The following is a 72,089-nucleotide window of genomic DNA, read 5'->3' as shown; positions in this document are numbered from 1 at the left end:
CATACGATATACGGCATATCAATTGGGTCCATATCCAAGAATATATCCCCGGGATATAATTCAATGCGCCCAAAACTATAACTCCTGAGACATTCCTAGAGTGCTTCTCAACGAATCATAACTCTATGGCCCCAGGCCAACTGAAACTCCCTACAGAGGCCTCTCTAGTGGAAGTCCCCTACGGCATACGACAACTATCTACTTGCCAGAAATACGATATAAACTCACATATACCAATCAACATAGACATGCATGATCATGTTATAACATACACTATTGCATCCAACCACTACCCATTGGGCATGGTGGAGCATACACGAGGATTAACCCCAGTACTAAGGGATTATCTCTTTGAAGCTCCCAAGTTAGGTAGCTTCAACCGCAAGTTATTTCAAACTTCAACTTGCACAAGAAATGCCTACAACAAAAGGTCATTTCAACAATCATTATGTGCATAACGATAACCCAATTGGTTATCCAAACAATCACACAACCAAGTGATTCAATACTTACCACAATCCTTTTGGTCAAGGACCAAAGGCAATCCACAAGCTCCAAGCTTTAATCTTCTATGATTTCGTCCAAGTGATCATGCTTAGACCATTTTAGCCAAAATACCCTATCCATGTTGTTAATTTTATTCAATCACTCCAATGGTTTCCTTATCCATACGCAATACCATATCAATCCTACAATTTTAACAATTCATAACTTAGCACATTCCCCCCCCCCCCATTCACCCTATATGGCTGAATATGTATCATCAATGGGGCTAGGGATTTTTCTTGCCTTTTCAAGGTTCAAGGTTCATTCTTAGGTCCACATTAGTTAATTCTCACTCACTAACTCAACTCCTCAAGCCAAACACCAACATGCACAATTTCCCTCCAAATCTCTCTATATGGCTGAATTCATGTCATCAACAAAACCAAGTGATATTTCTCTCAATTCACATGCATTACACACTCATACAATCCATTTATACATGATTCAACTCATCAACAAGTCTAATTACACAATTTTGCATAACTTGCTCACTTTTCCTTCAAATGGCCGAAGCTATACCTCTCCATGGCCAAGGGATTTTCAATTGATTTTTAATCATCCAATACACCATACATCATGTAATTAACTATTCTAATCAATCTACAAACTCAATTTCACACTTTTTCAACAACCCATTTTCTCAAGAATCATGTTCATCCATCAAAAATTTCACTAAGTTATGAACTTTTTCACAATAAATTTTATGAGCTCAATCATCATTAATCATCATTATGAGCATTTAATTATAAAGGGACACTACCATTAAAGGTCCTCAACCACCTCCAATCAACCACACATAGGCTTAGGTCACAAATTTTATGATCTCAATCAAAACTCAATAGAAATGAAATTATTTATTACCAATGGCTTCCTAATGTTCAATGGAGTGATATACTAGCCCTCAAGCAAGCCCAACCTCTGTTGTTGGCCACACCAAGCTCAAATTTGTTTCCAAAGAATGCCAAGGATCTCCTCACACAATGGTTTTCAAAGGAATTACACAGCATGAAAGTCGTTCATTGGGTGATTTGGATGAAGTTTCATGTAGATTGTTAAGGGTTTTGATCAAAGGAAGTAGAAGCAAGAAATCACCCCCTTTGAAGAGGATGAACTCAGCTTTTGGAGAGTGAATGGTGAGGAAGACGAGTGAATAGTGGTTGATGCATATGTGTTTTAAGTCACTCAAGTGGGGTGGATCCCACACGCCACCTCACAAAATTCCAATTATTTCAAATCATCCACTTAACCCACTAATCTCCAATTAATTCATAAACTATCTATTAAATTCAAAATTTAACATTCACCAAAGTCCTTTAATTACCCTTGGACAGATGAATCTGGGATTTTCCGGTAATTCGGTGAAATCACTATTTTAGCCTGATTTGTGCACCGTTGGCACGTTTCCCCAAAAACCCTAAAATCCATCAATTTATACCAATAATCATATTTCTTGGTTCTAAGTATCTTTTTCAACATATATTTAATCCTAAAGAACTAATCTCACTTGACACATTTTTTGGTGCAACTATACCGCAGTATTTCATCCGATAAAAATACTATTCATCAGATTTTCAGAAACTTGTCTAACCACTCAATTTTTCGTTCTAAATCCATTTTCAGTATTATTTTTTATCATTTAAGGCCTAATTTTATCATTTTATATTTAGGATTACGTATTTGTTGATTTACCGTTTTACCTTTCTTACGTATTTTGACCCTGAACTTAGGATTTTCACTAATCATACCCTTTAATCCTCATTTTAATTATAAATATGTATTTCAAAATATAAGAGGTGTTATATATCTCGTGTGCGGAATGTTTATTTATGGGTTATGTCTTTTAGGCGTAGCTGGAATCACATGTTTGTCCTTTTGCCATTGGTTATTGAAGAGCTATAGAGGTTCTACTGTTGTCGTAGCTGTAGATATGCAGGATGATGTGTATGCAACGTGGACATATTCATTTTTCTTTAAGTCTTGGTTATTAGGCCTCTTGGGCCATACATAGGTGTGACCTAATATCTTGAGTAGAATGGATCCGTTGTTGACATTGTCACCTCATATAAGAAAATTAAGATCATTCATATTTGGAGGAAGGTTATATTTATAAATTTTTTGTTTACATTACAAATTACACTATGTCTTACCAGTAAGACTTCACTCAAGTGAAGTCTTACTGGTAAGACATAATGTAATTTGTAAAATAAAAATAAAAATTATCAATATGGAGATCACATACTATGACCAAAGAAAGAAGATTAGGGTTTGAAAAGATAAAATGAAAATTTGAAATATTATTTTTATTAATATAAAAACATAATAATTACTTACAACATCAACATCAACAATACTTTTATTCCAAAGTAATTAGGGTTGGTGACTACTCAAATGAAGAGTACAGAAAAATGGAGGAAAAAGAATTGAAATAATATATATATATATATATATATATATTTTCTTCCTTAGACTAAGCAGTTTGACACATATTTGAGAATGATAAAATAAATGGCATTTTCTTTTATTTGTTTGGTGCTTCTTGCAAACATACCCAAACGTATTGGAATCTACTAAACCTGGTAAGCATATTTTCTTTTACTTTTATTGCTCTACTTAACTATTGAAGTACACATTTTAAGAAGAGTAATACTACATCCATAACTAATTGCACTCTTAGATTGTATCTAGATCTATAAAGAGGTCACATCAACAATAGATCCATAAACAATCCAATAATCCTATTCTTTGTTGCAAGGGGGTGAGTGTTTAGTATTTTACTTATAAGAAAATGTACTCTTTGCCTAGTGACTTGATGATGAATTAGATGTCCATAACACAGTCATAAATAAGGTCATTAGATGCAATAATAAATTCTGATATGCAGGATAATGAAAGAAGCAATACATTAAAACTAAAAGTAGAGAATATGTTCATCTTCAAGAGAGTTCAAAAGGGTATAATATGTATTTTACATAAAATCTGAAAGAGCAGGAAGAGAAGTAATGACAAGAATGGCTGGTGACTCAAATTCTAGAAGGGATCAGAGGAACACTGTTCTGTAAGTATGCACTGGCAGCTGCAACTCCACTTCCAAGCTTCACAGGGTAACCCACATCTTTGAGTATCATCTCCACACCAGCAAGACAACCCAAGAGTTGCAACTGGAAAATATTCAAACAATTAACAATATTAAAGTTGGCAACTGGCAAGTTTGACATTTATGATTTGATATTACATGATAGATTAAACATTATCTAGCATACTAGAAATAACTGAACCTGGCAGCTAGTCTTATCATACTATTAAAACTTGCAAGATTGAAGTGGAACATAGACTAAAATAAACCAAGATGGGTAGAATTTTAAAGGTTAATATACAACAACCAAAAACAATAAAGAACAAACTTAGGATTTTTTTAACATGTTCCATTAAGATACAAAAAAATCACTCCCCATTGAATCCCGACTAATAAGGGTAGAGATGAAAGGGATGAAGACAATCCTTGTATACAACACTTAATATACGAATTAAGAATAATTAATTTTTTTCCTATCTAATATAATCATTTTCTTTAGCATAGGTTTAGTAAGTCAGATTATCCAATAAAACTTTAAATTTCATTTGATTATATATAATGCAACTTGTGCTCTAAGTGAACAGATGTAAGCCAAAACAATGTGTGTCTCAGGAATTTCCATTAATATGCTGATGGGAATTTGGGAAATTTAACATTACCTCATTCAAGTTGCCAAGATGTCCAATTCTGAAAACCTTCCCAGCAATTTTGTTTAGTCCCAGGCCTAAGCTCAAATTGTATCTCTTCCATCCCCTTCTAACTATTTCAGAACTATCAATGTAAGGTGGAACAAGAACAGCAGTCACTGTGTCACTGTGCCACTCTTCCTTTTGGGTGCAATTCTTCAAACCCCAAGCCTCTACAGCAAGTCTGCATTTACCATATTCAGGACCCATCAGATTCATTATCTCAAAGATATAACCAAAAGTTAAAACTGTTTTCAACTTTCAGAAACCTTTGATCACTTGTCAAAAATGATCATTTTTTATTTTACTTGTTGAAGTCCTTAACAAATGGGCGACCCTGGAGCAGTGGTAAAACTGTTCGTTTGTAAATGAAAGATCACGAGTTCAAATCCAGAAAAATAGTCATTTTGCAAGTATGCAAAGGTAAAATTGCATATAAGAATCGTCCTCACCCCATCCTCGCTAGTCGGGGTTTAATTGGGAGTGGTGGTTGAAGTCCTTAACAATGATTTTAAACAAGCAAATTAAGCCTTACCTAGTTGCTTTGCCTAATCGACTGTGCCTTGCAATCACATTGTCAAGTCCTTCCTCAAAAATCAGATCAAGAGCTGCTCTGAGACCATACAGCAACTGAATGGAAGGAGTGTATGGCCAATAGGTTCCCAACTTGTAGAATTTGAGGTAGTCATTCCAGTCAAAGAAAACTCTAAGTGATCTTGCAGTTTTTGAAGCCTCAAGAGCTTTAGGGCTAGCACAAACAAGACCTATCCCAGTGGGAAGGGAAAGAGCTTTCTGAGAGCCAGTTATGGCCACATCTATTCCCCATTCATCCATACGGAAATCAAGAGCACAAATTGAAGACACTCCATCAACAAGAAGGAGAGCTGGATGCTGGTATGAATCTGAGTGTCCAAAATACAATGTGAGAATCCATTTCATGTAGACATTCAAAGACAAAACAATAATAATAAATAAAAGAATGGACAAGAACATTAAAAATCCAAAGGCTGATGACTGCAAATGATTCGATACATTTGCAGACTATGAAAAGGCACACATTTTCATCAAAACTTATGTCAATCTACGAATATAGATAATTATTGTCAAGTGAAAATATGTTCTGGGACCTAAGATATAGCACTTGAGTCCAATAATAATGTTGCATGTGAATAGCATGTGAAAATTCTGCCCAAGTTTCAGATGCATACTTAGGTCATGAGAGTCAAGTTAAATGCTAATGATCCATGCAATAGCATATCTGTAACTCTTACTACACAGCGAATTGGGAAGTTCACATGCATTAACTTCAATGATTCTATTCTAACCATGCTTCAGATATCCCACTTAATATTACTACCTCTAAAAGGAGCCTTAGCAGATAAATCAGCATTATTCAATGGAAATGGTGCTGAAGAGTTTGTCAATATATATATATATATATATATATATATATATATATATATATATATATATAGGTTTATCATTTCTCCTGTTATAGGAGATAAAGTTATCCTGTAACCTCAAAACTATGTTGAGCATGAAGGGTGTTTTGATAAAATTCATATAAAGAAAAAAAACAAAGTTATCAAAAATCCCTTCATTAATTCCCTTAACCCTCAAAACGACGTAATTTTGGGGTTACAGGAGATAATTTTATCTCCCGTGACAAGAGAAATATTTTTTCCTATACATATAGGGTCAGGTTATTCTTACACTAGTATAAAAGTAAAATGTCTTACACACAATCTTGAGCATTGATTTACTTGCATTTAATTACTCATATATCTATTAAATGAGAGCCTTAAGATATAAATAAGATCAACGACTAGGATTGAGAGTATAACTTATAAATTCACTTTCCATTAAACCCCGACTAGAAAGGGTGAGGGTGAGGGTGAGAGCAATCCTTTATATGCAGTTTTATCCTTGCATATTTGCAAAAAGACAGTTTTCTGGATTTGAACATGTGCCCTTCACTTACAAAGGAGCAGCTTTTACCACTGCCCGTCAAAAGTGTAACTTATAAAGGTGTAAAATGATCCTAATATATATTAAGATGACTGATTGATCATTTTGCCCTTATTTTAAATTTATTTTATCACTTTCCCCCTCTTCCCAAATTATATATTAATCTGTCACTATTAGATTAAAATTTGACCGACATTTACTCGAGTGAGTGACTTACCAAGGACTTGAGTTTGGTTTTACGTTGTTCGTATAAGAGGGCAATTGATATAAAGTCTACCAAGAGGAGTAAAGTGGCAAAATAATTTAAAGTAGGGACAAGATGGTCAATCAACCATATTAAGACACTATCTTCAAATAGCATATGAACAAATATCAAGACATTAACATGCAAAGGTAAGATGTTGTAACAAGAAAGATATGCAAACAGGCATGGTATCAACGTCTGTAAAACATATTTACCACCTAAGTAATACTTCTAAAACTAAAGGATATTAAAGGAAGAAACAGCTAAGGCTGCAACTGATCATAAAATGTGTTCAAAAAGATTTCTTTATAAGAAATCTTCATTGAGTAATGAAACTATGAGCACTTGTGAACAATGATAACTTGGAACACAGAAGCAAATTACATATTGTGGCTCTGGCAGTTTATAGAGAATAAAGGATTCAAATGTGTAGGCTCCATCAGTAAAAGCTATCATTTTAAGACCATTAGATGACAATGCTCACCAAGAATTTGTCTCACTTTGGCCAAGTTATTGGTGACCCCAGTTGCTGTCTCATTGTGAACAATACAAATTGCCTTTATAGTGCGTGCAGTATCTGAAGCAAGTTTTGATTCCAAAATCTCAAGATTGGCACCCTGACCCCATTCACTTTCTACAACATCAACATTAAAGTTAAGGCGTTGCTGCTGATCAATCCAAAGCAAGCTGAATTGGCCAATCAGAAATGATACAATCCGATCCCCAGGAGACAATGTGTTTGTCAGAGCACTCTCCCAAGCACCAGTACCTGAATCAAATGCAAAAGCATTATTTGATAACATGATATCTATAAATAACTAAAGGAAAATCAAATTTTTTGTTCTTATAGTACCAACCGTAGTCTCTATGCTTGTAACCTCCAAAACACACACACACACACACACAAAAGAACTTCGATATAAAAAGCATTGAATACAACCACTGTTCTAGAATGTCACATAACAATTCTGCAGTCTAGTTTCATTAGTCAAAAACTTTCAATCTTCAAACATGGTCCCAAAAATGTATATCATCTGTTACACTACCAACTTTCCCAAAACCTTTAAACCGTTGGGTGAAGATATACGAATGGTTTAATTATCTCTTAACATATCCTTCGTACAAGAATTCTTTGGGCTTTGAAGTATAGATAATGCAAAATGTCAATTTTTTTTTTTAATAAAATAATGGGACAGCAAGAATCGAAATCTAGACCACTTGATTTAAAGACTCCCAAAAGCTCTGTGAAACCATATGAATAGTTTTATTATATCTTTTGACATAATCTAAGGAGTAAAATGAACGATTAAAAGAACATAAAAATATTTCTACAGTTAATGTAGATAAGTTATCTGCATTTACTTCCAAAACGACGTTGTTTTGGGATTGAAAGATTAGAAAATTATAATTATAAAGACTATAACAATCCTGAAATAAATTAAAATTATAAAAATATCATGATTTTCGTCCCAAAACTATGTTGTATTGGACTTACTGCAGATAACTTATCTGCATTAACTGCAGAAAAAGCGAACTCTTAAAAGAATTTGTAAAGTATTAATTCAATCCAAAAGTTTAACTTGTTAGGTGAGATTACATTAAAAAAAAATTATATTTCTCTAACATGTCTCCTCACACGAGAACCCGTTAATCTTGAAGAATGGATAATACATCAGGTCCAATTTACTTGTACAAAGAAACTCCATGACATTTAATTATTTTTATTAATCAAATAAATGAGGTTACAATAAATTTTTTTATTTTTTTTAGTTCTCTAACAGAATTGATTAAGCATTTAGTTGATGCATCTAAGTCATCAATGTAAAAAAGGTAACACAGTCTAATTGTTTTTATGAAACTAGAACTATACACATAACACAATTAACACTCTGGCTTATCCACGTATACAATACCAGTTGTAGGGAAAAGAAATGGGGTTCCAGTAGTAGTCTTGAAAATTTTCTTGACATCCTCAAGCAGAGTTTTTGTCAAAGCTGGAATTGCTGGAGAACGGTAATCCTCATTGTTCCGGTTCATTGCCCGAATGACCGGTTCAGGGATGTTCACCGGCCCTGGAACAAAGAGATGGTTTCTTCCTGGTCCATAAACATAATCCATCTTCTCCTGCTTTGAATTTTCAACCTCTTTGAATTCAAGCAGTTCTTGGATTTTTCCACCAAAAGAATTACCTATATAAAATCAATTATAAAGTCAGTCATAACAACTTTCTGAATGTATCATTAAATAATAACCAGTATTTTTGGTACAATATTAAATAATAACAGTGTTGATGGCCTTAACAATAACATAAAAGGAAAAAGTAATTAAAACTAATGAACCTTTTGCCTTCAAGAGCTTTGTTCTGCTTTTAAAGTTATTATTCAAGATATGCTTAGTGTGTGTCTAGCCTTTGCAAATCCTTTCATGCTAGCAATAAGAAAAATTGAACTTAAACGAGAAACACTATAATTAGAACTGATTGCAGAACATTAAATAAAAACATATTGTAACAAGGTATATTAGAACATTAATATTGTGATATTACAAGGATAGAATTTTGATTCACTAGCATGGTCAAAAGGGGAGATTACAGAGAATGATTTTGTGACATTGGTAGCTGAAGACTCAACTTGATTTTCCTACTTCCAAAGCCAATTTTATAGCAAAGGGAATAACACAAAGCATTAGTATTCTTAACAAAATTCAATTAAAAGAACCAAACTTAGAACACTCAAATATAATACACATGCAAGAGAGAGCAAATATGATATGATATGATATACATGAAGCATAAAAGGAGAATAAGTGGGTTTACTTGGAAAGAAGAATCTTTAGAAACTTTGGTGTAATACAGCAGAAGGAAGGAAGAGCTATTTCAGTGCCTTATGCTCTTTACAGAACCTTATTATATGAAATTATAAAATGTAAAAAAAAAATGCATTTTTTTTTTTTTTTTTATAATCAAGAGCGCTGGATAACCAATCAAATACTACGATGGGGCCAAGACATGTCACAAGTTGCAGATAAGAAGGAGAAATTGGCCACCTTGCGGCTAAGAATGGATGAAGAGGGAACATTCAGTTCTGGCTTGGATTTGCTCTGCCATCATATCAACACATGTTTTAAGCTTCATCTCTAAAAATTTATCCATTGTACAAATTTTTTTGCTCCTTCATTTCCATCTAATTATTTTTTAAATAGAGTATAATTTTTATCATTGTCATTTTGGGTATAATATATTATTGGTAAATACTATGTCAATATAATATTTTAACTTGAGGTTGAGGAGCATATTTTCACTACTATGGAAATATATATCCTTTACTAAAAGTAAGAAAAAATGGGACACTAGTGGTATTAACTATAAAGGAATGGATATAATAAGTATACTCAAATTGATTATTTTATTTCAACTTTACCTAGTGATGTATTAAGTCTTCAAAAGCATTGAATGTATTTTCTAATTTTAGAGAATGAGATTCTGAATTCAATTTTCAATAAATAAAACTACCTCAATCTCTATCTACAATATTAACACGGATAAAAATACACTTCTAACTCAAATCAACTTTACGAGTTATTATTTACCTCACAAGTTTTTAAAAGACTTAAAATAAAATAAAAAGTGAAAATTAATTACTAAATGTGAATATTTAATGTCTTAATCCAGACTCATGTCGAATATTTAAATCAAATGATGGTAGTTCAATGGGAGCTGAGCAAGTAAAGCTGAGAACATATGTTCAATCCTTCCCAGCATTATCTTTGAAAGGATTTAAAGTCTTAATTTTGAACCTACATCAAACAGGATTGTCCCATAAAAAATACATGTGATTTATTAAAAAAAAATGTGAACATTTAAATTTGATTTGATTAAGCCTGGAAATAAGTATAAGAGAATATTTTACTGCCATACAATATTTGAAAGTTTGAGGCTGAGAAAGCAATATGAAAGATAAAGAGATAATAGAATGTGAACCACACTTCACTTGTGGGAAATGAAGCCACACTGCAATCTTTTTTGTGCTTATGTGAATTCCTTTTCAAAGTTTGGCTTTATTCCCTAAGTTTTGTGGCTGCTTGCAGTGAAGATTGTTTCTCGTGTATTCTTCATCTTTTGTTTCTTTCGTTTCATTGTTATGTTCATTTTCTACCTTTCCTCGCCAACCCCCTCACTTTTTCTCTTTCTCAAAGCGCTAGTTCAACAATTTAATATATATTGTAGGTGACTAGCATGGAATATATATATATATATATATATATATATATATATATATATATATATATATATATATATATATATATATATATATATATATATATATATATAAATATTTCTGCAGCCACTTTAAATAAGCTTCTTTACAACTACACTTTTTTCACTAAGTACGACCGGTCGTACATTAAAATTGCATAATCTCTCTCCGCCACGTCAGTCAACAATATCTGAGGAAAGAGAAAAAAAGAACAGCTTTATTGTTATTACTGAGTACGACCGGTCGTACTTAGTAAAAAAGGGTAGCTGTAGACAACCTTATCTAAAGTGGCTGAAGAAATACTTTTCGCATATATATATATATATATATATATATATATATATATATATATATATAGGGATAGAATCTGTTTACAAACTTTTTTTGAAAATTACACTAAGTATGACCGGTCGTACACTGCATGATTAAAGTATGACTGGTCGTACTTACTGTAGTTTGTAAACAAAAAAATTTGTAATATATATATATATATATATATATATATATATATATATATATAAGGAGGGATATTCTCACTACCAAAATTTTCCACTACCAACTCACTACCTATCTAATTACCATTAGATTAACATTTTCTCTCTCTTCAAATTTTTTTTAACATTCTCTCTGATTGATCCAATGGTGGTGTGATGGGTAGTAAGTTAGTAATAAGAATTTTTGGTAGTTAGAATATCCTTACTCTATATATATATATATATATATATGGGTCACAATCATTTTACACCAGTTTAAGTTACACTCTTAATCTTGATCGTTGATCTTATTTCTATCTAATGGTTCTAATTTATTAGATATTTGAACCATTAGATTCAAGTAAATCAATGATTCAGATTTGGTGTAAGACTTCTAATTCTTACACTGGTATAAGAATATCATGTCTATATATATATATATATATATACACTCTTAGAAACCATCTAGTATATAAATATCTTTATTTTTAAGCCACTTGAATATTTAATTTGACACAAGATGATTTACATATGATCATCTAGAAGTGTTTAAATTTTCTCGCACTTAGCGTGACAATTTTTCATCTTCTAACACTAACCGGGAAGGTATGATACCGTTAGTTACAATCATCAATTCTTGAATTTCAATTGAAACTAACAGAAAATATGGCAAAAATATGTAAATTACCGATCATCCAGATCCAATTTATATATTCATTTCCTGATTACGTAGCAAGTCAAACGAGTAAAAGAACTCATTGATTTTATTGCATTGCAATGGAGCACAGAGGATAGGAAAGTGATAGACTATTTCAAGGGAAATTGCATATTTCATTGATATTGATTGAATAATGATTAAACACATTATTTATGTAGGGCCCAAAAAATTGAGTTTCTACATAGAAACGGAAGAAGGGGTACTAGAAATGTAAATAGTAGAAACAACATGAAACGTAAAATTTCTACTACTTAGGCAAAGATACAAAATTATATATCTACTACTTAGGCAAAGATACAAAATTATATATATATATATATACACACACACACACACACGCATGTGTGTGTGTGTAACGCCTGGCAACTTGCAAGGATCAACGATTATCCCCACAGACTAACATGAGACTTTTCAACGTGTTTTGTCCTCTCTAGGACACTTCCCGGGAAAACTTCCCAGGAGGTCACCTATCCCAGAATTGCCCCAAGTCAAGCACGTTTAACTATGGAGTTCTTCCATTCCGGGCTACTGAAAAGTAGATGCATCTTGTTAGTATAAGTAGTACCAATTAATTCTTGTAAGCTATTCCCAACTGTACCATCCCATACCAGCACAGTCTCTGGAATCCCTCTCTTTCGGGTGTTGATTTGATTCATTCATGTACCCCCGTTGCTGGAAGCCTGCCAGGAGCCGCTCCTTATTCATGCTCTTTCGCACCGGCGATCACTCCCCGCCCTCGTCAGCCCCCGGGATGTTACAGTGTGTGTGTGAAAAACAAAATTCACATAAATCATTACTCAAAATTCAATGAACAATTTCGTATTTTTTAAAATACTTATAAAACATATGACTATATAAAACATAAGTCCAAAAACAAAAAACAAAAAATTTAACAACTACAACCGAATTCCAAAACAAAAAAATGAGCAAAATATCAGAGACACACTTACCATTATTGTTGTTGCAGATTAGAGGGATTTGGTGGCCCATCACTAACGTCGTAGGGGGAAGGAGACAGGTGGCACCAAGAGCTACGATATGGATGCGAGATTACTTCAGAGTTTGATTTGAGTTAGATAGTTAAAAGAAGATAATCGAAGTTGTTGCATATTTTGATATGGGGAAAATGATAAATAGGGTTTTCTTTTAAAATAAAAAATAGAAAAATATTGAGTTTAAGTAAAAAAGTAAAAACTTGCGTTTCAACCATTTTTACACTATTGTTTTTATCCGTTTTCACTAAAAGCTGTGTTTACTTGCATTTTTACACTAGTTTTTGACAACAATAATAGGGTCTAATTATTTTGTTTTGTCTTTTTTTCTTTTATAACATGACCTTTTCATGCCTGTATTTTGTGACTGAAAAATCACATGTTTGAATTCGGAAAAAACCCCTTTGCAAATAAGTAAGAGTAAAATTACGTACAACAATTGCCATCATTACTGTCATCCCTAATTAGGATTTAATTGGAAGTGGTTTATAACATGACCCTCTCATCTCATTGAATAAACCAAGAGAATCATGACACGTTATTTTCTTACACATTCAAACACATTATTATTATTATTATTATTATTATTATTATTTAGAGGTATCATCATTCAACCTCCTCCAATCACCTTGTCCTCGGAATACAACCCCAGAGACTATCCCATTAAAACAACGGATGCATTAAGTTTCACCACTAAAAGAAAGATGAGACTAATCTCCTATTTGAGGAAAGAAGCACGTCATTTAACCCCCAAAGATTTTTCAAGAATCTATTTGAAGCAGAGTTTAAATCCCTAACCCAAACAAATTCTTGAGAGCTCAGTTGACAATTGAGCTGCCTTAGGGTTTCAAACACATTATTTATGTAGGTCTAATTATTTTGATTTTATGGTTTTTGTGTTCTATAACATTACCCTCTCATCTTATTGACCAACATAAGGGAATCATGACCAACATCTTGGAACGGAAATTTCTAGCAAATGATATTTAATTATACCAAATCTGACTTTCTAATTAAATCACAACCGACTCCCTCAACTACTATTTATGCCCAAGCCACATTAGTAAATGATAATGAATTCAGAAAAAAAAAAAAAAAAATTCCAACTGATCAGATAAAACCAACACTTCCATTTTCAGCCTAAGTGAAATGGAAATGGGAGGATAATTATATATGAGAGGGCAGAATAAATTAATAAATGCCCCCATAGTTCCAATACCTCTTCGCATATAGAAGCTGAACCATTTTTGCTGCAATTCTGTAGGAATGGGACGATATCCTCAAGATTGGATTCAGATGCAAGCATCCGAGTTCAGGTTAGGAAAACAACCTCGTGAAATGTAAAGTTATACAACACTTGCATGTATTCAATCCACTAATGTTAAGTGCATAACTTTCTCAACAGAAACCCAAAATTCCCTAGTTAGTTACTACGTCATAAACCACCCCAAACACAAGACAAAAGCTGAAATATCAGAATCACTTTTAATTTCATTATTAATGGTTGTATCAATAGTATAAAACAAAATCCGAGGAACGAAACGAATCTGATTTACAGTGACAGAATAATATATATATATATATATATATATATATATATATATATATATATATATATATAGGGTCATGATCATTTTACACCAGTGTAAGTTACACTCTCAATCTTGTCCTTTGATCTCACTTATATCTAAGGGTTCAAAATTTTTAATAATGTGAACCATTGGATACAAGTGGATCAATGGTCATGATTGAGTGTAAAACTTCTAACTCTTACACCGGTATAAAAATATCCTACCCCATATATATATATATATATATATAAGAGAGCAATTATTTAGATATCCAAAAATATTAAAGATGTTGGACCAATGTTGCAATTATTCATCCGGGATACACACATCCAGTGCATTACCGTAAATGAGTAAATCATGCTGGAAACAAACTTTGAGCAAGAAGCCAATAATTGATTTTCCTTCACTAATAGAATTTGCTTGAACAAGCTACGCAAAATTTTGAGGGATTATAGCCAAATTTACAAAACAAATACATTCCTGTGTGCATCAGCTAACATAATTTGCATGGGGCGAAAATTAAGTCCAATGAAATGACAAAACTGATAATGTACAGTTTCCTAAGTATCTCTATAGCAAGTAAAATGTGTTTCTTTGCAAGATTTTCACTATATATGTAACGCTTTGCTTGGCTCATCTTCAAGTTAGGGTAAAAATCAAAAAGGAAAAAGGAACAAATGGGCAAGACTACATTCATCTTGCACATTCCGGATCATCATCGGCTTCAGCCACCTTGTTCAAGGATGCAAATACCATTTCTAGGGATATTTCTCAGATCGCCACAATAGACCAAAATGGGAACAGCAATATCTTATTCCCATGGGTGGAAAAAAAATTCCAGAGAATATACAATAGCTGAAGCTGAGTAATTGCAGAGTGAAAGCCAACAGCCAACACTCCAGGAATCAGCCATTCTGAACCCACATAACTGACTACTCAATTCCTGAAGAGAATCCTTGTCTTGAAGGAAACCCACCAGCTCGAGTCTTGAAAGGTTTCTCACTAACAAAACGTCTATCAGATGGTCCAGCCCCAAGGATCCCCAGCGAGTTAGGATCCATACTCTGAATTCCATTACCCATGGTTCTTTGAGGTGGTGGCTGACCCTGGAAATAATCATCATTTTCAGCTCTTCTTCTTCGTTTCCATGCCTCAGACATGCCTGTATTATTACTTGATTCCGGCATTTGGTGGGTAGTCAAATTCTTGTATCCTCTTTGCCTCTCCATATGTCGAGGGAATGGATAAGAATGGTTAGGATTTCCATTCCTGCTAAATGGACCAGATACTGACCCATTGGCAAGAGGGGGGCCAACCCCTGCTGCATTTTGCTCCAGTTTAAGTTTTGAATAAATTTGATGAAGCCTCTCCCCTGAAAGATGGGAAAAGGTGGAAACATACTTCCACAATCGCATAGTCATTCCTGAAAATTAACAAGAAAAAAAAATCAACTATTCAAATCCTAAATACACAGACAAAACCAGTCCTCTAGTAAATAGAAAACCAAGAGTGACAAAAAAATAAAAGGACCCAGACATGCACAAAGCAGACTATTTTCCAAGAAAATGAGTTTACTCAAACAGAAAATATGCAGAATGGGATTAAGCACATACTATTCTGCTTATAGGGTTCCTCTTCATGTTCTAACACAATTTGATCTATCCTTCGCCCAAGAAGCTGCAAGTAGTTGCGGATTTTTGAAAGCACCTAAAGTATAGGAGGAAAAACAAGTAAATAGTGTTTAGCAAAGGAAAAAGACATAATAAATGGATAGGAGCCTCGACTACAGGTGTACCTTTTCCTTCGGAAGATTGGCGCTGGTTGTCTGCAACCTGTGAAGACGTTTCAAGGTTTTCATTTCTTCAACCATCACATCTTGACACCATTCCATCCATTTTACTTCCTTGAACTGCTCATAAACTTCCTCATCGTCAGACATTTCACCCTCCTCTTTTGGAATAGGTTCAACTTTTAGAGGTTTCTGAAGCCTGTCCTTTCTCATTTGGACATTAACTTTAGAAGAACCCAATTTTATCTTTTTCTCCTGCCCACGTGACAATGAGACGTTCACAAGATGTTCTCTCTCTTTCTTGGAAGGCTTCCTTCCAACTTTGCTATAGGCATTTTTCACACCATGAGCAGCAAGTTCCTAAATGATTTACTCAAGGCATTAGCTCTAGCTATCCATGGCCAATAAGAAAAATGAAGACACCAACCTAAGTGACAAGTAATAACAATTGATTGAAACAAAGTATAATTACCAATCAACAATATATATATATATATATATATATATATATATATATATAGAAAGAGAGAGAGAGTAGGCCTCCATTTGGAGATGCAATAAACCAGGGAAATGGGGAAGAAGATCTTTGAAAGCTCATGCAAGAAAGAGACACCGGTATGATGGTTGTTAGGAGTTACTTCAAATCTTTAACCCAAATTACACATTCTAGTATCTTTGATTTCAGGAATCGCATAAAATTAGAGTCTAAAAACAACAGCTTTCATGGTAGAAATATAAAACCAAAAAAAAATGATAAAACCTCGAGTCACTGTCAATACTCTGATTAGCTGGTCAAGCAAAACCATGTTGCAGAAAAATGACAATGCAAGAGATATTCTTATGTAATAGAAGCCTTTCCCCCAAAGAAGATAACATCACGATCAAAGATAAAAAAATGGAGCTGCTTTGAATCATCAATCGTGTACACAAAATGTGACAAAATCCTTTTAAGAGTGAAACTTAACAATGTTCACAAATCAAGAAAGTGACAAATGTATATAACCGTATAGACGCGGGAATTGTCAAGTACCAAAATAAATCATAAAAAGTAAATACGAAGTCTAATAGGAAAGAAAGTGTTGTAAATATTAGAATTATTTATTTAGTATTTGTATTAGCTAGAATACTCTAGAAGTGTATTTGGACTTAGCTCATTAGGTCTTTTAAGTCTCTTTAAATAAACAACTTTTATACAGCTATTATACAATTCAAATATATACAAATATTTCTTTCAATTTGGTATTAAAGCTCTTGATTCTGAGGGCTCTGCTTTCACAATTGCCGTCGTTAGAGTGGAAACCTTTTTTCTGTTTGCTTCTCACTGCCACCAGCCGCCGCTGGAAAATTTTTCGGAGACCTTTTGGACCGAAAAGAACCTTGATGGATTTTTATTTCTCTGATCTATCCTTCTACGCATTTTTTCCGATTAATCAACGACCCAAACAGTCCCAAATACAGTGAAGTGCACCTATTCAGCACCGTTCAGCACTGTTCCTGTAACTTTTTGGACTCCGGCCAGCCACAGACATGAGTGCTACTGGATCTGTGATTATTTTTTCATTTCGACTTGGTCACGGTCTTCACTTAGTGTTTTGGTACTGTTCCAGCGGAGTTTTTTCACTGTTTTGATCTTTTTGTTTTTTAGCCAGATATATGTCGGATGTTGAAAACACTCCAACCAGTCAACCATTTGATACAAGCCCGATGGCTATTCTTTCTCCAAATGATCTTCCTGCTCTTCATCAGAATTATCGTCTTACTGGAAAAATTTATTTACAATGGTCCTAGCTTGTTCGTACCATCCTCAAAGGACGTCGTAAAATTACTCATCTTGAAGGACCTGTTCATGCCAAAACAGATCCAAAATTTGCTGATTGGAAATGTTGAAGATTCTCTTATTATGACATGGCTATGGAACTCTATGAATCCTGAAGTTAGTCAACATTGCATATTCTTACCTACTGCTCTTGAGATCTGGGATGTTCTTAGGAAGCCCTATTCAATGAAACAAGATGCTCCACCTGTAATGATCTGCGGAATAGGATTTTTTCTACCAAGCAGGGCTCTTTCTCTGTAACAGAGTATTATGGCATTATGAATGCATTGTGGACTGAGCTTGATCAGTACAAGAGTTTGAAGATAGAGTGTAGCAAGGATGCAACCACTCTGGCCACCTCGATTGAAAGAAATCGGATTTTTGACTTTCTTTGTGACCTCAACTCAGAATATGACCCCTATTCGGGTTCAAATTTTTGGTAAGGAAAAATTACCTTCTCTTTCTGAAGTATTTCACACAGGGCTGTCATAATGTATACCAAGTTGTCCGAAGGATATATCATGCTCGCATCTAAAGCCACTACTCCAGCTCCTGTAACCTTTTCCCCTACTCATTGTGTTTTTCAAGATCTCACCACGGGGAAGACGAATGGAGTTGCTAAGAAGTAGGGTGGGTTGTATTATCTGGTTCCAGACTTTGCTACAGAAGGTATCAGGGATCAGACTTTGATAACTCGTCAGTCTACTTCAGATTCTCTTATTTGGCTTCATCACAAGCGCTTGGGTCATCCTCCTTTTAGTTTACTTAAGTCTATGTTTCCGTCTTTATTTGGGTCGCAGTCTGTTGAGTCTTTTAATTATGATGATTGTCAGTTTGCAAAACATCATCGTGTATCCTTTCCTTCTACTGAAATAAAAAGTGTTGCACTTTTTACCATTATTCATTCTAATGTTTGGGGGGCCTTCAAAGGTCCCTAATGTTTCTGGTGCTATGTGGTTTCTCTCTTTTGTTGATGATTATATTCGAATAACATGGATCTTCTTGATAAAAGATAAGGCAGAAGTAACACAGTTGTTTATCCAATTTTATTATATGATTGAAGCCCAGTTTGGTAGAAGTATCAAACGTTTGAGGTCAAATAATGGTACAGAATATGTTAATCATCCCAATTTATTAAAGACAAAGGAATGGTTCATGAACTCACAAGTGTGGATACCCCTCAACAAAATGGGGTTGCTGAAAGAAAAATATCACCATTTGCTTGAAGTTACCAGAGCATTGTTGTTTCAGACATCTGTACCTAACTCTAACTGGGGAGAAGTGTATTAACTGCAGCCTATTTGATCAACCGCTTACCTTCTAGAGTTCTTGGCCATGTAAGTCTTGTTGATCTCATGACCTCTTTTTTCCCTTATGTTCCAATTATGCAGAGTCTCCAGTCTCGTGTCTTTGGCTATGTTGCCTTCGTCCATGTCCATAAACAAAATTGGAGTAAATTAGAGCCTAGAGCTCTTAAGTGTGTCTTCCTTAGTTATGCTCCCAACAAGAAAGGATACAAATGTTACCACCTTTCAAGTCGTAAATTCTTTATCTCTATGGATGTTAGCTTTCATGAGTCTGAGTCCTACTTTCAAAACCCTCAGCTACAGGGGGAGAATGGTATAGAAGCTTCATCAATTTTCTTTGAGTCCGAGTCTCCCTTTCTGTTACCAACATCTCTTACCCAAGTTGAGAAGGAAGACTTTGTTGCTGAGACTGAAAATCCATCTGATTCCTCATCTAACATGCCTCCTATTGATCGACAGAGAGTACTCAAAGCTGGGACACCCGAACTAATATGTCAAAGGAAAAAACAACCCACACTGCTCCACCAAGAACTGTAATCGCCTGAACCGCTAGTAAGTACTGAACGCACTACTTCTTTTATTCCTGAGCCTGATATTAATTCTGATGACTTACTCATTGCTATAAGGAATGGAAAAAATCCTTGTACCCAACAACACCCTATTTCTCATTTTGTCTCCTCTAAGAATCTCTTTATGCAGCATATAAGTTTTATTGAAGGACTTGACTCCATTTCAATCCCGAAATCAATACATGAAGCATTAAAAGATGATCATTGGGTTCAAGCCATGCATGACGAGATGAATGCGTTGGAGAAGAATAATTGTAATATCCCAGGAAAATAATATTAATAAATTAATAATAGTAATAAATTATAAATTAGTAGTAATAATAATAATATGTGATAAATTGTGATTGTTTGAATTATTAATTGATTGATCATTTGTCCATTAATGTTTGATTGATTGATTAGTAATGTAATTGAATTAGGATGACTTAGCAATATTTATTTGATTAGATATGATGAGTCAGCAATATTCTGAGTCATAAGAAATTAAGAATAAAAAGGAAAAAGTGTATGAAGCCAATATCTGAGCCAGATACATCAATGAAGAATAAGAATAATTGCACGAAATCCATATCCGAGCCCAAAACTTCAATTATAAATAGAGGCCTAGCCTAACCAAACCAATTCACTTTCAATCCTCAGTATTTCTCCTCTTCTCCTTTGCTACTCTCTTCTTACCTCAAAATTTTATTTATTTATTTTAATTTGGTCACAACCGCTTCTCTTCCCCAAATTCTAGAAGGTAGCAAACACGGAGACCAGGTAATCCTAATCCCTAGGTGGTTGTAGATTTGTTGTGTATGCAATTTTATTGGGTTTTAACTCCTAAAAGATAATAGAATTAATTATTTTGAGAATAATCTTAATGCTTTGATAACAGATTTTGCCTTTGATAAAATGATGGAAAATTGATTATGTGCAATATGTGTGCGATATAAATCTTATTTAATGATTGTGGAAATTATGATTTTTATACCCTAAAATAATTGAATAATTGTTATGATGATTGGAGATTTTGATATTTTGGACAATTGAAATGATATTCTTGATTAAATTGATGTCATGATATTTTCCAATTATGATATTTATGATTGAATTGGAATTATGTGTGATAGTGAATAATTAATAGTGGGATGATAGCTTTGGGATGATACATCCCAAAGTGATGAACATAACTTTTTGGGCTTTATGCCTTTGATATTTATTTGATGTGGCAATGATGTTTCCGTTCTTCCCAAAGTGGTATCTGATACTAGTAGCAACTTTGGGAAGAGGTGTGCACACTAGGATTTGATATTTTGATTATACGTGGCTGGCAACAGGGTTTCCCGGGTCTGCCATGATTCTCTTCCCACTAAATGGACTAAATAAAGATTAATATAATTAATAACGAGTTGATACTTGATTTGAATTTTTGAGTTATATTACTTGATTTGATTATTATGAGTTTTATTTATTTATTTATTTATTTTTATATATCGGATTTGGATTACCAGCTTTGCTGACTTTTGTGTTTGTTTGACTGCAATGATCCTTCTGGGGGAGCAGACTTTAAGTGAAACAGGTTCTAAAGGATGGGGCCAGCAGTGAGCAGTGAGGATAACTACTCACAGATTTTTGCTAATCCTAAATTTTATGTATAAGACATATCTCTGATTTTATTGTAATATTTATGAATGTAATAAAGAGCCTTGCACTTGTCCTTGTACAGGTACGGCGGTAACATTTCCCCAAATTAGTTTTAGATTAGCTTCCGCAATAGATATAAGATCTTAATAAATAATTAAATATTCTTATTTTATTGAAAATTTCTCTATTATAGGAATATTTTATTGTTAAAATTGTTAGAAATTTGGGGTGTTACAATAAAACATGGGAATTTGTTGACAGGCCAAATGGAAAAAAGGTAGTAGGGTGCAGATAGGTGTATACTCCGAAGTATAATTCTGATGGAACTCTTGAGAGGTATTAAGCTCGATTGGTAGCCAAGGTGTACACACAGACTTATGTTATTGATTACGAAGAGATATTTGCTCCAGTGGCCAAAAAATGAACACTGTAAGAGTTTTATTGTCTATTGCTACTCATTTTAATTGGGATTTGAAACAATTTGATGTGAAAAATGTCTTCCTCAATGGAAAATTAGAAAAAGAGACTTACATGGAGATCCTACTAGGATTTAACTCTACAAATGGATAAAATAAAATTTGCAGATTGAAGAAGACGTTGTATGGCTAGAAACAATTCCCGCGTGCTTGGTTTGGAAGATTTACCAAAGTTATGCTTTCATTGGGATACAAGCAAAGTCAAGTAGATCATATTTAAACATTCTCAGGAAGGTAAGACCATTATCCTTCTAGTTTATGTTGATGATATGATTATAACAGGGGATGATATATGTGAGAAATGTGCTCTAGGAAAAAGACTGACTAATGAATTTGAAGTTAAAGATCTTGAAAATCTGAGATATTTTCTTGGAATAGAAGTTGCTCATTCAAAATAAGGCATTTTTATTTGTCAACGAAAATATGTTCTTGACCTCCTTAAAGGAGGAGGAAAACTCGGGTGTAAACCTTCCAGTACTCCGATTGAGCAGAATCACAGACTAGGAAGTGAAAATGAGAGCCCTCCAATTGACAAAGGACAGTATCAACGAATAGTGGGAAGATTGATATATCTAGCTCATACTAGACCTGATCTAGCTTATGCAGTTAGTATTGTTAGTCAATTCATGCATGAACCGAGGGAGAAACACCTGCGAGTGTGGACAAGATTCTCCAATACCTGAAAGGCACACCAGGCAAAGGACTATTGTTATAGAGAGGAAGAAACCTAAGAAGTTTATACAGACGCTGATTATGCTAGATTTGTGACTAACCGACGGTATACTTCGGGCCATTGTATGTTTCTCTGTGGAAATCTAATAACATGAAGAAGTAAAAAGCAAAATATGGTTGCTAGATCTAGTGCAGAAGCAGAATTTTGGGCCATGGCTCAAGGTATCTATGAGTTATTGTGGCTGAAAATTATTCTCGATGATCTCAAGGTGAGATATGAAGGATCTATGAAGTTACTATGTGATAACAAGTCAGCTATATGTATAGCCCACAATCCAGTCCAACACGAACGAACCAAACATATTGAGATTGATCGCCACTTCAACAAAGAGAAACTAGATAGTGGACTGATCACTACTCCATATATTCCTTTTGGTCATCAATTGGCTGATGTCTTGACTAAGAGTCTTCCTAATGATAGGTTTCAAGAGCTTACTAGCAAGCTGGGAATGATAAATATCCATTCCTCAACTTGAGGGGGAGTGTTGTAAATATTTCTATAAGTGTATTTGGGCTTAGCCCATTAAGCCTTTAAGTCTCTTTAAATAGAGAACTCTTGTACAGCTATTATACAATTCAAATATATCCAAATATTTCTTTCAATTGAAAGCAACTAAGAGAGGCGGGCTCGAATTAAAGATGCCTGTTGCTGATATGTAAGTAGCACATGCAGAAGAAAAAAAAGAATATGATTGAAGTGATAGCATACTTGCTCCAACAGGACATTAGCACGGTCTCTCAAATTTGGAGCTCGTGGCAAAAAAGTTTCATGGTGTTGAAGTTCTGCTGGTGCAATTTTCTTCGTAAGGCCAAGCCTTTCATCCAATCTTATCTTTTCCCAATTACCAAATCCATGATAATATACTCCAAGAAGCAATCTTGAGTCATCAACTATTAACAAGTAAATAGAATCAGCAAAAGCAACAATTAACCAACTCCACTGACTAAATATACAAACTACATAGAGTAGCACATACTTTGATTCCACCCACAACCTTTTGACCAGTTTGAAGGTTTGAGATATGTTAAGACACGGAATTGTGCAATGGGATCTTCATACCGACTAATGCGCTTTGCTAGGAGTTGAAGTTCTTGAACACGGGTAAGCAAGTCATTTGCCTTAACTGGGACACCAAAGAAATCCAACAAAGGCCCCTGGATGCAATATAACATGTAATGAGCATCTAAGCAAATAATGAATATACAAATAACCAATTCCAGGCTTGCTTTGAGAGAAAGAATTTAATTTCATACAAACCTTGGGATCCAAACTTCCAAGATCCACTGCTTCTGTACAGCCATCAATTAGAGCATTGAAGAGTTCAATTTGTGCATCAGGTGGAGCCGCTCCTACTGCACCACCAACCTCAGCAGCAATTAAGTTGATTTGGCTCTCATTCCCAAATTTCATTACCTGGTGATTTAGGTTGGGGATGAGCATACAACATACATACAGCTACAGAAAATAACAAATATGAAGCATGTAACATAAACACCCACACATGCACATAGCAAGCACAAATTCAGAAGATAAGACATCATTAGCAAGAAAAAAAAGGATGTACATTAACTTAAGGAAGTAGCTAATGAAACCCATCTAAAAACCATTTTCTTTGACCCACAGGCAGGCACAAAAATCAACTCACCAAAAAGGAGGGGCATGGGTGGAGACATGCATAAAAAACATTTGAACGAATTTGATTCATAGTAAACCTTGTGAGCATGTGTACACATACATTATTATATGCAACTTAACGAGTTTGTTATAACAATCCTTGATCCCGAGCAACTTTTCGAAGCGATCCCTATTTCAGGACTGATATCCGATTTTTTTTACCAGGTTTCAGACTCTATTACTGTGATGGCTGCAAATTTGATAAGGGGGAGACTCGAATTCTGGGTTAGCTGGGTGATGCTGTTTATTTATCTTAAGGTTGCTACAACTTTGAGTTCTACATTGAAGGAATGTCCGTGTTATGGTTTGTTTCTCCTAGGGAGAGTTGCTTGGGGTGAAGTCTGTTCCAGTTTAGTAATCTCTGTTCTTCTGTTAATGGGGTTGTAATTTGAAGATTTTGGACACCAGAATAAGGTTTTTTTCCGCATTACTGAGCAGTATAAAACTGATCTAGTGTTTGAAGACCAACTTGGAGGTCAAGGGTGCCACCGAGGAGAAAGGCCAAGTACTTCAAAAACTTTGTATTTATTTCAGATTTGTCCTGAGGAGAAGCTAAAAGAAGGTTGAAGACTCCTAGGAACTGTCCACCAAGGACAATGCCAAGGTCTTGTTATTTGGGGTTGGGGGAGGGTACTAGTTGCTTAAGTTCTTGGGCTGAAATGAGTTTGCATTATTTGTCTTATGTTTGCGAGTTTGCTAATTGTAAAAAGCTAAAGCTTACCTTTAATTTTAGGGTAAGTGTTAAGATATTAGGGTTATTAGGCTATAATCTTATTGTTAGTGGGCTTGGGCTTGTACTAGCAACAGTAGTACTTCACCTAATTCCTAATATAAACAGGAGTACTAATTTAGGGTATTGCTTCACATCATATTCTCAACAATATAATAAAAATAATATTGTCAGCCATTTTTCTCTTTTTCCTTCCGTAACCCTAATGTTATAATTCTATCAGTATAAATACGTGTAGAAGCTTTATATTTTATATTACACTAAAACATCAATCTTAAATCATATTATTTGAGTCTATCATCTTTTCCTCTTTCCTTATCTAACCCTATAATTTCAAAGTAACCAAACATACTCTGAAACAGATTTGAAGTTCAGTGCCACCTCAATCTGTGGTAAGCACACTAGCTTCGCTGATCTGAGCTTAAGCTTGAAATTGAGCCTTGACCCTAACAGCTTTGGTAGAACTTGGCTCTACAATATTTCAGTTCTCATTGGCTCAACTATGCCCCACCACCAATTTCATCCTTACAACACAAACTTGTAAAGTTTAAGCTAATCCTGCAGCACCTAGTTAGCTACTTTTCTGGTCTGGCAAGACAAAAATATATGTAACTGATTGGGAATGATGCTTATCAGCAACATACATCACAACATATAAAGGAATACTTATAAGGTCTCCAAAAATTAGTGCGTGCCAAAAGTAATAGATATTCATATAGGCAGATAACACTGAAAAATCCCAACAGTAATAGAATCTTACTGAACGAGAAAAACGGAGTGCATCTCTTTTAGACAAATTCCCGTATGACCAACTTCTCACTTGGGCAGATGCTCCATCAATCATTGGTGTTACAGGAGCTGAATAATCTGCTTTCCGGCGTTTCTGAACTCGCTCAGGTGGTTCACTTTCCTTCTTTTTTCTTTTACTACTTCTTTCAGATTGATTATCCTCTGCATAGCTTTTAATATTCTTTGCAGCACGTGGAGCAAGAGCTTCCTAAAACACAGGAAAATAGAAGATAAGGCAAGATTAAAAGATAAATGTTTTAAACAGATAGCTTGTACAAAAACAAACATTTCATACACTTCTCACATATAATTCTTACAAACTCAACAAGCAACATTTAAAAAACAACTAAAAATATATCATAATAAACAGAACAAGATCAAACCTCTGCTTGAGCAACAGCGTCAGGCTTGATCCAACGACTCCAGAAACTTCCATCATCTTCATCATTACAGAAATTAGCAACCTACAGAAAAGAAAATTGAAAGAGAGAAAAAACTTAGCAATTTCCCACTCCTATCCCAATCTATCCTATCCCCAGCCTTAAAATAAAGCAATCATAACAATAATTACACTAAAAGAAATATATATAAGAGAAAAAACAATTCCTTTCCAAGTAACTTGCCTTAAAGGCACTTAATAACTCATGCCCTTGTTCTCCCTCATTTTCCTTCTCTTCAACCTTCTCCGCTCTTTCAAGAATTTCATCTATGTCCATGCCTAAGAGTCTTTTCTTGCTTTCTTCGTCATTTCTTTCTTCCTTAAAAAGCTCCTCGGCTCCAAATCTCAAGATTGCTGACAGCTCATTCTGTCATGTGAGAAGCAAATGTTTGATACAGTAATTGAACAATAAATCAAAAGAAAACACAAAGACTGAGTACCCTAAAATGATTCAATGCAATCCATTAAATGCAAATATAAGACAATACCAGCTCAGTAGATTAATTTCTTGTATTTTCTATAAGATTTCATATAGTACAATGATAGCACGTTAACCAGTGAGCATCAAAAGCAGTTTTCATATAGGTCCTTACTTTGTCAAAATAACTTCCTTTTTTGGCTTCTTTCTTCTCCAATCTACCCTCTGCATTTAACTTTTGAATCACCAAGTGGTCGAGAACCTATATAGCTCATGAAAAATGAAGTACATTTATTAACCTCAAGTTATGTCAACAAGCAATTTCATGTATCTAGCAGGCAAATATATATTATAAAATATAGACATAAATCCATGAATAAGTGCATGATTGGGAATAGCTTGATTTTAGGGGAAAATTTGCTTTTTCTTTCAAAAGTTCTCTCAAGAAGCTTTTGATTAAAACATTTTTAGCCCCAAGATAAGCTAACCCAAACACACAGTAAAAGAAAAGTACATAATACAAAATTTAAAGTCAAAGAAAAAAAATTAATGCAACCATTTGATATCCAATGGTTCTAATCATACCATCTTCTTCTTAGCCCGTTCCAAAATATCTTCCTCAACACTTTTGCTAGTCACAAATCTATATATGTTAACAACTTCTTGTTGCCCAATTCGATGAGCTCTACTCATTGCCTAAGAGATAAACAGCAGTATTAGTAAGTACCCAATAAAAATGAATAAAATAAAATAATTTAATTTAATACCTGTAGGTCATTTTGAGGATTCCAATCCGAATCAAATATTATAACAGTGTCTGCTGTGGCAAGGTTGATACCCAAACCTCCTGCTCTTGTTGACAGAAGGAAGCAAAAATCATCACTACCTGGTGCATTGAAATGATCCATTGCCTGCTGTCGCAACTCAGCTTTTGTACTGCCATCAAGCCTTTGAAATTGAAATCCTCGAAGTGACATATACTCTGCCAGTATATCTAACATCCTAACCATCTACAATACACCTCTGATAACTTAGTATTATCATAAACTATATCTTAAAGGTAATTACCAGTAGAGTAAAATCTGCCCACCCCAAACCCGAAGAAACAAGTGTATTATTACTCATGTTTGCAAATTAAATATGCCTAAGATACTTAAAAGAGAATCACTAGTAAAAAGTTACTTATGAACTTCATAGCCACCTCTTCATGAATCTTCTATAATAAATTCATAAAATCAGTAATGATACTGCACACTTCAGAGACCAGCAATCCTCTTTTCTCATACTGCAAAACAGCTTGCCAGCTTTGGAATAGACTGTTTGGTATTTTCTATTATCTTCTAGTCCATAATTTGAATTTTTGTACACCAATTTTTTAGATTTGGGGAAAATAAGCAAGTGAAATCTATTATTTTTGCATGGCTGCAGACCTCATGGCCCCTGAAGTGTAAGGCTTGAGATTTTATTTTTCTCCCAAATTTTTTGGTTCAGCTCCAAAATTCTTCTCAGGGTTCTCTTCAAAAAAATTTCAGAGGTATTGGAGAGATACATTGATCTAATGATTGCCCCCCCTTTTTTTACCTTTGCTAGTTTAAAAGTACTTAACTGTTTTAGCAGGGTTTGCCTGTCAGCATACACTTCAACTCACTAAAAAATTCCTATTTTATTTATTAAAAAGGGGGTTAAAAATTCATATGCGCAAGCCCAGCCTGCCATATGTGATGTGTCTGCTTACAAGAACAACAATTTTTTTCTTAGAAGTTAAATAGTTTGAAGTACAATATGATACACCCAAGCTGGCCGACTTAGATTGAGACAAAATTTGGATAGGCAACTCAAAATAGGCTTTTGAGCAAGACTCGTCCGTCGCTTTGCCATGGGCATCAATAGTTTTGGGCTTTCCATACTTTAGGGCTTTACAATAATTGTTAGTTATTTACCTTTTTGTTATTTCTTTGATTATTTTAGGGTGTGCGTTGATTGTGCGTTATCTCCTTTGATTGAGCATGATTCCTTTTGATTTTATTTTCATTTTGTTTTGTTTTGCCTATTTAAGGCTTGGAGAACCCTATTGTTATTTGGTTATTTTTGGTTAAATAAAATTCAGAAAAGAGAAATAGTTTTTTCTCGCAATCCTTGTGTCCAGTCTTTCTTTCTGTTAAGCCAATGACATACTGCTTCGGCATTATTTGGTAATTAGAGCTCGTGTTGTAACATAAATGGCTGAACAGAACAATGGCAATCAAGGTCGAGGTTGTGGACAACGAGGTCGAGGCAGCGGTGGTAGAGGACGTTGTAACACCTTTAGTGGTGACGATGAACAAACACACATCGACACGCGAGACGCTACAATTGTAGCTACAATGACAAAACAAGATAGACGAATTCAGGAGCTCGAACAACTGTTTGCCCTAACACAGTTGGACAAGTTAGATGAAGATCATCTCATGTGGAGAAAAGGAGCGAAACTCATTCTGGAACCATGAGCGACAAGGACGAAGTCAACCTGGCGATTAATCCTTTTTTGCTAATTTTGGGGTGAAGATTGAGATCCCGGAATTCGAGGGCACCACTCATCCAGATGAGTTTATCGATTAGTTACGCACCATCGAAAAGGTCTTTGACATCAAAGACTTGACAGAAGACAAAAAGGTCAAACTGAAGAAGCATGCCTCAATTTGGTGGGAACATATTAAGAAGCAACGAATCAAAGAAGGGAAGTCGAAAATCAAGAGTTGGAATTAGATGAAGAGACTGTTACATCATAAATTCTTACTTATTCGCTACCGGCAGGAGGCATTTATTGAGTACAACAATTTCAAGCAGCGAGACCTGCCAGTTGACCATTATACTGTTGAATTTGACCATCTGCTGATGCACTATGATATCGCAGAGGGACGAGCAATTGATATCTCAATTGATTGCGAATTTAGATTTCAGATGTTGTATACCTGCAGAAATATTGGTCATATGAGGATGTATGTCGACTAGCTTTGAAGGTAGAGGGACAATGTAAGAGAAAATGAGGTACTTCAAAATTCCAACCTATATTTTCTGATAGCGAGGAGTTATTGGGCTCAGCAACTAACATTGGTGTGGGTAAAACTCTTTCTAACCCTAAACCAGCAAGCAAAGAAGGATCAACCAACAATGGAGCAGAAAAGATAGGTGTTGCAGCAAAAAGATGTTTTGAGTGTCCAGGGATTGGAAATCTCGCTACAGATTGTCTAAATCAGTAGGTTATGATGCTTATTGAAGCTCCAATGATGAGGTCCCTGTCTATTATGAATCCAAAGAAGAACAAATATATAAGTATCCAACTTATGATGAGGTCCCTATCTATGATGAATCCGATGAAGAGCAAGATGATGATAATCAAATTATAGATGCTTCGGTTCATGACGAGTTCCCTATCTATGATAAGTATGATAAGGAGCAAGACGATGAGAATCCAAAGGCGGAAGAAATCCTTTATAGTGATTCAATGTAAAGTCAATTACTAGAAATTCTAATATCTCTAACAAAGCTGAAGTTCTATCCAAAGACGCCATGGGGAATGATCCTTCATTCAAGAAGTCTTTAATTTGCAAGAAAATTTATGAACTTGGGCACAACGAACATAGCAACCCCGTGCTCCATGGAGATAACAATTTAGCTTTTGGTAGAAGTTTAATGGGAGATCATCAGGGAAAATCAGACTTGATGTTACCTCAGGCAGAATTTTCCTATAACGGATCACAAATGCGATCACTAAACCAAAATACAAGAAATAGTCATCTTGGGATAGTCCATGGGTTTTGTTCACTTACTCCCTTAGAACTCGCATCATTTCTTCCCAAGCAGTTTAGTTCAAATGTATATGAACATACCAAGCATATCAAAGAATTGCATTCACAAGTTCTCCTTTAAATTAGGGAATTTGGTGATATTGTACCAGAAGAGTTGTCACGTCACCTAGACTACCACCTGAAGAAGTTGATATCAATGAATATGAAGCAAAATCGAAGACAAATCTTTTCCTAGCGATGGACGATGATGCACCCAAGCTGACCGACTTGGATTGAGATCAAATTTGGATAGACAACTCAAAATGAGCTTCTGAGCAAGACTCGTCGCTTTGCCATGGGCATCAACAGTTTTGGGCTATCCATAATTTAGGGTTTTACAATAATTGTTGGTTATTTACCTTTTTGTTATTTGTTTGATTATGTATGAGTGTGTGTTATCTCCTTTAATTGCGCATGATTCCTTTTGATTCTATTTGATTATATTTTTATTTTGTTTTGTTTTGAGTTTTGACTATTTAAGGCTTGGAGAACCTTATTGTTATTTGGTTATTTTTGGTTAAATAAAATTCATAAAAGAGAAATAGTTTTTTCTCGCAATCCTTGTGTTCAGTCTTTCTTTTTATTTAGCCAATGAGATACTTATTATAATACCTAAACCTTAAACTCCTAAGTAAAGGATCATAGTCTCTCTTTACATAAAGAAAGATGACTTTTATAAACAATCTCTAACCCATCTTGTCATACAAAAGACTATCAGGAAGCACAGAATTATGAAAATAAGTTTCATCACAGCCATGTGCTGAACTGAAGCTAAAACTTAATTGTGAAAAAAAAGGACAAAATTTGATCTTCGGACCACTTGGTCAAAGAAGCTACATTACCAAGTCAGACATCACTTGACCTAAAAGCTAAAGCCATGTAAGGGTCGAAAAATCACTCGACCAGCATAACAATAAATCAAATCATTCAGTCAAAATATGCTGTAACATTGTTGGCCACATGAGCTAATATCTAATAAGCACATCCAGCACACCAGTTTCAACAACAAACCTGAGAGAAAATCAGAACACGATGCTTTGTTTCATGCAATCTGACAAGTAGCTTATCAAGTATGAGAAGCTTGCCACTGCTAAAGACAATTCTTTCCAGTTTACTGCTGTCACTATTTCCAGAGTCCCCACCAAAACCATGATCGGCACTTTCAAACAGGAAGGGATGGTTACAGCACTTCTTCAATTCTACCACAATATTTAGAAGGGAAACCTGAAACATAGCAGATAAAGTGTACTTTCAATTCAGTGATGATCTTTTAAGAGGGGAAAAATTAGAAATATACATCATTAAAGCTATCACAAATTTGTCAGATTAGCTAAGAATAAACAGATATAACATTTTATGATACTTCCTTCCCTCCCATTACACAGTACCACATTTACAGTAAAACTATAATAGCATCTTGATATGCACCAAGGTGGTTGTCGATGCACTTTATTTCATTATTATTCTTTTTTGAAGAGAAATAAATAGAATATTTACCCCCCACTAACTCTCTGCCAATCAGCCCAATCTTTCAGAATAAAGTTTACCTGGTGCAAGGAGACTTACACACTAAAAGCCAAGTATTGGCATTACAAAATAAGAAACCCAAACAATTTAGAGTTTCCTTCTCTCACAATCAATATCATAGTCATGACCAAACTTTCATGAAAGCAAATTAATGATTTTATATCACATTTCTAACAAGCCCCCTCACACAACATCCGTTTGGACTTCAAGAGCTGACAATGCATTGGTTCAATTACCTACTATTGAAATTCAACTCTTTATTAGAAGAAAAAAGGCAGCAAGGATTGATTGAACTCTAGATCACTAAATCATAGAAGTTATAATACCATGTCAAGAACCAACTATCCAAAAAGATTAAGTTGTTAAGCGAACGGCAACAATTATGAAGAGATGAAATAGGAATCCATCTAGGTAATTATGAATGATTATTACAGAAGCAGGAGATAGAGATTATGACCTGATTCCCTCGAACTCCTTTGTTCAAATCATGAAAGTTGCGTTCCAGAATCCACTTATAATACCTAAATTAAAGCAAACAATAGCAGGAGTTTAGATAGTAAACTTGTAGGAATATCAAATAATCTTTATTAAAATAAAAATTACACTTACTGCTTCTGAAGAGGAGACATTTCAACCCTAAGAATACGCTCAATTTTCGGGGGTAATGATTTCTCCACATCTTTGATAACTCTTCTAAGTATGTGAGGCCTCAATTCCATATGAAGATTAGCAAGCTAAAATAAATATGTGGACATTAATTTACACTGAAGCCAATAGTCAAGATCAAGAAAATTAAGGAACTAAAAAATAAAGATATTGATGGTATGTTATACCTCATTCTCGTTGAAAGAACTCAGATTCTTATAGTTTTGAACAAAGTCATCCTTGCTCTTGAACTTATCAGGATCAAGGAAGTGGAGCAAAGCCCTAAACAAAAGAGGGGAGGCAGGGAAACTGTTATATAGACAAGAGGAAAAGACAAAGCAAACAAAATTAAGGGTACTAGCATCATTCATGATAACATATCAAGTAAACTAATTAGAAACCATTAAATTGGAAATGATATTCAAATAAAATACCAACCAAAGATTTCGTCTTTTTTAATGGAAAAAATATTTTCCTTCAGATATGAGCATGCAGATTGAGGCATGCTCTTTATAGGTAAGGACCAGCTGAAACACCAAGATATGAAATAATATGTACATGCATCTTAAAGGTGTATGACTTTATGGGTATCAACATTAGTTGCTCGAGTATTGGACACAAAATATACCTAATACAAACTCTAGTAAGTCAGGCAAGAAGTAGTTAATTATATGCATTTTCATATGCACTTTCAGGAAGAGCAACAGAAAATCACATCATAAAATGTAGGGTAAAACTAATGTTTTTCCGCCGTGATTTTGCCTGATTTTACTTTGCCAAATTGTCATTTAAAAAGTGACACTGTTCTCTCTAAACTTTATTCCAATAGCACGTTAGTCATAAGTCTAAGGTTTCTTATATCCATATAATACTTCTAGATCATAAAGGTAAATTTGCTTCACCATATCTCTCATTAATTATCAATTTAAACATACTAAATAATAATATGATATCATAGTGTGAAATTAATAATTCCAAACATACTACAAAAAATCTTATCTTACAAGCAACAAACATGTGAAATTATTTTACACAAACTCCCATACAAACTTCAAAATTGGAGCAATGTTTGCAGTTCAACAATAATAAGAAATCTAACAATCCCTCAAAAGATGCACGTCCTTTTGAGAAGTCTAACATATCAAAAAATGCTTTCAATACCATAGCTCCTCAACACTGTTCTGGAGTGGAGTACCCGTGATAAGCAACTTGTTCTTGGTGCTAAATTCCTAAAAGATCATAGAAAAAAAATAAAAATTAAAAAAGACCAACCTCAATATCAATAAACAATAGCTCTACTAAAATTAAGAGAAGTAGCTTACTGAAAGTGCTGTGTACAACTGTGCCTCACTATTTTTTAGTCGATGAGCCTCATCTACCATCAGATAGTTCCACTTGATCTTGGAGAGAACAGCCTTATCCTTGAGAACTACTTCATATGTAGTCAGCAGTGCATTGAATTTTATAGGCCTGCCAGCCTTTTTATCATCATAAAATTCGTATTGTTGACATACCTGCCACAAAGAGGGAAAAATGAAGAAGAAATTCTTACATAATCAAAGCCAATAAAAAGTAAGGTTGATATCTCCAAAAACAGTGAAAAAAGATCATCCATCAAAACCACATCCAATTTCTGGAGTCCAAAACTGTTAAATTAGCAGCCAATTAATCTTCTCAAAGGTCCAATAAGATACTCTAGAAATCACCTCAGTCTAGAAATCACCTCAGAGAAATATCAGATGCAAAAGTCTTAGTTTTATTTCTTTCTTTCCAGTAACAAATCACCAAGCATAACAAAGAGGACTAGACCTTGACACGGGTTAACACTTATAACATTAATGAGTGCTCAAAGCTAGGTGGGCAGAACATTATAGCATGGTATACTCAACAAAATTTATAATCAAAGCTACATCTTGCTCTCCAATGCTAAATCAGTATAGGATGATTGAACTTTGTGTTGTAAATAATAGTTATTTTCTTATTTATTAATTTATTTGTTGTATTGGGCCAAGCCCATTAGGTCAAGTATTAGGTCTTTTATTCTCTATAAATAAAGAACCCTTTGTACAGATTATTTACAATTCTATAATATATCACAATATCCTTTTTAAGTTGGTATCAGAGCTCTCGATTCTGAGGGTTCTGCTTCCGCAAATCATCGTCTTTAAAAACCAAACCCTATTTGCCTCTCGCCACCACAAAGCCGCCACCGGAAAAAAAATTTCCGGGGACCTTTTGGACCGTGAGGACCCCTGTTTCACTCTGTTTTTCTTAGATCTATCATTCTACGGAGGTTTCTTTTTCATCAGACGACCGGAACAGCTCAAAAAAAAAAAACGCAGTACTATTCATCGCGCACTGTTCACGTGGTACTGTTCATCGTATACTGTTCACCGGGTACTGTTCAGAAAAAAAAAAGTTGTTTTTTTTTTGCTCCTCTACCTGGATCTGTGTTTTTCTCTCTCTAATCTGACGCCGTTTGGGTGTTCGTTGTGTGTTCTTTGGTACTATTTTTCACTCTTATCACTATGGCCAATTTAGAAGATGGTTCTCCATATGTGAATATTCAGCAAAGGGAGTTGGATCAGCTTAAACCCGCTATTGATAATATGTGTAAGTCATCTGACTGTTCTTTGATCTTGTCTGGTAAGAGCACACGTTCTACATCTCTTCTTGCTTCTTGCACTGATTTTAAAACCTCATGGATTTTGGATTCTGGTGCAACTGATCATATGACTTGTCGTACTGAGTTTTTTCATTCTTATCATCCTACTGTTGGTAGTCATACTATATCCGTAGTTGATGGATCCCATAAATCAGTTATTGGTAACATTCAAATTCAACCTTCCTTGTTTCTTAAAAATGTTCTTTATGTTCCTCAGCTTTCTACTAATCTTATCTGCACTCAAAAACTTACAACTGATTTGAATTGTTCTATCACATTTTTTCCTTCTCATTGTGTTATTTAGGATCTTACCACGAAGAAGATAATTGGAGTTGCTAATGAGCAGGATGGGTTGTATCATCTCCATCCAGAACATGTTATAAATGATAGCAAAAATCAGTTATTAATGACACGGCATCCTTCTACTGCAGAGTCTATGATTTGGCTCCATCACAAGTGTCTGGGGCATCCACCATTCAATCTATTGAAGTCTATGTTTCCTTCTCTGTTTCTTAATCAGTCGGTTGAGACCTTTCATTGTGATGTTTGTGAATTTGCAAAACACCATCGAGTGTCATTTCCTGCTAGCACTATTAAAAGAAGCAAACCTTTTTCTCTTATCAATTCTGATGTTTGGAGCCCTTCTAAAATGCATAGTGTTTCAGGTGCAAGGTGGTTTATTTCTTTTATTGACGATTGTACTCGGGTAACATGGATATTCTTGATGAAAGACAAGTCTGAAGTACCAGAGATATTTATTCGGTTTCATCACATGGTTGAGACTCAGTTTGGTAAGTGTATTAAAAGACTAAGATCTGATAATAGTACTGAGTACGTCAACCAATGCCTGTCACAATTCATTTCAGACAGAGGTATGATTCATGAGCTCACATGTGTTGATATCCCTCAACAAAACGGAGTTGCTGAAAGAAAAAATCGTCACCTCCTTGAAGTTGCTAGAGCACTACTTTTCCAGACATCTGTTCCTAGTTCTTATTGGGGAGAAGCCGTGTTAGCTGCAACCTTTTTGATCAACCGTTTACCTTCACGAGTCCTTAACAATACCAGTCCTATTCATTCCATGACTTCCTTCTTTCCTTCTGTTCCCATATTGCAGAGCCTTCCACCAAGAGTGTTTGGATGTGTTGCCTTTGTCCATGTTCATAAACAACATCGGAGTAAGTTGGATCCTAGGGCTCTTAAGTGTGTCTTCTTTGGTTATACCCCTTATAAAAAAGGATACAAGTGTTATCATCCACCAAGTCCAAAAAAAATTTGTTTCTATGGATGTCACCTTTCAAGAATCTGAATCTTATTTCCCGGGTCTTCATCTTCAGGGAGAGAACAGTTCTTCAGAAGACTCATCCCCTTCTTTCTTTGAGTCTGGACCAGTCTTGTCTACTCCTACACCTCTTCCTAGTGTGTCTGCTCCTGGTGTGTCAAAACCTTCAAATACATCAGTCTTGTCTACTCCTACACCTCTTCCTAGTGTGTCTCCTCCTGGTGTGTCAGAACCTTCAAATACACCTGAGATACGAAAGATTTTGACACCTGAATTGGTATATCAGAGGAGGAAAAAACCCATACTGTCTCACCAGCAACCTCAATCGTCTGAACCACTGGTAAGTCCTGAATCTCCTATTTCTTCCGAATCTCCTGTTTCTGATTCTAATATTATTGCCTCTCATAATTTGTCTATTTCTTCTTATATCTCTAATGACTTACCCATTACTTCTGCTTCTGATGACTTACCTATTGCCCTAAGAAAAGGGAAAAGATCTTGTACCAAGAAATCTTGTTCCTCCTGTCCCTCTTGTACTCAATATCCTCTCTCCCATTGTTTCTTCTACTAATCTTTCTGTGAAGCACAAAAGCTTTGTTTCAACACTAGATTCTATTTCAATCCCAAAATCAGTACATGAAGCATTGAAAGATGGGAATTGGGCTCAAGCCATGAAAGAGGAGATGAATGCGTTGGAGAAAAATAAAACATGGGAGGTTATTGATAGACCTGATGTGCCTTCGGCATATAAGTATTCCAGAGTAAAAAGAACAAGGATTTGACAGTAATTCGGTGATAAAAAGTAGTATTTTTAATGAATACTTGATAATCTCTCTTCAAGCACACTTTCACTCTGATTCTATATTTATGTAGGAAGAAACAAGATGATTACTGTCATTTCACGCTAATAGCGTGAATCTCACGCTGGTCGCGCCAAGATTGAAGAAAGAGAGCCAACTCACTGCCTCTTCACGCTAAACGTGCATGGTCACGCTGATCGCGCCAAGTACAGGGATCTTCAATTAATCGTCCGCGCGAATCGCGCGGATATGGCGCTAATCGCGCGGCGTCGCGATGACAGTTTCCTGAATTACAGATTTGAATAAAAACAGAAATAAAAATTAAATCTTTTGGAAGATTTTGAGCTGATTGAGTCATTCGTTATAAAAGGGAGTCAGAAACCCTAAGAGAAGGAACTTTTTGCACGGAGAAGAATACGAAGGCAGAGATCGAAGCAAGCGTTTGGATTGAAGATTCAAGCTTTCTTCTTCAAATTTTCTGGTTATTGTTTTATTCATGGTTTCTCTTTCTTACATTAAATTGTCAGACATGAATATGTCTAGCTAGTCTTTTATTATTGTGGTAAGGGTCACAACCCTTAATGTGAACCCCTTGTAGTTTGGTTAATTTTTATATTTAATTATTTCAAATGCATTTATTTTACCTTGTTCTTCATCTTATAATTCTTCTAGAACTGATCACTCTTTAAGGATTGCGAGGGTTAGGGTTTCTAATAGGAATATTAGAATTCTAATTCCTGACAAGAGGTAAGATAACTGTTCATGTATGCACTAGGGATAGGCTACATGAACCGCAAACGTGAAAGATTCACTGATTCAAAGGCTCAACTTAAAAAGAGATTTCTAAGGGATTAGGATTCTAATAGAGTTAATAAGGTTAAGATCATTAAGGAATTAAGGCTTAACCAATTAAATAAAAGATAGTGAATCGTTTGATCAATTGCATAATTGAATGTAAACATTAATTCAAGTTACAAGGTGGGGATCATAAAGGTGTTGGCGTCTTTTACCGCAATATTCTTTTAATTATTTTCTCAATCTTAATCTGTTATTCTCAACTTGTTCTAAAGACATCTTTGAATTATTCACAAGTTTTTAAATTGTTCTCACTTTTACAATCACAATTATTCTCAAATCAATTTTATTAATCCAACAAGAGAGGAATAGTTATAATAATTTTGGTGCCTCAATCCTCGTGGAGACGATACTCTACTCATTCTTTATTACTTGGTACGATCGGTACACTTGCCGATTATTCGCAACAAGACCCAATGGAAAGAAAACAGTAAGGTGCAGATGGGTGTATGCCCTGAAGTATAACTTTGATGGCACTCTTGAGAGATATAAAGCTCGATTAGTCGCCAAAGGTTACACTCAGACCTATGGCATTGATTATGAAGAAACCTTTGCTCCAGTTGCAAAGATGAATACGGTGAGAGTCTTGTTGTCCCTTGCTGCTCATTACAATTGGGATATAAATCAATTTGATGTGAAGAATGCTTTCCTTAATGGTGATTTAGAAGAAGAAGTCTACATGGAAATCCCTCCTGGTTTTGATTCTGTGAATGGAGAAAATAAAGTTTGTAAATTAAGAAAGGCCTTGTATAGATTAAAGCAGTCACCTCGTGCTTGGTTTGGAAGATTTACTAAGGTTATGATGACCTTAGGATACAAACAAAGCCAAGGAGATCACACTCTTTTCTTTAAGCACTCCCAAGATGGAAAGCTCACTGTGCTCCTTGTATATGTTGATGATATTATTATCACAGGTGATGATTTTGTGGAGAGACATATTCTGCAAACAAGACTAGCATCTGAGTTTGAAATTAAAGACCTTGGGAAACTGAGATATTTCCTAGGGATAGAAGTAGCTCATTCAAAAAAAGGAATTTTTATCAGCCAGAGGAAATATGTTCTTGATCTTCTCAAAGAAGCAGGAAAGCTCGGGTGTAAACCCTCTAATACTCCTATTGAGCAGAATCACAAGATAGGCTATGAAGAGGAGAGTCCTTCAGTTGATAAAGGACAATATCAACGGCTAGTTGGAAAATTGATATATCTGGCTCATACTAGACCAGACTTAGCTTATGCTGTTAGTGTTATCAGTCAGTTTATGCATGATCCAAAGGAGAAACACATGCAGGCAGTGGAGAAAATTCTTCAGTATCTTAAAGCTACTCCTGGTAAAGGACTGTTATTCCGATGTGATGGAGATCTTTCTTTAGAAGTCTACACTGATGCTGATTATACTGGATCTGTGACTGACCGTCGTTCTACCACTGGTTATTGTATGTTTCTTTGTGGTAACTTGGTGACGTAGAGAAGTAAGAAACAAGATGTGGTTGCCAGATCAAGTGCAGAGGCTGAATTTTGAGCTATGGCTCAAGGTATCTGTGAGTTACTGTGGCTAAATATTGTACTTGATGATCTCAAAATAAAATGTGAGAGACTTATGAAGTTGCTATGTGATAATAAGTCCGTTATTTGTATAGCTCATAATCCAGTTCAACATGATCGGACTAAACATATTGAGGTCGACCGCCATTTCATTAAAGAGAAACTTGATAGCGGGTTGATTACCACTCCATACATTCCCACTGGACGTCAATTAGCTGATGTATTGACAAAGGGACTTCCTTCAAACAGATTTCAAGAGCTTACTAGCAAGCTGGGAATGATAAATATCTATTCCTCAGCTTGAGGGAGAGTGTTGTAAATAATAGTTATTTTCTTATTTATTAATTTATTTGTTGTATTGGGCCAAGCCCATTAGGTATTAGGTCTTTTATTCTCTATAAATAGAGAACCCTTTGTACAGATTATTTACAATTCTATAATATATCAGAATACCCTTTTCAAGTCTTTGCATCTGACCAAGGTCCTAAAATATGGATGCCATAGTGTCCTACAGACATAATTAAGGATTAGAAGCAGTAGTTCTAAAACTTCGAGAGCTCAAAGAAAAATACATGTTAATGCTGATAATTAGAGATGTAAAGATCCATGTTTCCCAGGATACAACCAAAGCAGCAAATTCATGACTTGAATGCAAGGCAGAGCAAACCATACAGCCACGCAGGCAAAAAAAAAAAAGGTTCCTGAATACATTTTACCTCAAGTACATGCATAGAAACTGAGCTTGCTGAGATGCTAAAGCAGTAGCAAAGGTGGCTTAACCAAGAAATAGTTACATGAATGAAAGACCAAGGAGAAACAAAATTATGATTTTGCTAGATGAGAATGAATAATGATCACAGTTCCCAATGAAAGCATGGTGGCCACAAGGGTGAAAACTCTCTTCCAACTGAGCATCATCCCCATCTTCTCAATGAATAAAAAAAAGGTCAAAAGATACAAGAAAAAACAAGAAATGAAAGTAGAACAAGGATTAAACAAGACCTTTCCCTGGTGTTAAATCCCACACTAGATTACCCCCTTTCAAATTCATTTTGTTCACCTACTTTTGTACATATTATAAATGTTCTTAAACCAAATTGAAGGGCCATGCTGCAATCCACATATAAAGAGATGTTGGGCATAGAAGCTGATTAACAATTTTAAGGATTCATGCAATAAAAGACAATATCCTCCTCCCTTCCGATGTTATCTCATTTAGAATGCATATCTGCAGTACAGTCTAATAAAAAATAATGTTTCTACACCATACAAATATCTGACAGATTTTGTAATTTCATTCATATATGAACCAAAAACTCACAAAGAAATATGTCTCACCTCTCTACTTGCACGAGTACCAACATAGACAATAACATTCATATCAGGAAGCCACTTCCTGAATTCTTTGGCCCAGTTCGATAAGGTAGACAATGGGACAACTACAAGAAAAGGACCATTGATTTGCTGGGCATTCTGTATCAGGAAACAAAAATACATTTATCATTTTATCTATTACATTGAACAGAGTTGTAACCAAACAGATAATCGATACTTTACCTGTAAAAAACCAAGCATTGATACCGACTGAACTGTTTTACCAAGACCCATTTCATCAGCTAAGATTACATTTGTATCATTTCTCCAACTGTCAAATTGCAATGAACATAGAATTAGAAAACAAAATAACAAAAAGCATACTTTATGCATATACATACATACCTGTTAACAAGAAAATTCAGACCCTCAAGTTGATAATCCCGGAGCTTTCCACCCTTCAGCCATTCAGGTTGCTCTTCAAGTTTCCGCAAACTTTCTAAACATCACAAAACCACCGATTAAAAGCACATTTCTACAAATATAAACAAATAATATTATGTAAATGAAATGATTAAACCTGAAATTTCTTCATACTGTACTCAATAGAAAAGAAACCAAAATAACCATAGAAGGAAAAGGCCTTAGAAGACAGGGGAACTAGAAACAAATGATAAATATGGCAATCCTCATCATAAAAGGAAAACACTTATTTGAGTTGAGCCATAACAATCAAAGATTCTATCAGTTAATGGTTATAAAATACAAATGTAGAAGCGAGACATCTAAGTTTAAATTTTAATAATTTATTTGCTAATAACTCCATTTATGATTAAAGTAGACAAAAAAATGAAAAGAAAGTTAAGTTCCCTAAAGAAATATAATACTCGGTTTTATAATCACATTTTCAAACACTGATAATATTAATTGGCAATAGATAAATCACTAATATAAGGATTAAGACCTTTATATGTATAGTTTTGTCAGCCACAAAGTTTCATAGTCACTATTTATACATTCTGAAGTAAAATGGGGTTTAGAAGGAAAAGGATAAATAATCTCTGTACAGAAACCAAGAAAAACAAACAGCAGTAACTAACGGCTTTCAAATTTTCTCCTGCCCCTCTACATATTTTTGCACACCGGAAAAAGAAGATGGCATTTATCAGTCTTAATTTATTCCTCTACACAACATACACAAACTCAAATCAATCATCTCTCATCCTGCTCTTTCTTTAAAGTGCCAACAGGTGCTATTAAACAATGAATACTTAGCAATAGATTCAAGACATAGAAGTCACTCATGACATAAACAAAAAAGTACTAGGGCTCTGCTACACTACATAAAGAGGATTGTCAGCTCTTGTCTTCAACTCCAAGCAGAGATTAAAGAGAGCTATCCGGGGAAAAATTAGAAAACTTGTATCAAAACATATTAGGTATTTGTCATGTAAATTAACCAAGAATGTAGAGGACATATGGTAGAACAATGGCAAGAGCACAAACCATACAGCAGCAATAACCACGTCAAGTGTGTAGGCAAGGCAAATAATATGTGCTCAGTTTTATTGAAGAGAAGTTAAATAGGAGGCACAGAAACATGCAAATTACATTAGCATTCTGCACCAACCTCTCAGAACAGCACTGCCATACACAAGCTTATATAATACCTAACAGATACCAACCTTTGCTCTTCTTACGCTGAAGATCTACCATCTTTCCTTGAATTGACATGGCAGCCTCACGAGCCTGTTCAAATATAACAGAACAAACAGCTTACAATCTATAAAGTTTCCCTGGATGAATTTGTACAACTGCACAATGATAAACATAGATACAAGAAACAAAATATACATTGGATAGACACGTGAAAAGAAAAAAAAATCTGCATAAGAGAACCAAAATGATTCCCTAGTGAGAAAAGAAAGGAGAAAGCAACTGGCAGCAACATGGAACAAAAGGAATATATTAAAGATCCCAACTAATTAGCCATGATACAAATGTTTCACTACCAAATGCTCTGTTCCAAACAAAGTAACTGTCTATCAGTATTCGCCACTAAGTGTTCAATAGAAGGAAGCATGGACACCCAAAGTATGTAAACCTGTATTTTATTTTTTATTTCTTTTATTTTTTTGTTGATTAAAGAAGGTATGAAAATCTATGAAGAATTCAATCTCCAACTGTAGGAAAAGATCAATCCAACAAGTCATATCCCTGCCATATAGCATCCTAAATTTTTTGCATCACCAAGTCCTCATGTCCATCTTGTATTGTACCCATATCCAGAATCCTAAGTTCAATGAAAGTTTCAATCTCGTTGCAGCCCCCCATGCCATCTTATGCTGTGCACGCTAAACTACGGACCAAATTGTTGGATAATAACTTCCATAATAAGAAGACTATAGCATGCATTCCATTCAAACAACAAAATGTCCCAAAGCCAACACAATCTAATGAGAAAATTTAGATTAAATAGAAGCTACCTTATACTCATCAATAGCATGTTGAGCGAAAGCAATATTGATATCCTTCTCCCTAGTTATATGAACAAACAAAATAAACATGTCAATTTACATAATATCAATATAACGACACAAACACTGAAAAACAGCAAAAAACAATGTAACACTCACTAAATGACCTAAAACACAGTGCTCCCCAATACATAAAGATCAACCTATCCTCCTTCCTATTAAGAAGGCAATGGAGGTAGAGAGAAATGAAAATATAAATAAATAAATGATTACTAAATCTTTTGTACAGCATACCATGTCACTTCAGCATAAGATAGTCCTTGCCATTTGACCAAGTATTCTGGAATAACATTGCCGGAATTATCTTTGCTAATCCTATCTGCAATTATTCTTTCAACCTAAAAATGCAACAATCAATTCAAATACATCCGAGGTAACAAGAAAAAGGAAACACCAAAGTGATGAAATGCAGGAAAAAAACCTGACTGTTTTGCTTGATAATATCTAAATCCATCTCCTTACTCACATCATTGACCTCAATCTACATGCAGCACCAAGAAAAGATTAAAAATTAAAACAAATGAATAATATTAATATATCATGATAAAGATCATTTTTCTTTTACTTAAATGTAAATTCTTATAGTGCAAAAGTAAAACAATCCTCTTAAAAAGGGAAAATGAATGGCAAACACCCACCCCCACCCCCCCTCAAATAAAAATAAAATGATTATGCAATTGCTTCAATTTATCAGGGTAGAAACTTTCTATGCAGAAACAGAGAGTTGATAGATGAGAGAATCTAAAATAAATAATCAAAACCACAAAGCACATGACAATGAGTAAAATCGTAATTCCAATCATAAACCATACAGATTAGTAAATTATACATTATTTTTAACAATTTAGCCATCATCTCTTTTTTTTCAAATGCCTTTTTGAGGCCAATACCTAACATACTATATATTTCCAACAGATACACCACCGTTCACAATGCATAGCCCATTTTATTACACTTTTATCCAAAGGTGAGTACTGAAAAGTAGAAAGTAAAAATCGCTAATAATGATATCTTACAAACAAAAGCCAGGTTAAGCAGTTTGCCATAAACAAACTTCAAATATCAGTAAGGTGAAGTGATAAATTATTACTTCCAAATAATTATCAGAAATTATAGTTTCCCGGTCAATAAAATCAACAAGAAAGTCTAGAAAAATATATTCTAGTAGCTTGATCCATTTACCTCCTCTCTTGAGATTGCCATCCTATACCTGATGTCCTCTGTCACTTTCTTTGTATAATTCAAAACTTTCTTAAAACCGCTGAGCTGCAATCTCATATACACAGAATGTATTACAGTTCAGCAAAATAGAAAAGAGGAAAAATCTAGATCAACCAAAACAATGGAAAGCAAGATAGTTACTGGGATAAAGAAACAATGCAACAGCATAACTATTATTAGTGCACAATAAACAATACAAATGAAAAGCATACGTTTTGCAACTCAACTAAAGACTTCCACTGACAGTGCAAATGTGATTGGCCTTTCCATTTTATCAAGAATTCCATATCATTCCAATCAGGTTCAGAATCAAATAAGTGACTCATTAACATAGGCTCTGTTGATCTATTATTCCTTTGAGCCTCTGCAGCCATGCCCTTAGGCTGATGCCAGAGCACTTTCTCAATGGAGTCCCCATCATCCTCTTCAATTTCTTCCTGAAGAATATTTAAAAAAACATCATCAATAAAGATAAATCAAAAGTGTACATCAAGTAAATAGGCAGAATCATATTAACTTAGCTAAGCAATATCTCACAGTCCCATCTAGCAATTCATGCCCATGCAAACAAAAGACAAATATAAAAATGTAACTAAGAAATCATAATCTTTTTGCACAAAAGAATCTGCATTGTATATCAGAGTACACAGATCCTTTGATAGATGCAATAAACTGATATAGACTTGCAGCCATGGATGGTTGTCAAACTCACTAGTTAACTGTAGAACCGTAGTTAGTTTATGATTCTAGCTACCAAAAACACGCTTACAACCTCGGTTCTTCAAAGGCTCAGGTAGACTCTAATTAACTAGGTCAAACTGGATCACGAGTCTGAAATCGTGATCAAATGCCAAAACGAAATTCCCAAAACATGTGCGTTGCTAAGACCCTTAGCCTTATAGTTTTCAGCAAACCCTGAGCCAAGCCATTGTGAGACAGAGCACAAATGCAATGTGAGATAGAAACCAGCTTTGAGCAGTTGTGAAACAGCATCCAGCATCGTGAACCCAGCTTCTTCAAATCAATGGTGAATCATGAAGCCAGCTTCAACCATGAACTTCAGGTCTATTTCAAACTCCAGCTTTAACCCATTGGGTTATGGTCTTTGTCTTTCAATTTCGAACCCCACTGTGATTTGCTCTTTCATGGATGAACCTGCTCATTATCTTTGGTTTTGTTCTTTCATGCTCAAACCTGTTCATTATGTTCTGTTCTTTCAAGGTGCAACCCATTCTTTCAACCCACTGATTAGTGGGTTCATTGGTTGAGGTCATTATAAAACTGTAATTACGGAATGGTTTTAGAGAACCTGTTCATTCTCTTGCCTTGGTTCATTGGTTCTGGTTGAGGTCATTACAGAATTGTTATTTGTGATTGGTAATTTGATAATTCTTCCATTAGTTTATTGTCATTTCTTGCATTTGTTATTTGTGAAAGAGACCTCTCAATTGTTATATTGTTAATGATGATGATGATCAGGATGAAGACGGTGATGAAGAAGAAAATGTTAGAGGATTTGAATTTAAAAGATCATGAATTCTTGACTTTTATGATTTAATCTTATGAACTTACGATTTGGTCATTTATGTAAGGTTTTAACAAGCACTATCATACTTTGTTCTTTTGGTTTAATTTATTAAGAAGTTGGAATGTTGATTATTTATTATGCATTCGGTATTAAATTATGTTTATCTACTATGACAGTTTTTTAAAATATTATTCTTGTAACAGTAAAATCCTTTTTTTCTTATTTATTATTTCTTTTCCCTTAATCTGTTGTTCGTTTTATTTGAGTTCAACGACTGCCGACCCCAACTAATTAAGATTAAGTTGATGTTAATATTGATTGTGTAATCTTAAACTAGTAAGAGTTTACTTGTAAAGTCTACGAGACGAGGACCTCCACAAGTCTGCATAGATTCTCGGAGTGTGACAACCTTAAAAACACCTGCACCTCAGACAAAGATCAGGTGTATCCTATGATTGCAATAGCGGCGCTATCGCGCGCGATTGCGTTTCTGGTGCGGGTTGCGGCGAGGTAGTGTGGAGAAACCAAAAGCATGAAGCTACTGATTCTGAAATCACCAACTTCAGCATAAACTCTCAATTAATCAATAACCTCAAGAATAAAATCTCTCCATCAAAACAAAAAACAATCTTCACCAACTACATACAAATTCAAAACAACCTTCACCTACAACACAAGCGGCAATACCCCACTCAATACAGCACCTTGAAAGTCATAAGCCCTTCATCAAGCCAGTCCAACCCACTCATTCTCTCTCACTGAAAGACAATAAGCACATGATAAAAGGCGCCAATCCCTCACCTACATCCTTGAAAATGCTCAATCTTCTATTTATCAATTAAGAAAAACCTTCCATTGCTTTATAGAAAGTCACCTTATAAGCAATGCTCAACTTTTTGCACAATAGTTTCATGCTAAGTACAACCAATCACCAAGCAATAATAAAGAGGGAAAAAATATCAAAATAGTACATACATTAATAATCATGGGTGTTTCTTCCTACTTCGGAACAGTTTTTGCTGGTTAAGTTTTAAAGATTTTAGCCAAAAGGAGGCAAAAAGTTTAGGGCAATGTACAATTTATAAAATCCTTTGGTGCATTTAATTGGAGTCACAATTTTAGGGGCGTCTCTGTCCCTAATCTTACATTGGGATACAATTGTAATTTTTGTTTCTTTATAGTCCTCTTCTAATGGCTGTTTCAAGGGAGTTGTCATTACATACTTGTACAAAGATGGGGCAACCTACAAATCGTTCAAAAATAAAATGTTGTCATTTGTGAAGAGAACTTGCAAAAGTTTAGATTGGCGAGAGAAAATGCAAAGAAAGCAGTGCGAGAAGCTAGAGGCAAGGTTTTCGCCGATTTGTATAAAAATCTTGGGAGCAAGAATGGTGAAAAAGGTATATATAAACTTGCAAAAATAAGAGATAAGAAAAGTAAAGACCTCACCCAAGTTAGATGTATCAAGGATGAAAATCAAAAACTTTTGGTGAGAGATAAAGATGTAAATGAAAGATAGATGAACTACTTCAACAAGCTGTTTAATGGGAATGGCAATATAAGCGAGGTGGACTTGGAGGACGCTTATGATGATTTGAATAGAAGATTTGTGCGCAGAATTAATACACATGAAGTTAAGGAGGCTTTAAAGAGGATGAAGACTAATAAAGCCTTGGGACCTGATGGTGTCCCTATTGAAGTGTGGAGAGGCCTGGGGGATGTGGCAATAAAATGGTTGACCAATCTTTTCAATAAAACTCTTCAGACAAATAAGATGCCTGATGCATGGAGGAAAAATATGATTGTGCCTATTTACAAAAACAAGGGAGATATACAGAATTGTTCTAACTAAAGAGACATTAAGCTAATTAGCCATACTATGAAGTTGTGGGAGAGGGTTATTGAACATCGTTTGAGGAGAGATACAAAGGTTTCTGTAAATCAATTTGGATTTATGCCAGGAAGATATACCATGGAAGCCATTTTCTTGATGCGACAATTAATGGAAAGATATCGAGAAAAAAAGAAGGACTTACATATGGTGTTCATAGATCTTGAGAAAGCATACGATAGGGTTCCAAGGAAAGTTTTATGGTGGGTTCTGGAGAAGAAAAAAGTACCATCAAAGTATGTAAAGGCAATCAAGGATATGTATGATGGGCTACTACATGTTTTAAAGCTTGTAACGGAATACCAAGTTATTTTCCTATCACGGTAGGTGTACACCAAGGGTCGGCTCTAAGTCCTTATCTCTTTGCCTTAGTTATGGATGAACTTGTAAAGAACCACTTCAACCCAAAACCTTAAGGTGATAGGTGATGGTCTTTTTAATACTTTATATTTTATTCTCTAACACACCCCCTCACGCAAAAGCCCTTTGGGCTAGAAGCGTGGATATGACACAAGCCCTTTTTTTTTATCTGCCTTGTGCTTTTTCTTAATTCCACATGAAAGTGGGGGGCGGTGAGGATCGAACTTGCAACCTTATGGTCACTCAGGCTCTGATACCATGTTAAGAGCCTTGAGGTCACCACTCCAAAAGCTAGCTCAAAGGGTGGGAGTGCCCAAGACCTTATAAACTCCTGTGTATCCCAAGGTTCTTTACATGGTATCAAAGCCTCCCCGCCCCCCACTTCCTCTTGTGGACATTTCTTAGCACAGGTAGGTTGGGTCTGTTGCATTGTCCACTCATCAAGCCCAATGGGCTCTCGTGTGAGGAGGCGTGTTGAGATATATAGTCCCACATTGGTTGTATGTGCAACTAATGTGGCCTTTATAAGGCCATGGGCACTCCCACCCTTTGAGCTAGCTTTTGGGGTGGTGTATCTCAAGGTTCTTTACAGAACTAACAAAAGATATTCAAGAGGAAGTGCCATGGTGTATGCTTTTTGCAGATGATATTGTGCTTATTGATGAGAACAAAGACGGTGTTAATAGAAAACTTGAATTGTGGAGAAGCACGTTGGAATCTAAAGGATTCACATTAAGTCGGAGCAAGACTGAGTATCTGAAGTGTGAGTTTTTTCTGGTAAGAGATGTAGACCAAGATCCCGTGCATCTAAGTGGTCAAGAGGTACCCAAGAAAGATGTTTTTAGATACCTGGGATCCATTTTGCAAAAAGGTGGAGAGATTGATGAAGATGTAAATCATAAAATCAGAGCAGGGTGGATGAAATGACATAGTGCATCTGGGTTTTTGTGTTATTGCAAAATCTCACTTAAGTTAAAAGGAAAATTCTATAGAACAGCAGTAAGACCTGCAATGCTATATGAAGCTGAATGTTGGCCAGCACATAGACAACATGAGCATAAAATGGGAGTAGCAGAGATCTATGAAGCACCGATACGTCCAAAAAAAATTTCCAACGTATCGGACACGCGTCCCAGACGGATACGCTTCCGATACCCATTTTGCCGTATCGATCGGTCAACAAAATTTTGACACAGTCAAATCTCTTGTTTCCGTCGCGCACCAGTAGCCAACTGCCGCGTCACACCACCACAAACCCACTTCGAGCTCCTCCGCGTCATTCTCGAACCAGAGCTCCGTGCGAGCCATCTTGCTAGTCAGTCGGTCTTCTTCATCTTCCTGTTGCTGCAACACATCACCATTGTGTTTTTTTTTTTATCTTCCTTTCCCAAAACTAGCCGCCGCTTGAGATGGTTGTAGGTTTTCAAGAAAGTAAAGATTAGGTTTAGTGATATGGATATTTTTCTTAAAAGAAAAAGCCCAAGCAAGTTTTGTCCATGTAGTTTGTTTTGGTGGGCTTGGTACACAGCCCATTAATCTTGGACTTTTAGCTTGTTTTAAGTAATTATTTGTTGTGGTAAAATATCATGAAATTAAAAAGACAAGTAATTATAATAAAACTAAATAAATAATGCAGAAAATTAAAATAAACAAATACATGACGTGAATGTAAATAATGGGTGCTGTTTAATTTTCATATTTTATACTCATATTTAGTAAATAAACAAATACATAAATAATGTGAAATATATTCTATATATTAAAAATATTATTTAATACTAAGACGTATCGGAATGTATCGAAATATTAGTATTTTTTAAGTAACGTATCGAAGTCACGTATCGGGAACGTATCGGGAACGTATCGAAAATGCTGTGTCGGTATCGGTGCTTCATAGGCAGAGATGAGGATGTTAAGGTGGATGTGTTGTTATACGAGGATGAATAAGATAAGAAATGAAGATATTCGACGAAAGGTAGGAGTACTACTGGTGGCTGAAAAGATGAGAGAACATAGATTGAGGTGGTTTAGGCACGTAATGAGAAGGCCCCTGGATGCTCCCGTAAGAACAAAAGTTTGTTACCAAGAGCTCAACACAAAAAAAGGTAGAGGTAGACCGAAACTTACTTGGGGAAAAGTAGTAAAACAAGATTTAATGGAGTGGGATATAGATTGGCGGACGGTATGCCTTAGAACGAAATGGAGAAAAGCTATAAGCATGGTGGAGGGTTAGACCCGTTGTTATTCCTATGTTCCAGATGGTCATTTTTAGTCCTTTTCCTCTTCATTTCCCCCTCTTCTCCTTTTCCCTTTCTTTTTTACTTATATATATATATGTATATTATTTCTATTTTATTTATTTCTATTTTTATTTTTATTTTTATTTTTATTTTTATTTTTATTTTTATTTTTTTAATCTTTTTGTATCTTTTATTTGGGTTCATCTACCACCGACCCCAATTAATTTAGGATAAAGGTGTTGTTGATGTTGATTTGTGACACAATCTAAAACAGCCTATTGGATATAACGTTTTACTCCATAGAGCAACGATAATTATTAGTCTATCTTACAGATGTGTAACATTTAGGGAATTTTGGTAGATAGATAAATCCCAAAACATTTGCACTAAAATACAGACATTAAAAGAGATAGAAACCATGCTCAAAAGTGTGAAAAGCATTTGTTATGAACATAATTAGTAGGATGTACCTTTTGGGACTTTTTCTTCTTCCCTTCATCAGCTTCTTCACTTTCTTCACTTTCAACATATGATACTTTCCTAACTGTCCTACTAGAAGTGCGAACCTCACTGTTGCGCATAGAAAAACTTGTGGGAGCAGCAGAACGACCATTATTCTTACGTACATGCACACCTTTCTTTTTCATGCTTCTGAAATCTTCACCACTCTCACTATCAGAATCCTCAGTTGCAGATTCATCATCTTCATATTCAAAAGATGATTTAACTCTTCTTTGTCGACTGGACGCAGTATATGATTTGCGATCTCCAGAAAATTTTACACTTCGTCCAACTTTAACTCGTTGCCTTCCCTTAGCCTTCTTATCAAAGTAAGAATCTTCATTATCTGAGACATCAACATCCTCATCACTATCATCAGCTTCTTCTGAGTCTTCACCTTCCCAATCTTTATCCTGGAATCACAGTTCAACCACTTAATTATAGTCAGAAAAATCCAGCAAAACAAAACAAAAAGACAGGAAACTCGCCACAAAACTAACAGTAAAGCAACATATAATCTCTCTAAACAATATATTCACAAACCCCTCCTTCTGCCAAAAGAAAGTAAGATATTGGAATAATTACTTGATGAAAAAACATCAACAAACATTCCACACCTTTCAATATGATTCTCTAAAGGAGAAATATATACTTTGAGCTTCAATATAGGATTAGTTGAAGCTTTGGAAGTAGAATCTTAATGTTACATTACACTTACAAACATATCTTCCATATTTTCAGTAAAGTACTCATTTTCACCATAGATGTGTTCATCACATGTATACTACAAGGACTCAAGGAGACAGCCAAACAACTTGATCCAACCTAGGAAATTAAAATAGATCAAAGAATCAATGTATGGTAAACTAGTCTTGATAATTTGGGTGAAGGTAGATGTGATGTGCAAAATTTACTAAGTTCTGGAACGAAAAAGGATAGAAGTGAAAGTAGGAAGAGGCACATCATCCATTCCTTGAGTCAGATGGAGAGAAGAAACAAGGGATACAAGTAAACAGGAGGACGAGATATCTTCCTGAACAAATTAACAATATATTAAAATACAAAAGAAAAGGAGAAAACCAAAAACAAACAAGATCATTAGTGCAAAATAGCTCTCCAATTCCTCCCCATATTTCTCTGGGAGGTTCACCCCCACCACACACACCAAAGACCTGAATAAACCCCATAGAACCACAAAAAGTTTTCCTCCTTGCTCCAAATTTAAAGGCAAAATCTACAGCTCAGTAAAAACTCCAAACAGAACAATTAATTACAGAGAAAAAATAAATGGGTAGCTGTTTCTTAACATACATAAAACATTTAGCTAAAAAATAAAAATCTGAACCCAAATTTTGCAGCATCATGACCACCAATCTCCAAAAAAACAGCATAGAGAAAAAATCACATAAATTCTTTCTCCCTTTTAGGGAAAAAAAATAAACAAAAGCCGCAATTAATGAACTTCAGTTTTTAATGACCAATCATCTACTTATCAATGATTAAATTGGAAAACTGGATATTCATATCAACTGGATCCATGCTGAGGTTGACTAAATATCTATGCCCTTTATATAATGGGACAACATAACAGGATGTAAACACATTTCTCAGCATATATTATATTGAATTTCACTTATTATCTTCAAAATTATTAGACATTTACTATCCAATATGGCATTTTCATTTCATGAACCTGATATGCTTTCACCTTTTGAATTCATCTTACTTCTTTAAGTAATAAATCTTTTTAATCCACTACCCCAATTCTGTATCACACACCAGGTAGACAAAATCACGATCTTCGTGAGATTGCACAATCTTACTCTCATTCACACTTTGAAACTCGTTTTGGTGAGATCAGGTGGGATCGTAGAGCAAGATCGTAGGAACGTAAGATCGTGATCATCCCACTGATTTTATAAAAAAACTCGTAAAATACACTTTCACCTTTTATATTCATCATTTCATCTTACTTCAAGGTAATCAAAATCATGATCTTCCTCATAGGATTGAACAATCTTAAGGTTTTTTCTGCCCTAGCAATCCCGTTGAGATCATGAAGGATCATAGAGCAAGATTGTAGGAACGTAAAACCATGAAAATCCCACCCATTCATAAAAAACCCATATTTGAAGACCCACACCCACCTGACCATATAAATCCAACTCTTACCCGATTTTTAAGACCCATTTCATTTAGAAGCCTTTCGGCTAGTCAGCCACTGCTCTGGCTCCTGACCTCTTCTCTGTTCTGCTTCTGCACACGCTGATGGCAGTCGGGATGCCTGTGCTAGTTCTGGTGCTTAACTTGAGAGTTTGTGACTTATGAGATGTATGTGACCTACTTATGCAATTTAAGTTTTAATTAAATTTTAGTAGTGATTTAAAGTTATTTTTTTTATTTGTTATTTTATATGCATAAATATATGTTTGAATATAATTTTATATCCTAGGTAGGATCTTCCGATCCATATTACAATCACACAACTTATGTGTTTCCCTCGCCCTTTCAATCCTAGGTAGGATCTCGATTTTGACTACCTTGATCACACAAACCTTGTCCAAATTATACTTTTCTCTTTGTTAGAATCATCTAGTAGTCTAGTAGTATCAATTATTTTTCTATCCAGTATGCCATTTTCTTTTAGCAAACTTGATACACTTTCTCCTTTTGAATTTATCCCACTTCTTTACAGTTACAAATCCTTTTAATCTACTACCCCGAATTCTCTATCACACAAAGCTGACCAAGTTATATATTTCTCTTTATTAATATTATCTAGAAATATTATATTTAATAATTAAATTTAAACCATACATTTAAAGAAATGCTTGTCAGGAGTGCATTTAACGCTAAATACTGGATTTAAATGCAATCAAATAAAAAATATCTTAATGGATAAATCAATTAATAATAAAAAAAAATTATATGATTGCTTTCAATCACTAGCTTCATGTGGCATTCAAGCGGAGAATGCATTTTAATGCCAAATACTGGAATCTTTTTAATGCAAGGTTTCAGTTTTAATGAATAAACTAGCACAAGTACAAACAACACCCATTGCAGTCTACCAAAAGACAGAACTTATAAAAAGATACAAACTTGATACTTAAATTTCCTAAAATGACCAGAAGCAACAGTCATTGTTGTCCTTATTGCGAATTAAAAACTGCAAGAAAGGTACCCACTGTTCCGTTGCAATAAATTTTATTATGAATACAAAGAAAAGCTGATGATCAGTACTGTTTATTTGTTCACCAAACACGACAAACAACAGCAGCATGAAAAAAATGTAGCTGCTTCATATATTACACAACTTAGGACATTGACTATATTCTACGTCATCAAAATAATGCATTCAAAATAAATGCCTTGTCTCTTAGTGAAAATTTTAAACCTGGTTTAATTGCAATTTCCCCAATATAGAAACAAAGAACAACGGACAGTGTAAAACGAATTAATGTATTGTCAAACAACCAAATAAATTAAGCCCCTAACAAAGTCCAATAGAACCCTAATTAGCACATGTACACCATAGACAGTCCAACCCGACAAAAGGACATATATTCTTAATGGCATGTCCTAGTCTAAAATTATAGAGAAAGTTTAGCCAGTTAGCCACACACCCCTTAAAGGGATTTGAGTGGCTTACACACCATCCAGTTCGTCAAATTACATGTGGAAGTGTGCAGGAAAATTGTTGATGAGACTCTGCTAGATCTATTGTTAAAGTCAATAGTGTAGAAAAGGGAGAGTGAAGGGTGTAAGGGAGTAAGGCTACCATTACTTTAAACTACATACATTAGGGTTACTTCTTCTATGATTAAACCGTCTTTACCAGATGACACATCCTAGCAATACTATTGTATATCTCACAACAAAAAGCAAACTAGTATGACCAAGATATGCTTATTCTAAATCTTTAGCCCAAAAGAAGGAGCAAATCCAACACAACTCTTCTCCCCATGCAATCTAATGATCTACAGTCAGCATTAGGGATGTAAATAGGTTGGGTCAGGCTAGGCTTTAACTTAAATAGACTAGACCTGCGTAAAAAACGTTGGGTCTGACATGGCCTATTAGCCTGTGTAGGTCCCAATTTACAAGTCTGGCCTGACCTATATTTGAAAAATAAAAGCCTTGGCATAGGCCTATTAGCTTGTTTAAGCCTATTAAACATTCAACAATTAAAAGAATAACTAAACAAATATTACTTTATTATTCAAAATTATTAAAATAATACTTTTATTTATTTTATTTAAAATAAATAATATGATATAGGCCGGCCTGTAGGCTTATAGGCCCGACATGTACCAAAAAACCTATGGCCTGTTTTCTAAACAGATTCTTTTAAAAGCTTAGGCCTGTTCTATTTTACTATTTGTAATAGGCCAAGCCTGGCCTAATATAGGCTAGGTCGTAGGCCTCTGTAGGCCCGCCTAGCCCATTTACACCCCTAGACAGTATTACCAAAAAGGTCTTGATAGATGCAATTTGTACACTTAACGGCACATTTGGCAAGTCAAAATTATGAGGAAAAAAATAATGAGGGCCACAAGGAAACAAAACACATTTGGAGCAGTTGAAAGAAATACAGTTACCACAGCAAATAATCGTTCCCTCATGATTGGTAGGATAGCAACATTTAGAATCCCACGTGCTTACACAGAAGGTAAAACACAAACTATGATAATGAATAAGAATAACAACAAATAGGCAACCTTATTTGCAGCACGGCCACTTGTTGCAGGCTCAAAGTCTGTGTCATCAGGATCATCTTCTGCAAGGTATCAACAAATAAAAAATTAAAAATGCATGACAGGAGTACATCTCTATTAATAACAACAGAACAAGGGCTAGATTAGTAGTTTTCAAGAGTAGAACTTCATCATACAGAAACATTCTATATTTAAATACAGTGTTCAACATACCATCTGCTTCATCCTCTTCTTCATAATCAGCATCACCATCATCACCTTCAGCATCATCTGAAATCCTAGATTTTCTATGCACACGTCTATTGACAATAGCAGACATCCGTTGAGGCCAAGAATTTGATCCAGTGGGTTGATGAAAACCCCTGTAATGCAAAGAGTCACTCTGCTCTTCCCCATCCTGCTCATAATATTCATCAGACAACATCTCTTCAGCAGGAACATCAGAATGACCTCTTGAACCTTTTCCTGATTCCTTTTGTCCATCATCATCTTCTGAATCTAATCTTTCCCCTCTTCCTTCCGACCAATTATCTTCAGACATACCTGCATTTCTATAGTCTGATCCACTTTTTGATTCACGCCCTGATTCAGAACCATTCTGAGGGCACATAGGTTGGCAGTCCTTCCAAAATGTAGAACCCCACCTTCCAACTGTAGCTGTTTTCCTGCCAGTAGTCTCAAGGTTTGATTCTCTTGTACCAACTCGATCATCAGCAGTTGCCTCGTTTTGCAGCCCACTGGCACCATCTGGTTCACCATCACTCCCATACTGTTGCTCCGTGTTCATATCAAATTCTTTATCACTAGAAGTTGCATCAGCACATTCATTACCACCTGATCTACGGATTCTTTCAGAATTCTGTCCTTGGCTTTTATCTTCCAAGATACTATGTGAAACTGCATTATGTGAAAAGTTCTTAAAGAAAGCCATCCTGTCATGAACCTTAGAATTTCTTTTACTTCATTCAATCTCCTCAATGTAAGAGCAATTAAACATAACTAAAAACCCGGTTATATGTCACTTGCTCATTTGGTTATCTTCTGTCTCCACAAAGTCTGGACAAGAGAATGATAGATGATCAGTCGGACCTTGAACCATGCTCAAGCAATTAGCCATACAATGATAATATAATACTAAACAATGCAAGTAAAATTAACTAACAAAATACAAAAACCCATATTACAATCCTCCAACAAGTTCAAAAGAACGTAGAGGAAATGAATAGAGACAAAAACAATTTGCATCTTATAAACAACCAAGTATACTCAGCTGTTACTAGCAGAACAACTAACCAGTAGCATCAGTGAGTTGAAATCCCTTGCCAAACCACTGGTTAATGAGCTAATAAAAAACAAAACTCCTGTTATAATTTTTTCCATGTATCTTCTAGCAAAACAAGTGCGTGCCAATTGCACATGAAATTCAAAAACTAGTTTTGTTCAGGTTGAATTCAAAACCAGAACTTACTAAATTTGATTTCAAACTTGAAATACGACGTAGAAAAAAAAAACAAGTTCTTTCCGCTTTAAAATAGAATCACATTGATCAAGGGGGGAAAGGCAATACTTGAAACAAATGCTTCAACGGTCAAAACCGAATTCCACTAACCCCCGCGCTGGCCAAAATGCACGAATTCATCACCATGCAATCAAAAACAAGCTCAACAAACAAAAAAAACAGCAAAGCCGAACCAAAACTGTAAAACCAACGGATCAACAAGTAAATTTTACAAGAAACGAACGAAGCTCCTCGCCACTAAAACCCCTACGAGCTTCGGACCACGACCTAAATCCGCAATCGGAAACCTAATTCCGTAAACCGAATCACCAAAACACCAGGAACGAATCCATGCGCGATTACAGCCAGAGCTAGAGGCTCACCTTTCTACCTCAAGGAAGCGAGACAGAGTTCGGCCAATTTGATGAAACAGAGGAACCGCGAAGAACGGAGGTGCGCAGGTTAACAGTCGTGCGCACCTTCTCCGACGAAGAATCTCCAGAAACCGAATCGCCGGCGGCGAATGTCGACGAAAACAAGTCGCGAATATTCGGGTTCCCGGTGGAGGCTAAGCTGCTCGCGAGTGAAATTCCTAATGGCCGTACGGCGGAGACAGCGGCGGAGAATCGCCGGTGCAGCGGTGGCGGCGATTATAACGTCGGATTATGAGTAGAAAAACAAAGCGATTTGGATTAATCGACGACGATGGTGTGCTGCAGATGAAAAGGGTGAGGAGAGAGAAAGAAAGCCTTGCGCCCCTTATTTTTCTAGAGAGAGAAAGGGTTGGTTTTTCTTTTTCTTTTTCCCTCTAAGGAGACACAAAGATATATAAATGAAAAGAAAAAAAACAAAATATTTACGAGGTTTTTATTTGTATTCTTTATTTTTTTAGCGGTTTGATTATTTTTGGATTAAGTTTTTAAGATATTAGGAGTGCATTTACTGCATCGAAGTAGTTCAGTTATGGAAATTAATTTGATTATGCTGATTTTAGAATTGTGGATAAAGAATTTAAAAGGAAGGATTTAGTTTTGAAATTGTCAAATAAAATGTTCTATTTGGATATTTGTGTACACGTCATTTGCGGCTGATGTATTATCATACATGTAGTACTAAGCACAACATATTTAGTTAAATAAATAGGGATACTAAACTTATTGAATCACAATTAATCTATGTTACTATGTAATAAACTTTTTCATTTCCTAATATATTGCAATACATTCCATTTATTTCATGTCCATTAAATTAATTATATTAGACTTTCTTATACCTCACGTTATTCACACTTAAAACTTCATATACCAAAGTGACATTAATCAACTACCCGAGTTTGATAATCCTATACAACCTCGAATAGAAACAAAACGAACAACATCTCAGCTGTACTTTGGACAATTAGGGATGATTCCCAATTTAATCATAGGTACCTCATTCACAAATAAGCATAATCCATATATAACATAAATTATCCACTAATTTAACTTATAATTCATCCATAGATTCTTACATAAAGGCTTCTTGCCCTTACTTTATATCCATATATAACATACATGAATTTTCATAAAGGCAACATGACATAATTAATAATGAACCACATCATTGATTCATCTTTGACATACATCATGGCTACATTAAATTACATAAAGTTCATATACATGTTTCTCTTATCAAAATATATAAGTCTTATACAAAAAGGTACATAGCTACTCTCTATGCTCTCCAAAATACATCATCCTCATATAAACTTCATTACATATCATTTACAACAAAATGGTAAACACAAGCATTGGCAGACTTAAAAAAATTTATTTATATCTGCATATTTAGTGGCAGGGGTTCAACTGCCCCCGAAAATTTATTTTTTAAAAAAAAAATTAAATATATTAAAAAACAAAAGAATATAAATAAGAAAAGAAAAGAAAATTTTAACTTAACATAAAAAAAATAATAAAGAGTCAATTAAGCTATTACAATAAAATGATTACAAAAAGCATTCTTCGATTACAAAATTAAGTGTAATCGAGCTTTGATATAAAAAAATAAGTGGCAAGAAATTCAAATGATAAGTGAAAGAAAATGGCCTTGAAGGCCGTAGGCATGTGAGGATGAAAACAAAATTTTTCAAGAGCGGAAACACACATGCAAATTAAGATACGTACTTTAGGACGTAATGATACCTTTGTTCGTGATTCAAAACTCCAAAGTGATAAGTGTAAGGTTTGAAGGTTCAAACCCTCTAATGTTGATCCACACCACCCTACGTCAAGATGCAAGAACACTTCTTAAAAGCCACCAGTCGAACACCACAAGGAAGGCTAGCTAGGCGTCCTATAGGAGAGAAGGAGGCTTAGGTTTCAAGGTGTTTAGTTGAGTGAATTTTCAGCATGAAGACTCACAAAGTGGCGCATGAAGTTCTATGAGAAGAGGCTAGGTAATTTTCGAAAAACCCTTAAGAGAACCTAACAAAAGGATGCACACTTGGAGATGAGAGAATGATTGAATTGAATCAGATTTTTTCCCCAAAAATCTTACCTATGTAGCGCCCAATGGTGGAGGAATAAGTGGAGTTGTTGCAATTCAAATCTAGCCAACAACTTCCTATCATATCCTCATGAGACTAAGTCTATACCTAGTCAAAAATATGACTTAATAACCATCATATGGCCAGCCATTTGGTGCGCCCTTATTCAGCCCAAAAATAGTCCAAATACATTGAGTAGTTGCAATTCAAATTGAACCAACTCACTCACTTATTCTCTCAACAAACCAAATCTGATGGGAGCTTATTTGGTTGAGCATATGACCATCAAAGGATCACCAAATCAGCGCCCTAATCTTGCTAGAAGATGTCCAAAGATCTTCTCTTGATACTTGGAATTTGATCAATCAAGATCCCATCTTATCCTTTTGTTATGAAATAACCTTTCACAGCCAATTCAAATTCAAATTCAAATGTTCAAACATTTAAATTCAAAATTCAAATTCAAAATTTAAATTCAAAATTTAAATATTTGATAATTAATTTAACTAATTAAATTAATTAATAATATCTTGGACCATCCAAGCCCATTACTACCATGCGCCCTTTCCCTCTTAGGTGGGCTTCCAAACTTCTTCTTGGGCTAACAACCATTATTAAGCTCAATACCTTTAATGCTATATCATCAAAACAGTAAGGTGTTAGTGTGTGACCCATTAGGCCCAACATAGCCACTGACATAAACGGGTTTGGGCCCAACAAGCCCACAACCCATTTAATGACAACACAGAGCACTAGCAATGCTTTGTTGCCCCAGAGCTAGTTAGGTTAATGACATGATTATCCTATTACATGTATTTGGTTATTGTATGTATTTTTTTTCGTCTCGGTTACCTTTCCTTTAAACCTAGGGTGAGAATACGTATCAACCCTTGCGGTTTAGGGTAAGCTTTAATTCGAAATAGGGAATCTTTAATTTACTGACTCTAAAGGCAGATCATCTTATAATCTCTTTTACTATGCATAGATTCCCGAGTCCTGTAAATATCATCCTGATTTCTCCGGTTTACAGATAACCTAATCCCTTACAGAGATTTGACGAATTCCTTCAGCCTATCACCCTAGGCCTGTGCTCTTTCAGGACATGCCCAAAAGTATACCTATGAGTCTCCGTGTTTCAGGCAGATGAGGTATACAATCAAAACATGCCTTCTAGAACACAGTCTAGGTGACAACTTATGGTCTAAGGAAAGACATACCTAAATATTAAGATACTGCTCTAATGATACTTTTGTAAGATTTCCTCATATAGTCTCTTTATGGGTCTTTTCAGTGCGAGCTATACCCTTATAGGTCCACCCATGACTTTAGCTAAGACATCTCCATATCTGTAGCTCATGAAGTCTTTACCTTGTATCCGAATACAAGTAGATAAGTCGTGCTAGTCTTACCCAAGATTACTGATCCCCAGTCTCAATGTCTCTAGACTAGGAACATAAAATTAGGAATAAACATTTGGTATCCTTAAATCCTCATGATCGTGATCTCATCACAGATACTCAAGAGATACCTATTTTATTCCAAGGGGTTTATCCAGTTACTCATATAATATATTAACAATAATATTAAGACAAAATATGAAACAGGATAAAGAGTGCTTATTATTTATTTGCGACAATATAAAAAGGTCCACATATGTCCTAATCTAATCAAAAGATTGTCTCTAGGACATCCATATACTAACAATAAGTTCTCCAAAACCTGAAAATTAAAAGTGCAATAAGCTTTTGGTTCTGTAAATAGAAAACAAAAAATAAGGATGAAAAATAAAAGTACAATAGACAAATTTAGATAATAAGATATTTTGAGTTTGGAAATTAAAAATGTAATTAATATTTTACCCTAAAGATAAATGACAAGTAATTTAAAGGGTAATACGGAAATTTAATTGAATAAAGGAAATAAATGTTGTACCAAAAGTGAAGTGAAATAATAACTCTGGTTATAGTGTGTTTGAATCATTTAGTACCAAAAGACAAATTTATTACCTAACAATACCTCGCTCGCGCATCAAAAAATGGAGGAACAAATTAATTATTCAGCGATAAGGAACTTGATAAAGGAGATAAACGGGTTGGGTGATAGTCTTGGAAATGATCCGAAATCTTTTAGAGGAGTTGATGAAGTTTCAAAGTCCAGTATACTACAAAGGATTCGAGCTTATTTGTGAATTCACCCCCCCCCCCCCAAAAAAAATTAGTGTCTGCACTTGCAGACACTTGCCCCAACGCAGGTCCGCCTATGATCACAAGTCTCATGTTATGTAATAAATCACTATGATGACCTCTTGCCTTGTGATGCTCCAACATCATCAGCATTAATATTTGAAATATGGTCCCCACACAGGATGAGATAATAATCTTAGTAAATTAGGAGTCCTTAGAGGATTCCTCCACCCCTAAGTTCATTTCTGGTGTAAAGCAATAAAATAGAGATAATACATCATATATATATATATAGAGTAAACACCTTTTTTGGTACCTGGCAATATCCACGAAATCCTTTTTAGTCCCTGGCAATAAAAAAAGACCAAATTGGTCCTAAAATTGTGAAAAAAGGATCACGTTAGTCCTTCTGTCAACTCCTCTGTCATGGTCAAACTAACGGTGCCCATGTGGCACGTTAGTCTGCTGACGCGGACTGGACGTTGAAGAAGAGACGACGTCGTTTAGGTATCTTTTAATTTTTTCTTTCTTTCTTCTTCTTCTTTTTTCTTCTTCTTCTTTCTTTCACCCATTTCCTGGTTTCTGAAGGATATTTACTTTTTTTTTTCCTTTCTTTCTTCTTCTTCTTTCTTTCACCACTGCAGTGACCATATTTTCACCACAAAATTCATCTCTATCTTCTCTGCAGAGCCACGAAGAAGCCATGGATCCCTACAAGGTAACCTTCTTCGCTTTTCTTTCACATTAGATTCCTCAAATATCAAACATCTCCTTAAACCTTCTTCTGCTTTGAAGCTTTACTTTTTCGAAGCAGTAGTCCTGATCTACATACATTCCCATGCTTTTCCATTCCATTGCTCTTCTATGCTATCTTCTATGCTATGTTATGCATGATGCATCCCTTACGCTCCAACACCGACTTGCATCGCATGGATCATCCCCCAACGACAATGACGTCGTCGTTCAGGTCCCTCCCCAGCTTCATCAATCAGCTAAACGACACTACAACCGTAGAAGGAAACGAAATATGTGGCCTTCTCTATAAATGGGTCAATTACGCCCGAGGGTGGCGCCCTCGTTGGTTCATCCTCCACGACGGCGTTCTCTCTTATTACAACCGCGAAATCGTCCACTCCGTCTCCAAGGTCATCGGCTTCCGCCGCATCGACGCCGCCACACATAGCGATTCTACTCTCACCCACTGCAAACCCCTCGGCCAAGTCCACCTCATGGTTAATTTCACCTTTTGATTAATTCTTCTCCATTTTTTTTCTTCTTCTACCTAAGCATTATTGTATTATCATACAGTACTAATTAAACTTCATGCACATGATCATTATTGTTTCTTTTCGTTTCATTTCGTTTGGTGTTATATATAGGTGTGTTTCGTACGAGAGCACAAGTCAAATGAGAAGAGGTTCTGTGTGTATACTGGAATGAAGAAGAGGCTCCATTTGAGGGCGGAGACCAAGGAGGATAGGGACACGTGGGTGGAGGCCATGCTCTCCATCAAGGACGTGTTTCCTCGTACGTCCAACTCCATTGTAGAGTCAATCTCAGAAGCAGAGTCAATGGTGATTTCCACACACAGGTTGAGGCAACGTTTGTTAAAAGAGGGTGTGAGCGAAGCTACTATTCAGGAAAGTGAGAACATCATGAGAAGCGAGATATCTCACGTTCTCAGCCACAACCACTTCAATCTAAACCTAATTGACACGGTACATAAATGCACACACGTTATTAATTAATACAATATGATAATTGATAATTGATATATGATAACCATCAATGTGCTAGCTAATTGTATTCAATTCATGCAACTCTGTTTTCTAGACAGAGAGGGTTGATCAGGTTGAAAGCCAAAGGCAACAATATTTAAAGGATGATGGGGATTCCTTTATTTCAATGCTTGAGAATGATAGTGGTATATGGAAAGTTAAACCTTTTAATTAGAATCCATTTTTTAACACATTTTAATTTTAATTTTTTAAACTGTTATCGTGTTTCGAACAATGTACGATTCTAGAAATGAGTTGGCTTATAACTATGTTGTGACTTTATGACTACACAACAACCTCATCCGGCGATAGTGGTGATGATGATGAGCGTGGGGAGATTGATAGCAAACGAGATATCCCATTGCCATTTATTACCCTTTGAAATGTCATGTGTGACTTCAAAGAAACCCTTTGCACTAGCTCCCATGGCCTGAACAACACGTTCTGGGATCCTTTCCCTATCAAAGTTTGCAAGCTTCTCCACTAGATGATAATGCTCCAGAAGAATTGGACCTGCCAAAACAAAAAACAAAAAAATTCATTTCTCCAAATTCACAACCACAAAATCAAAATCAAAAATCAATTTACTCTGTTTCAAAATTTTCAATAGCATATAGATAATTGATACCTCGAGATCCAACGGATAGCGATGAGTTATTGTTCCAAACAGGAGCACCATAATTAGTGGTCCAGAACGGAGAATTGAACGCGCTTGATGGACGGTGCTGCATCAGGAATCAGTTAAAATCTTAATAAGTGAAAGCAAACAAAAATCTACCTAATTAACGAACACATATACTTGATTTACGTGTTAAAAGCGAAGACAAAGGATATGACAGTTCTCTTTAAAATCTAAAGTTAAATAAGGATTAAGGAGATGTTTGATATTTGAGGAATCTAATGTGAAAGAAAAGCGAAGAAGGTTACCTTGTAGGGATCCATGGCTTCTTCGTGGCTCTGCAAAGAAGATAGAGATGAATTTTGTGGTGAAAATGCGGTCACTGCAGTGGTGAAAGAAAGAAGAAAGAAAGAAGAAGAAAGAAAGAAAGGAAAAAAGAGAGAGTAAATATCCTTCAGAAACCAGGAAATAGGTGAAAGAAAGAAGAAGAAGAAGAAGAAAGAAAGAAAGAAATTAAAAGATACCTAAACGACGTCGTCTCTCCTTCCAGGCTGTCCAACGTCTAAGTCGCGTCATCACACTAACATGCCACGTAGGCACCATTAGTTTGACCGTTACAGTGGAGTTCACAGAAGGACTAACGTGGCCCTTTTTTTGTTATTTTAGGGACCAATTTGGTCCTTTTTTATTGCCAGGGACTAAAAAGGACTTCGTAGATATTGTCAGGGACTAAAAATGGTGTTTACTCATATATATATATATATATATATATATATATATGTATATATCCATGCAATGCATTTATCAAACCATTTCTCTGGTCCATAAGCCATCACTGAAATGCTCATATCCATCAATTCTACTGGTAAGAGAACAGATAAAGTATGATTTACACAAGGAATGGTCCATCTTGCAGCATACAAAGTATAAGAATGGTCCCTCTTATGCCTCACACAATGAATGGTCTATCTTGTGTGGTACACAAGGCAAATACACATACCATGCATTATACTACATTGCAATGCAATTACATACACCACATATAAACCACTACTCCCTTAGAGTATGCTGGAACAGATAGGGGATAAATCGCAAGGTCTGAAAGCTTACCTCAAGTATGCTTCCTATCCAAGCTTTCTTTTGTAATCAAAGTGTCCACAACACAAGGTCAACACTAGTACCACCTATCATAAAGGTGTAAATATGGTTAGTAATTCATATCATACAATAATCATCAAGTTACTAATTATACTTCACTAAGAAATCTAACTTAGCAACTTACCACAATTCTTGAATAATTCAAGAATGAAAATCTTGATACACAGGTTGATCTAATGATTGATCTTCCACTTAATCACCAATATAATCCAAACTATAACATCACGCAAACATGAAACAACCATTATACTTCCATTCCAAGTCTTAAAACACAAGTATCCAACACTTTGATCATACACCAAATCTCACATTACTTAGGGCCTAAGCAACCTTACTTTGTTCATAAATTCGATATTTCTAAAAGTGACACAAGTGATGTTTTCATTACTTTTCCTTTGCCAAGAACAATTCTTTAACATATTTTGTGAAGACACTAAGGTTCATTTACATCACAACATCATCAACCATGGAACCCTCATCAAACCCACACTTTATTCAAGACCAAAATTTTGAAATGCATAAAGGATTGGTTTCATGATTTTTTTCACCATATACACTTCATAATCATTTCTTTTCAATGGACCAAAGTCAAATTCAAATCCTAACTCAAGTTGGTTACTATTCATCGATGAACCCTAGATATGAAATCATCATAAATCTCCATTAAAAGTTAGGTTTCTTATCTCAAAATCACTTAGAAAAACCAAAGGAATGATTTCTCAAGGATTAAAGTGATCCAAGAACTCTCCTAGCTCCAAGAACGCCAACAAGATACCACTTTTATAGAGAGTTTTCTCCTCACACAAGGCTTTTCAATGCTAATTAAGAGGTGGGTTGTGTTTGTTGGAGGGAGAGGAACAACTTTTGTCTCAAACACTTTTTGATTTGGAGGCTTAATCAAAGAGTTGTATTTGTGAACTTTTCATTTATAGATGAGGCTCTTCTTCGGCCAAGGGAGTTGCTGCCTTACGAAGGAGAAGAAAGAAATTGAGAGAAAAATGTCTTATTTAAGTGAGTTTTGACTTAGTCAACTAAATTAACTAGGAAGTTACCATTTTACCCTTAATGAAATTGCTCCAACCTCCTCTAATCCTTTAATTTGATCATCTAACATTTATTTCAATATTCACCAAAATCATTTAATAGTATCACACTATAGTATTTCAAAATTTTGGGTAACTTTTGCATAATTATAATTTTATCCCAAAACTTTCACTAATTGCACTTTTGCCCTGAAAAGTGACTTTATTCATATAATTAGATTTTTTTTTCATCTTATTAGCCTCTTCTAATATGATTCCCTTATTTCATAGGATTAGGTGGAGTGTATTTCACAAATTAGCCAAAGTCCGGCTAATTATTTTACCAAATAACCATTTTGTCCCCAGTGGTGACTTAACCTTTAAATCAAGATTTTAACTTAATTAATCCTTTAATCATGCATCGTGTGTTGAATTGGTTCTTCACATTATCTAGTAGGGCCTAATGAACTTATGACTCAGCTTCCTCATTCCAAGAGCACACCCACACCAGTCACCGACGATAATCTTACAAGGACATGTTCCACTTCATTAAATTCAAGAGGTCTATGCTTGTAAAAGTACATAACTAGTAAGCCAAGTAAAGATAAGAGAGAGTTATAAAATGATGTAAATTGTTGAGGATGTAAGAGCATCCTAGTTTGTTGGGCTAAGGGTTGTCATTCCATGTCTATTAGTTACCCAAGTGGTGTGCCAACCATGTGTGGAGTGAGCCATGGAATAAATGGGATATGCCCAATTTCTGGCTCTGCTCACAAGCACGCTTGCTTCAGCGAGAAGGGCCAGCGAGCTAAATCAATTGGAGACAGAAGCTAACTCGAAGCAGGGGACTCCTCACTCATGTGCTCGCTTGTGCGAGCGAGATGTTGGCCTCTCTCCAACAATGGAGGCTACGAGGAAACATAGCACCTGGGCCGTAACATAGCCTAGAGATTTAATTTGCTTGTTGTAGTGCTCGCTTCAGTGAGCTGAGCAAAGTACTCGTTGGGGAGCCTTACACGAGCTGTCGAACTCGCGTAAATTAATTAAATCAGGTTTATTAAAATTTTGTAGTAAAGCGTCAACCTGAGTCGTCTCTTAAGGAGCTTGCAAGGAACTTAATCGCTCAGTTATAAAAATAAAATTAAAAGCAAAAATAAAAATAAAAATAAAATTGAAACCAAATGAAAATAGAAACTAAATGAAACAAGAACTAAATGAAAACGGGAATCAAATAAAAAACGAAAACCAAATAAAAATGGGAACTAAATAAAAAGAGAAAATAAGGAGAAACGGAAATTAAAGAAAAACGAAAACGAAATGGGGGGTTTTAATATGATTGTAAATTTAAACGGAAATGAAAAAAAGAACAATCAAATTAAAAGCAACCAACCCAAGAATTAGGATTCCAAGGATATCCATCATTGGACAAATAATTACCAAATCATGGTGACCCTAATCGAATTGGAATCCCTACATTCGCTTAGGAACCCCTATATAGACAATCACCTAGCGTTTGGTCGAATACGATGCGTCTACTCATGCAATCGCGGAGTATCAACCCGTTCGACTTGAGTTCATTGGGTTAATGTTGTGCAATTTCGCAATCAATTAAATCACACAAGTACACAAGTACACGTGTCAACAAGTAATAAAGTGGATGTGTGAGTCTAGATATCGTTCCCACGAAGAAAACTATAAAGTTGGGATCAATGTGAAGCCATCAAGGTAACAAAGATAATTTGGAAGAGGTTAATGACTAATTAAACAATAAAACTAATAATTAACTAAAAGAATGCAGTAATAAAATAGGTTTTCCAAGTATTAAAGATAGATTGGGATTAATTTCCCCAATATTGCAATTTCACCAGAATGCAGTAACAATGCTATAGCAATTATCCAACCGGTAACCAGAACACTAATGCATGCAAGGGCTCTCACCAACTCTACATGTATACTAAGTCCCACATCTCTATGGCCAACATAGTTATGAATCATTAAGTGCAAGTTCCATTTGATTTTATGGTGTGAATGATCTCTCTACCCACAATTAACTAATTAAATTAGTTAAACCACAATGCTTAATAACTTTCTGAGTTCACCTATATCTCTATGGCCCAAACCCTAAGTATCTTGCAGCTCTCTCTCGATAAGTCAACAAGAATAAAGACAAAGTAAGCACTTTATTAAACAACTAAAAGGACAATCATATAGCAAAGTTTAGGCAAACTGATTACATCACAATAAGGGTACTCTATCACCCAATCATAACAATTTAGCCCATACTTGGGTGGGAAGAAACAACAAAGAAAGAATAAGATTCCATAAACTAAAGTAAAGAAAACAAGGAAGTTGTTGTAGCACTGCTCTCGCAGCTACCGTAGGCTCCACCACCATCATCCTTGCTCCAGCCGCCGGAATAGTGCAGAGATCCACCAGATTTGATGATCTCTCTACCAAACCCTAGCCTCACCCTTTGATTCCTTGAATTTCTCTCAACGAACCCTCAAATTCTCTTTATGTGTTTCCCCCACTTTCTCTCTAGGAACTGATTGAATGTCTAAAGCATGTGTAGCGTTTCTAGCCTCCTTTCTGTGTGTAGGGTTCGTTCCTTTATATACTTGATATTCTGGGCCTCAAACAGCTCTTCAGGTCCATGTAAATCATCACTCAAAGCTGCCTTGTGATTGATTGAGATTGGCACTCTGTTTTGCTGTCAAGCTGACAAAGCATTCTTTCCTTATTTGATGCAGCTATGATTGAAGATACAACTGTGTTTTGCTACAACGCTGATTGAGAGATTCTTTCCTTATTTGCTGCAGCGCTGATCGCGCATAATGCTGCAACATATCTCATCAGATTCTTTCCATATTTACAATTCAGATTTGAATCTGATCTGTAATCATTGATTTGATGAAGATAATCTTGTGATTTCTTGATGATCTTGAGCGCGTCTTCAAATCAGATCTTTTCGTACACGTTCAGAAGCTTCATCAACCAAATTGGGCTTGGATCCATGGTTTGTTGGTGCTGATGTCAACAGTATGTACTGCTGACCTCATCTTCATTGCTACAGCACTGCTTCCTGATGCTAAAGCATCAACCTGCAATAAAATAACAAGTGCATTTAAATGTTTCTAAAACCCCAATTTATGCCCAAATTCTCATTATTAACATAATTCTCCATTAAATCATGAAATCGTAGAATTCATGCATTAATCATATAAAATCAAGAGAATTATATGCAATCATGGTACCAAAATATCACAATTAAGCCCTAAAATAACTCTCTTTTAGAGAGTTATCACACTCCAAACTCAAAACGTTGCTCGTCCTCGAGCCACAAAACACTCCTCAGGTTTAACATTCATCAACTCAGTAAATTTTGTATCAAAGGCCATTGTTGAGATTCTCCAGATTGCAGCAGCATTGCTACAGCATTGTGCAGTTGATTGTTGATCTTCAACCATCATCCTTACTTCAACTTCAGTATTTCTTGTTGGCTTCATCTTCCCATGGATTTATAGCTTTTGGATGATTCAGTGTGTGTGTGCTAGGAGCTTGCTTCTCATGTTGATCCATCTTGGAACTTCAAACTAAAAATCATCGAGTCTAGTTACTTGATTCATGCTCTGTCAGGATTGAATCCACATCCGTGGGCACAAGATTTGAGGGAACGAGTGTCCACCTTGCATTTTTAGCTTTGCCTTCCTCTCTTCTTTTTCTTTTTTTTTTCTTTTTTTTTTAGTGCTTTTTCACTTAGTCTATTTTTGGGGTTTTCCCCTCTTTTCTTTTTCGTTTGTCTCTATTTTCTTGAGGAAGAATTCTTTGTGCATTGGTACTTTGTAGCTTGGCTTCTTTCACCCTTATAGCCCTTAAATCTGTTTCATGTGATGGGATTCAAACTTAACAAATTGTTGAACCCTAAACCCTCTTCCGCTATTCATTCCTTAATTTCTCTTCCCTTGAATTGATCCTTGTGCTTGAATGGTTCATCCATTGGCCTTTTACCCTGAGTTGGTTCTGCTTTTTCAAGTTTGACTTGGGTTTCCATTTAGACTTTGGCTTTAAACCACTGACTTTCATGCTTACCCAGTGCTGTAGCAATCCTGTAACAATACAGATCATAACAGAATAGACAGAGATACAACAATACTTTCTCAATGATTTGCTAAGTCCTTTATCACTCTTAACTCAGCATCAGTACTGAGTTTCCATCTCATTCTTAACTCAGCATCAGTACTGAGTTTGCTTCTTAAGTCCCTTATTTTCCTTTTATATTTTGCCTAACTTCTTTTATTTGAAATAGAAACAAACTAAAATAAAACAAAAATTTAAACCTACATAGCATACAGATTCCTTACTAATATTTTCCAGTAGGTACAAAAAGATATAGACAAGAAAGAAACAAGACAACCTGGGTTATTATTGAATTTTCAGAATGGTGGAGTCCCTTTGTTGTAGGGACTCCAAACTCAATTTCTAGAACAGGGTTCTTGTAAACATGCTTTGGGGGACTCCAAACTCAGCTTTTTGCTGAGTGCTTTCAGGATTTCATTCAGGAATTAAACTTGACTTTCTTCCCCTCAGCACCTTATTCCTTCTGCCACAACTATGATGTAGCAGTGTTGTAGCAATGCTGTAGCAGTGTTGTTGCAATGCTGTAGCAGTGGAACCTTAATTGCCCATAAATTGCACCTACATCAACAAAAATTATGAGTGTAGAATCTGTTTGCTCATATATCCTAATCTAAAAATTGAAATTCAAAAATTTAAATGCAATAAAACTAAAGAAAAGTATAGAAACTTCCTAATTGATTTGGGTTGCCTCCCAAAAGCGCTTGTTTTATAGTCTTCAGCCAAACTTTCGTTGATAATCAAGGTCGCTTGAAACAAAGGAAGAAGAACAACTTTGAATCCTTGGTCAAACTTTTCTCGCATGTAGCCTCCTCCTTCATCTTGAC

The 72,089-nt window shown here is 35.3% G+C and overlaps 3 protein-coding genes across 5 annotated transcripts; all 3 read right to left on the bottom strand.

Moving 5' to 3' along the window:
• Positions 1-3,429: 3,429 nt before the first annotated feature.
• Positions 3,430-9,476, bottom strand: LOC133293251 (serine--glyoxylate aminotransferase). 3 transcript variants are annotated; one of them, XM_061491789.1, is made up of 7 exons: positions 9,333-9,373; positions 8,857-8,944; positions 8,431-8,706; positions 7,002-7,286; positions 4,841-5,207; positions 4,279-4,489; positions 3,430-3,704 (listed from the first exon to the last, which is right to left on the bottom strand). In XM_061491789.1, exons 3-7 carry the CDS (start codon positions 8,633-8,635, stop codon positions 3,567-3,569), a joined length of 1,206 nt encoding a protein of 401 aa, XP_061347773.1. In that variant the 5' UTR covers positions 8,636-8,706; positions 8,857-8,944; positions 9,333-9,373; the 3' UTR covers positions 3,430-3,566. The 3 variants fall into 3 exon arrangements, with proteins under 3 accessions (XP_061347773.1, XP_061347772.1, XP_061347774.1); XM_061491788.1 differs by lacking the exon at positions 8,857-8,944 and having other exon boundaries at positions 9,333-9,476; XM_061491790.1 differs by lacking the exon at positions 9,333-9,373 and having other exon boundaries at positions 8,857-9,055.
• A 5,457-nt stretch (positions 9,477-14,933) lies between these two features.
• LOC133293252 (protein CHROMATIN REMODELING 5-like) lies at positions 14,934-58,550 on the bottom strand. Its single transcript, XM_061491791.1, has 31 exons — positions 58,228-58,550; positions 56,560-57,402; positions 56,350-56,408; positions 51,598-52,041; positions 45,321-45,545; positions 45,070-45,153; positions 44,309-44,368; positions 44,122-44,225; positions 43,837-43,888; positions 43,036-43,099; positions 41,756-41,849; positions 41,594-41,681; positions 41,375-41,509; positions 34,215-34,406; positions 34,054-34,121; positions 33,081-33,174; positions 32,857-32,981; positions 32,705-32,768; positions 31,732-31,944; positions 27,661-27,903; positions 27,479-27,589; positions 27,069-27,155; positions 26,660-26,842; positions 26,420-26,500; positions 26,008-26,244; positions 24,101-24,256; positions 23,820-23,997; positions 23,552-23,733; positions 16,323-16,676; positions 16,141-16,234; positions 14,934-15,950 (listed from the first exon to the last, which is right to left on the bottom strand). The coding sequence occupies exons 2-31, from the start codon at positions 57,275-57,277 to the stop codon at positions 15,460-15,462; spliced, it is 5,280 nt and encodes a 1,759-aa protein (XP_061347775.1). The 5' UTR covers positions 57,278-57,402; positions 58,228-58,550; the 3' UTR covers positions 14,934-15,459.
• Positions 58,551-64,627: 6,077 nt separating this feature from the next.
• Positions 64,628-65,297, bottom strand: LOC133293253 (catalase-4-like). Its single transcript, XM_061491792.1, has 3 exons — positions 65,257-65,297; positions 64,958-65,054; positions 64,628-64,842 (listed from the first exon to the last, which is right to left on the bottom strand). Exons 1-3 carry the CDS (start codon positions 65,269-65,271, stop codon positions 64,628-64,630), a joined length of 327 nt encoding a protein of 108 aa, XP_061347776.1. The 5' UTR covers positions 65,272-65,297.
• Positions 65,298-72,089: the final 6,792 nt, after the last annotated feature.

Source organism: Gastrolobium bilobum, unplaced genomic scaffold (assembly GCF_033153095.1).
Source record: "Gastrolobium bilobum isolate Gb01-03AN ecotype WA unplaced genomic scaffold, APGP_CSIRO_Gbil_v1 utg35691, whole genome shotgun sequence".
NCBI lineage: Eukaryota > Viridiplantae > Streptophyta > Magnoliopsida > Fabales > Fabaceae > Gastrolobium > Gastrolobium bilobum.
The sequence above is the reverse complement of the archived record's forward strand: the minus strand, read 5'-3'. Positions and strand labels throughout refer to the sequence as shown.

Excerpts from the sequence above, each read along its gene's own strand:
- LOC133293252 (XM_061491791.1), bottom strand. The coding sequence starts at position 57,277 with ATGGCTTTCTTTAAGAACTTTTCACATAATGCAGTTTCACATAGTATC. Across the intron at positions 33,175-34,053 it reads AACAGTGTTGAGGAGCTATG|GGCTTTGCTCCACTTCCTTG; the intron begins GTATTGAAAGCA and ends TCTTTTGTTTAG. Across the intron at positions 32,769-32,856 it reads ATGTCTCCTCTTCAGAAGCA|GTATTATAAGTGGATTCTGG; the intron begins GTAAGTGTAATT and ends GCTTTAATTTAG.
- LOC133293251 (XM_061491788.1), bottom strand. The coding sequence starts at position 8,635 with ATGGATTATGTTTATGGACCAGGAAGAAACCATCTCTTTGTTCCAGGG. Across the intron at positions 7,287-8,430 it reads ATTTCTTTTCCCTACAACTG|GTACTGGTGCTTGGGAGAGT; the intron begins GTATTGTATACG and ends CATTTGATTCAG. Across the intron at positions 3,705-4,278 it reads ATCTTGGCAACTTGAATGAG|TTGCAACTCTTGGGTTGTCT; the intron begins GTAATGTTAAAT and ends AATATTTTCCAG.
- LOC133293253 (XM_061491792.1), bottom strand. Across the intron at positions 64,843-64,957 it reads GCTATCCGTTGGATCTCGAG|GTCCAATTCTTCTGGAGCAT; the intron begins GTATCAATTATC and ends TTGTTTTGGCAG.